The sequence below is a fragment of the Cupressus sempervirens genome, chromosome 9, assembly GCF_028749045.1.
Source record: "Cupressus sempervirens isolate cs-2001-9-10 chromosome 9, ASM2874904v1, whole genome shotgun sequence".
Lineage (NCBI taxonomy): Eukaryota > Viridiplantae > Streptophyta > Pinopsida > Cupressales > Cupressaceae > Cupressus > Cupressus sempervirens.
Window position 1 is genome coordinate 492,801,197 of NC_143126.1, and position 67,553 is coordinate 492,868,749.

General features: G+C 34.4%; 2 protein-coding genes across 2 annotated transcripts; both read right to left on the reverse strand.

Annotated features, from left to right (window-relative positions):
* Positions 1-9,539: 9,539 nt before the first annotated feature.
* On the reverse strand, positions 9,540-58,964 carry LOC149539484 (uncharacterized). Its single transcript, XM_089800721.1, has 8 exons — positions 56,807-58,964; positions 46,733-46,809; positions 20,645-20,813; positions 14,841-14,929; positions 11,414-11,578; positions 11,055-11,132; positions 10,301-10,404; positions 9,540-10,189 (listed from the first exon to the last, which is right to left on the reverse strand). The coding sequence occupies exons 1-8, from the start codon at positions 57,420-57,422 to the stop codon at positions 10,084-10,086; spliced, it is 1,404 nt and encodes a 467-aa protein (XP_089656847.1). The 5' UTR covers positions 57,423-58,964; the 3' UTR covers positions 9,540-10,083.
* On the reverse strand, positions 39,192-42,807 carry LOC149539485 (uncharacterized). Its single transcript, XM_089800720.1, has 7 exons — positions 42,687-42,807; positions 41,669-42,431; positions 41,225-41,523; positions 40,685-41,082; positions 40,364-40,587; positions 40,066-40,253; positions 39,192-39,969 (listed from the first exon to the last, which is right to left on the reverse strand). The coding sequence occupies exons 2-7, from the start codon at positions 42,406-42,408 to the stop codon at positions 39,356-39,358; spliced, it is 2,463 nt and encodes an 820-aa protein (XP_089656846.1). The 5' UTR covers positions 42,409-42,431; positions 42,687-42,807; the 3' UTR covers positions 39,192-39,355.
* Positions 58,965-67,553: the final 8,589 nt, after the last annotated feature.

Here is a 67,553-nt window from a genome sequence, read left to right on the forward strand (position 1 = left end):
AAAGGATTTGCACAGAAAAATAGAATTGATTTTGAAGAGATATTTTCTCCTATTGTTAAAATGACTTCTATCTGTATTGTTTTAAGTCTAGTGGCTACTGAAGATTTGCATTTAGAGCAGCTGGATGTTAAAACAGCCTTCCTTTATGGTGATTTGGATGAAGAGATATATATGGCTCAGCCACAAGGATTTGCGGTCAAAGGTAAGGAGAATTTAGTATCCAAATTGAAGAAAAGTTTAAATGGCTTGAAGCAAGCACCTCGGCAATGGTATCTAAAATTTGACAGTTATATGCATGAGCATGGTTATAGTAGGTGTCATTTAGATCATTGTGTCTACTTTAAGAGGTTGGATGATGATCGCTACATTATTCTATGTTTATATGTTGATGATATGCTTGTAGCTAGGTCTAACATGGATCACATTCAAGGGCTAAAAAGCCAATTAGCACATGCATTTGCTATGAAGGATTTGGGGGAAGCAAAACAAATCCTTGGTATGAAGATTTGCAAAGATAGGGAAAAAAAAGAACATTGACGCCATCTCAAGCTGATTATGTTGAGAAGGTGTTGCAACGTTTCTCTATGGAGAATGCTAAAGTTGTCAGCACACCTTTACCTGGTCATTTGAAATTGACTAAGGAGATGTGTCCCAAGACACAAGAAGAGGAGGATAAGATGTCCAAGGTACCCTATGCTTCAGCTGTAGGAAGCTTGATGTATGCTATGGTATGTACTAGGCCAGATATTGCACATGCAATGGGAGTTGTTAGTAGGTATATGGGTCATCTAGGAATTGAGCATTGGAATGCAGTCAAATGGATTCTCAGATATTTGAGAGGAACATCCAATAAGTGTTTACACTTTGGGGATTCTATTACTTATTTATAGGGCTACGTTGACTTAGATTTGGTAGGGGATATTGATACCAGGTGGAGTACTATAGGTTACGTCTTTACTGTTGGTGGGGTATCCGTGAGCTGGGTTTCTAGATTACAAAAGGTTAATTCTTTATCCAGTATAGAGGTAGAGTATGTAGCGCTACAAAGGTAGCCAAGGAGATGATATGGCTTCAATTCTTATTGCAAGAATTGGGACATTCTCAGAAGGATAATTATTTGTTCACAGATAGTCAGAGTGTCATTCATCTTGCAAAGAATTTAGCTCTGCATTCAAAGACCAAACACATACAGTTGTGGTACTATTTCATTCGGTCAGTTTTGGAGGATGGATAGTTAAAGCTGGAGAAGATACATACCAATGACAATCCAGCAGATATGTTGACAAAGGTAGTAACAAGGGAGAAGTTGAACTCCTCTTCAACTTCAGTTGGTCTTCTAGACTAAATATGAATAAAATAATAGTAGAGTCCAGGGTGGTTTGATCTAGTGGGAGCCCCATGTGGTAGCGGTATTGCTATAGGATCAGTCTCCAAGTGGGAGATTGTTGTTTAGTGTGGAGCCTGATCAGTCCCCGAGTGGGAGATTGTTAGATTGTGGTGATTGATCAGGAAAGTATTGTATAATTTTTATTTTTTTAAAAAAATTGGGCCCTATTTTATCAAGATTTTGGGCCGACATGTAATTATTAATTATAACCCTAGAGCAGTTAAAATACTTGTATAAAAGGGCTTAGGGTTAGGGATTGTTTAATAAGGTGTGATCTAAAATTGGTTCTTGCAGCAATATTGAGTTGTAAGGGATTACAAATTGTAATCAGGTTGTAATCCCTGGATCATAAAAATATTGGACTTGCTATTTGGTGGACGTAGCCCAGGGATTGGGTGAACCACATTAAATTTTGGTGCCTTGTGTTCTTTTCTGTGTGATCTATTATTTTATGTTATTGGTTATATTTGCATGTAATTTTTATTTATGTCTGTGGTTTAATCCTAATAGATAAAGTATTTTCTTGCAATTATATCTTACATACTCCTATTGTGTTCTATTTGATGGGGGCTTGGTCATCTCCTTTGGAGGTACATCAACTACAACCTCTTATGAGCTAAAATAGGGGCACCCAATAACCTTATTTGATTTTATCTGTAAGATTTTTCTTGGTACAATCTTCTGAATACGGTGATTTTAAAGATCTAATATGCAAGATATAAAGATGAAAAGTGAGGGTTTTGAGAACAAATTTGAAGAACTTGCACCAAATCTCACAAGTCGATTATGCAAGTGCAAGGTCTATGAAAAAGAATTACACATGCAAGGATTAACAAACTAAATTGAAATGAAAACTAAGCTAAGAATTGAAATGCAAGATTCAAACTAAGCTATGAAATTAAATCTAAGCTACCATGAAAGAAAATGAAATCTAGGCTAGGATTTAAAAATGCAAGGCTATGCTATAAAACTAAAATGCTAAAATGTTCTAATGCTTCAATATTAGGGTTGTAAGAGGTCAAGTGCTCCAAAATGCTTGATTATTATTATTTCTAAAGATTATCCTACAAATGAAAGATAGGCTTTATTTTATTGAAGTTGAATAAAAATGGATGGAGGAGATTAAGAGGTGAAAGAATGAATTGCCAAATAATGAGTGACTAGGATTAAGAGGCAAGATATGCAAAAGTCAACAAGAGTGGAATTCAAGATGATTGGAGGATAAAATAGATGGAGAAGTGGTCAGCTTGGAAAAGGTATTTATGTACATTATTAGAGGTAATCCACCTTATAATAATAGTTATAGTAATGATTAACAGGATAATGAGTTTAGGAAAGTGGTAAAATGGTTTTTTTATAGGAAAAAGTGACAAGTCACTAATTATATTTTATTATTAATATTTGGTTCAAGAGCTCATGGAGGAAAGAACTAGCAAAAGAAACCTCCAATCCTTTCTAATACAAGAAATGTGAGTATTCCTAACTACAGCAAGGAGAAAATGAGCAAACCAAAATTGACCTTATAAATGATCATACAAAAGGTTCCAAGTATTAAGTTACTAATTCCTAATAAAAAAATCTAGCTAAATATATCCTTCATGAGGGCTTTACCAAAAATAGTCTTATAAGAGTGGCCTTACAAAATAAGCTCCAAGTCATATAAGCGATAAACAATTACTACCCCTAAACATTACAAGTAAATTTACATCAGTAAAAGTCCAAATATTTTGGACAAACAAAAATAATAGGTTGAGCTCTCAATGTGGAACATACCCAAACTATGTACCTAATCCATGATCAGAGACAAGTTGGAGCATATATCACCTTGATAATTCATACATTTTACATGCATATTGTACCAAAATGAGGAGAAGCCAAATTTATATCTTCAGTAGAAATGTCACCCTCCAAACTCAAATATCAATCTTCCAAAACAACTTGGAGAACCAATGTGTCAGGTCCATGAATATTGGAACAAGAGAATGGCCCTAGCCATGGGTGCACAAACTAGAAATGAAGCAAGAGAAAAATATGAGACAACATTTTAAAATCCTTAAAAATGTGAAATATTTGAGTATAACATTAAATATAGGAAACCTAACACTACTTCATAATTGTGAAGGAACCTATATTTTTTATGCCTCCAATTTATTAAAACTTGAGTGTGTTTCCATAACCAAACCTAATATGTTTCTCCCAAGAGAAAACTCTGCAAAAGATTTCATGAGATCATTAGTCATCAAAGATTCTTCTAATGTTCAATGATGGAGAACAATGAGATGGAAGGAATGTCAGTAACACGAACTAACTCCATGAGATGCCCAATAGAGGATGAGGAAGTTTCATCGTGATTATGTCACATGGTTGTAATTAAAGCATGAACCAGGGAAGAGGATTTAATCCTCAAATTCATTTGTAGTCAATCTCCCATGGCTTAAGACGCCATCTAGAAGGACCTCACATTCTTCTAACTTAGAGCCCTCTTAAAACTATCAAGGATAGCTCCATAATCACTATTTTCCTCCAAAAGCTTTCATGAAAAAGTACTCCCAATTGGGACCAAACCATACCACATGTCATGGCCATGAACTAAAAAGTTCAAAAAGATCTATATCAAGAAATTTTGGACAAATTATTTTAATAACAATATTTTCCACCAAGGAAAAGGAATGTAACAGATCTAGTATATTTGATAGAAATATGGAAACCTAATTGGAAGGAAATATAACCCTCTTCTCCCACGGTGAAAGAAGTTCCTTACCCAAAAAACTTTTTTGATACTTTTTTTGCAATGTAGATGATTAATATTGTAGACATAACTCAAATGTTCATCAATAATATGATATTCCAAAAATATTTCACCTAGAACCATCTTTAATCAAATCCTTTAATTATGTGGAGAGTCCATCACAGGAAACTGAAGGAAATAATAAAGGACCAAAAAATATTTTATTTCCATTTTGTGCCAGTTTGCTAGTCTGAATTGTCTGAGAGATCAATCCATTGGTTCTTCATATTTTCAGTTGGAAATTATGATGGTCAAAGTATATTCATGACCTATCTCGGATCATGTTCCTAGGTTTTCAACATTTTTGGAAATATATTGCTCAAGTTCTAAATTGTTCTCTTGGATAGCATGGTATTATCTACTATTGGACCTACTCATGGAATTCATATTTATGATGGAGATCTACAACTTGCAATCTTTGGTGGTGAATTTAGCTATACTCTTGGATCACATGAGGACCTAAATCCATAATTTTAATCTCTCAAATGGTTTATGGTGATTCCCTTATGATTTAGGACCAAACCTATTTTTTGTATGACATTTTTTGTTCTTGGGGTATATTATTAATCTTAAGGTTGATCGTGTGTCATGTATATGTAATTTAATGGATGCTTGAGTAGTAGTATAATAGTAGAAATATTGGATTCAAAATCAATCTCTGAAGTTTCTTATGTATTCAATCATATTGGCTTGGCATGTATTGTATGTTTCCAACTTAATGTAACTGGTTTTCCTATTGCATAGAGGCAAATCTAGCATTTTTATCTCAGTTCCTTGTATTTTCATTGTGTTTACTCTTTTTGAATGCTTCAACTAATCTCATTGAGGTCCATTCATCCATGGTTGCATCAAAATCCCATAAATAGAACACAAAAGACATGAAAGCTCAAGCACAAATAAATCAAGTTAGTTTAGTCACACCCTTAGAATGGGAATGAAGGACCATATCAAAAGAAAATATTTTTTAGGATCCTATACCTTTTCTTCCTCGTCATTTTCCAACCATCTTCACATTTTTCAGCCTCCTATCATTCAATGGATTCTACTTTGATCCTCCACCACTATCATCTATATCCAAAATCACAACCTAACATCATCCATCGACTAAATTTGCATTACTCACCATACCATGGATGCTTGCTTTCCTATATGTCCACCTTCCCTTGGAGGTACCAACACCATTGTCTTGTGATTTCTCCTTAGCTCCTCCACCCATGCATGTATTCACATTGTGCTCCAAAACCTATTCTATCTAAGCAACAAACCCCTGAGATATTTGTGCTTAGTCATTTTTCACAACTTGAGAGAAGCTTCATTTCTTTTCAACCTTCTTCTCAATATTATAATATTGTTGGGACACATCTTTCCACCAAAAGCCCCCTTAAATTATTTGTATTTTCCACATTACGCTACCACGTGTCATGTTTGAAAGCATCTTCTACTTCTAAATGGAACCCCCTCATAATCCAAAGATTGAACCCTACACCCATGTATATTTTTTATGGAAAATATCAGTTGGAAGCCCATTAGATACATTAATTTCAACAAAAATCCGAGAAAAGATACAATGAAGGATATGTGAAGACCGTTCATCCACCATCAAAAAAATCCTAATAAAATTTCAAATAGCCTCTAAAAGATAATCAAACCAAAGATGTAAAGAAAAATTGGGAAGCCTTACCCACATTGGGATCTTGTCAAAAAAAATTATAGATGGACTAAGATCAGGCTTCAACATCAAAGTATATTTTTCCTCCCAACTCCAAAAATGTTTACTCAATATCTTATTTTTGTTCATTATGTTTTCTAAAACAACAATGAGAAATCTCTCTTCCATGGGTGAATTTGAACCCACCTATGTAGAATGTGATCCCAATTTTTGAATCCAAGAACATAATTTGCATAAGTTGGCCAAAACCCCCTCAAAGGACCAATCACACCCAATTCAAAAATAAACATAAATATTATACTTGGTTTTTGCTTCTATTTATACATTCATATCAACAACATCCTCATTTGAAGATAGAATAGTAGGGACCCCCAGTCTAACCTAGTGCTAGCACTACCATTAATTATTGATTTCAAAGTGTAGCCATAACCCTTCTTCTCACCCTTCGCCCTTATCTTGCAGCCATTTTTTTGGGCATCGACGAAGGTTTTTAAAAAACCTATGTCTCCTTGATGTATTGTCACCTACCTTCCTCATATGCTGACCTTAAGATTTAGTCATCCATAAACTCCTCTCCTGCGAGGTAAGTGTAGAGATCCGCCACTAACCAAACACGCTCGATGAAGGATCAGCCCCAAAAAAATTCTCTGTCTCCTTGCCACATTGTCACCTGAATTCCTTGCGTGTAAACCTTAAGACTCTATCGTCAATAAAATCCTCCTCTTTCATAGGCCAAGCATCGAGATCCCCTACTAACTAAACACACCTGTCGAAGAATCACCCTCCAACAACCCCATGTCTCCTTGCCACATTGTCACCTGCCTTCCTCGCATGCAGACCTTAAGACTTTGTTGTCATAAACTCCTCCTTCGTGCGCCAAGCATAAAGATCCTTGACTAGCCAAACACACCAAAAAAATAATCACCCTCCAAAAACTCCATGACTTCTTGCCACATTGTCACCACTCTTCCTTGCGTGCAAACCTTAAGACTTTGTCATCAATAAAATCTTCCTCTTTTGCAGACCAAGCATAGACATCTCCCATTGACCAAACACACCCAATGGAGAATCACCCTCCAAAAAAACCCATCTCTTTTCCACATTGTCACCTTCTTTCCTTGTGTGTGGATCTTAAGGCTCTACCGTCAATAAACTCACCTCCCACAAGCCAAGCTTAGAGATCCCTCACTGACAATACATACCTGACAAAGAATCACCCTTCAAAAACCCCATGTCTCCCTATCGCATTGTCACCTGCCTTCCTCACGTGCAGATATTAAGACTCTATCATCAATGAACTCCTCCTCTCCCATAGACTAAGCATAGAGATTCCCCACTAACCAAACACACCCAATGAAGAATCACCCTCCAAACAAAACCACGTCTCCTTACCACATTCTCACCTTCCTTCCTCACATGTGAATCTTAAGACTCTTTAGCCAATAAAATCTCCTCTCCCACAGGCCAAGCATAGAGATCCCCCACTGACCAAACAGACCCGACAAAGAATCACCCTCGAAAAACCCCATGTCTTTGTCATGTTGTCACTTGTCTTCCTCACATGCAGTCCTTAAGACTATTGTCAATAAACTTCTCTCTTGGGGGCCAAGTATAGAGATCCCCCACTGACCAAATATACCTAACCAATAATCACCCTCTTAAGACCCCATGAAATCATGTCATTGCGTATGGGCTACCAAACAATCAAATAGCCTCTAAAAGATAATTCATGTTAAGAAATTGTATGTTGGAATAAGGGTTGAAGCTTATAACGTTGAAATATTTAGGGTATTCAAAATATGGCTCAACTCATTTGATGTAAACTCTCCATCACTATCAATGATTGAATAAATATTTTTTATTTCACTTTCTTTGGACCACCTTTTGACCCTTTTGTATATAATGTCTCATGTTATTGGTGAGAAGCTAAAACCTTAGCTTTAAGCAATTAAGTCACATACAAAAAAAAATAGTAAATTCAACATTGATTGATAGCTCAATTGAATGCACAAAGTCAATTATAGCCACTACTAAGTATCTTCCCCTACATTGCAACTGTTAACTAGTGAGTTGTAAATGAAAATCAAGATGATGTAATTTAAGAGTTACATTTATTTTAACATCTGTAGTGTTACTTGAGCAATCTATAAAACAATAAATTTAAGATAAATTTTATAAATAAATGCTTATTATCTCTTATTTTAAATATCATTTTTGTTAAGAAAAATTATAAACTAATATTGTAAATTTTACTTCTATTATTAATAATTATTTTATCCACAATCTCTTATATTTTATATCTTTTTCTTTCATTTTTTTCATTAAAATAAAATTTCCCAAACAAAACAAAACAAAAAAAAAGTCATTAGCATACAATATTTTAAATGAAAATATACTCATTATCAATTAAGACAATAAATAGTAACATAAAATTAAGCTTAAGAAAGAACATTTTTCATCCATATGCCTCACTCCCTACGGCTTTAATTACTAACTTTAAAGAAACTAGAAAAACGGTAATTAAAAGTTCATTAATAAATTCCTATCTTGCTAACAATAATTCAATGGTTCTTATTAATTAAAAAAATTGAACAAAATTACTACTTGGACATGTGTACTAAGTAATGGTTATTTTTTAGATGGTTGTAGTGCACGATTATTAGGGCACGCCCAATTGATATATGACTACCATTTTTTTGACCCTTGCATTACAATATTACAATCCAAATCCCACAACAATGTACCATAAGTAGTCAAGTTTCATGAGAAAAAAAAACCAAAAGTTATCAAAAATCAATATATACCATTTAGGGCGTGGCACACTTCCCTCGTAACTTTTTGTAGGTCAAATGGAAGAACTAAAAGATTCGTAACTAGCTTCATATTAATATCATTATTTACACTTATAATCCAATAGATAAATAAATAAATTCCAATATTTTGAATGTTTTTAAAGAAATATGCATTAAGAATTTTGATCAAACAATTTTAAATCTATCATCTCATTGACTATTTTCTGAAAACTAATAAATCATACAATGCATTAACAAAATAACAGTATAAAAATACCATGTAAAATTGTTTATCTTAGGCTTCATGCTGCATTCAGCTCTAAGCGAGAAAGAATTATTATGATCCACTTTTTGTAAAAAGCTAGAATTGATCAATATTCTACTTGTTTTAAATTTGATAATTCTATTATCTTATTAAAAAACAAGGCTTTTCTGTTATATTTTATCTTCCTGTAATATTAGAATTTTGTTCTCCATATAGCGTTTTAAGCCTTAAATATAGAAATTGCATGTACTAAAACATGCATGTGTTAGACGAGTAAATTTCAAGATTAAGCTCTAAGATTTTCAAACACGTATTAGTCAAATAGGTTGCAGTGCCAAGGTTTGAAGTAGCAAGCGGAATGATTTTAAGAAATAGAATCTCGCCACCCCAGATTACTATAAACATATAATCTATCATCGTCTATTTCTTTTCCCTGGTTTTTCCCTTTCATAAATATGAATCAAATCTTAGCATATGTTTTATTCCCTAAGAACCACCTTAATTTGACAAAATCAAGGCATAATAATAATGTTTTACAAGCTCTTGGAAGTTCTCTTTTCTTGGTCATTATAGGTTGGGAGTTGCCACCGGTCCACATTTCTTCAATAATGTGTTCCCTCAATAAATTGCACCCAAAATAGTAGTAAAATAATTATCAATTTTCTGCCAGGCGTTTAAAAAATGTAATGATGCAAGTGCCAAATGAAATGCAAATTGCATATCTTGCATGTAAATTTTGGACATATTTACTAGAATTGATCTGGGAGGATCATGATCTGAATCCATGTCAAAAGACCAAATTCAAATTAGACATCTTCAGCTTAATAGTTACTGGTAACATGTACTCGAGCAACTTTATCAACGGACTCCATTATACATCATTTAAGAAATAATTTCTCACAAAAGGGAAATTCCGGATACAAATTAACATTAGAAAATGGCATTGATGACTGATTGCAGATATAAACATCCCAAATGACTCAATAAAAACAACTGAAATTGAATGATATACTAAGTAACATTCTCTGGCATCTGAAATGTTAGAAACAGAAACAGGTTTCTGATGCATAAGCACAATATCGATGCCAATATCGATGCCCCCTTCTCAGACGATGTGGCGCTCTTTCGAATTATCCACAGTTTCAAGTTGAATAACTTAGTGTTGCTCCCCTTGCTACAACATCAAAAAAGCTGGAAGAAAAGGCTTGTAGAGCCATCCCCAAAGGATCTCAAATCCGCTGGCTTTACCAAAGCTCGACACAATGGGCATGTCCTCTCCCTTTCAAACCTGGATGGAATTTTAAAAATCAATAAAAATAAACAAATGCTTCCTTCTTTGGCATTGAAGCGCCTTAATAATACTAATTGAGAAATACATGTGCAGAGAGGAGGGAACTACCATTCTGACACACATTCCTCGCAAAATATATGTTTACAACGAAGTAATATCGGAGCATGCATTTTCTCCTGGCAGATTGCACACAAGTCTCCAGCTGCAAGAACCTGCAGAGAAGAATCATCAGTCGGTAAATGTAGAAGGAAAACCAATATTAATGCCACGGTTGATACAGTAGCAATTCAACACCCACAATGCCAAAAACAAGGAATGCGATCTTTTAATTTGCTACTTTTTTCAGAAATTATTTATTTTTCACTCTCAAAAAACTCAAGAAAACAATTGAAAAATATCAAAAAAATAAATTTATAGAACTTTACTATACCTTGTCATGAGAAAAGCTACCCACAATTGATTGTTTCAAAAAAATGAGATACCAAAGCCCCCCAATTTACTCTCTGCACATATAATTCTCAAGAACCAGTTCCCAAAAAAATGAAGAATATTCTTATAGCCTTATATGAGTCAACAAAATTCATATGTGGCTAGCAAAACTGCATCTTTTAAAATACAATTATTTGAGTATGAAAGAATGCATCTCTGAGTTGTATTCCCCTCCTATTTAGCATATTAAAAATTAAATAAATCATACTGTCAGTAATCATCTAAACAAGGCATTGCATTATTGAAGTATAAAAAGACTACTAAATATGCAGCGTCAAATTGAAAATGACTGTATAATGTGGCAAATATTCATAGCATCCATACCAGAAACAACTCGTGAACAAATTATGCTAAAACCCACAAACATCCTTACCTCCTCCATACTAGCATATGACCCATACTGAACTTCTTTGCGAGACAATGCTTTCAATGCAGCAAAGAATGATTGAACCTAAATACAAACCACATTCAAGCAAAATAACTTAGAAGATGCTGTTCAATCTTAAATTTAGTGACAAAATTACTGCAACCAACTACCAGACATTAATAAGCAACACATATATGCTTTTACACTTTCAGGGCACGTGATCAATTTAGCAATTTATCTAGCCATATAACAAGATCGTGTATAAAATATTGATAAGAGGTGCTACGCTCCAACCTTAGGGGTGCATGAGAAGTGCAAATTTAAAAATAATTAAAAATACTGACTTCACAATTAAAGACCTTTACCTTCTCTACAATTGATGTGAGTTTAAATGTAAGATATAATCCTGTCGTGAGAGATGAAAATAGGCTACCATAATCTTTGTTCAAGAAAAAACGGTACCAGACAGGAGTAGGAAGTAATGCTCTGTAGAGCAGTAGAATGTATTCAACCAGAGTCAACATCTGACCCTGTCAAAAAAGAAATAGGTAATATCATTAAAAAAATAAATAACAAAAACATCTCATAGCGAACAAGCCATATAAATTAGAAATGCAGCTGTGCATGCAAAATGTGTGTTTGTGAACTTATATTAATATATAATACCAGAAATTAACAAAAAGAATAACTCTAAGGCCCCGTTTGGTGAGCGGAATAGGAATACGTATTCTGGAATACGTATTCCGGAATAGAACGTATTCCTGTTCTCCGTTTGGTTCAGCCAATATTTGATGGGAATTCGCGGACCCGAAAATTTATGTTTTCTAAAATTAAAAAAAATGGAATAGGAATACGTATTCCAATACCACCTATTTTGGTGGAATTGCAAAACCCCATTTTTGGGCCAAAAATGGAATACGTATTCCATTTTTGCTTCGTATTCCAATCCCGTTTTGGTGCATCCAAACAAGGAATTCGTCATTTTTGGAATACGTATTCCAGAATACGTATTCCTATTCCACTCATCAAACGGGGCCTAAAACAATTACCATTTCCCCTTTCTAGTGGAGTTCATTTTACTTCTGTACTCTAATAATGAGTGAACAAGGAGGAAAATTCACAAAAAAAATGTGGAAATTGTAAGAGAAAGTAAAGCAGAATTATTCAGTCTTTAGTGTTTGCAAATCAGAGAACTCTTTGCAAAATTTCAAAACCAATTTGAAATATAAATCAGTTCGCCTTGATATGCTTTTCATATGAGCACTGATGAAACAGCCACACATAAAAAAATATGAAACACAGAGCAAAACTTGGGGATCTTAATCCTCATAAAGATGTATATTGTTGATATTGCGTCAAATATCAGTTATCATCAGTTCATCTTGGATTTTTATTACATCACTGTTTTCTTTATATTTGCCAAGTACAAGAGTTTCCTATCTATCAGAGGCAAGCCTCAAAATAATCCTAAAACGATTGTTCTCTCTCAAACACAACCAAAGGGACTTCCAAATATTAATAGACTAGATATGCATTCAAGCTTCCCATTACATTTTTGGTGGAAATGATGAACAGAGTTTCAATTTTGTTACATATTTTATGTAGGCATCCATTGCGGAAAAAGGTTATTGCTCAACATCTAACCATAAGAGAAAGGACCCGCAGGTCAGAAAGATTCTCTGGCAATACACAAGTTTCATAGTGTGACCTATTGTGTCCTCTTTTTGAAACAATGTGACAAGAAGATATTTATTAGCATATTTCCTTGGAATGTTATTACGATTGTTCTTGAGTCTTGACATTTGTAGTAACTTACGCTCAACAGAATCAAGGGGTAAAGAGAATTAAACCTATGCTTCAGGTTATATCCAGAAGATTTTCCAAACAAAAAAGTATCTACATCACAGTCGTGTATATGGCCAATGAACAAGGGCTGGTAGAAACAGAATGGATTGAAAACCTCTGGAGGATCAAATCTTTCAGGTGTTGTACCTACTACCAATCTCTTCTTAAAATCCCTCCTACCTCACTCGATTACCTCAGTCAATCCCCTACTGTGGATAAAGTTATAACTCCAAAACTAAGACAGTCTCATGCATACTGCAGCTTTGTGAGATATACTCAAAAAATGAAAGGAAGGGCCTTCAATCTAAGGTGAGATGAGTGCAAATTACAGAAGAGTAGACTTCTGCATTCCTTATCTGATCCAATCAATGAATCGTGTAATCTGAGGAGTTGGTGCAAATTCTAAATGTTAGAATTAGTAAAGAAATCAAATGTGTCATCTTTTATAAGTTAATGATATAACTAGAGATTGTCTTACTAAAGTCTAAAATAAATATATTCTCCATATTTCATCTACCAAAATATGCACTGTAGAAGTGTATGGTAGTTTGTAGTGTTCCCTAAAGATGATTCTCCCACATCCTAGACGCTGGTCACAGATGTCCAGGATATTCTGATGGTGGAATAGGACAAGACATCCTTACAAAAAGAAAAAGAAAAAGTCCAATTTCTATATTTAAGAAAACTAAGACATCTATGCACATCTTTTTTTTCTGAAATTGTGGCTGCCGTGACATCCCAAAGAAGTGAGAGCATCCTCTACGTCTGCAGTTGCGCCTTTAAAATGACAAAAAATGTGAAAGGCTTCAAATTAGCTGCTTGTAACTAAGATCGAGCCATCCCCCGTAAAGTAGAGAGAACCTAGAATCTAGGTAGCTGATGACAGTGCAGGTGGTTGTCCCCTTGGTTTGTGATAAAATTGGGGATGCCATTGTATCACCTGCACCTCTTAAGAAGAAATTTAAATGTTCAAGGTTTCCAATGAGCTGCCTGTGACTGAGATCAAGCTTTCTCTGATGGAGTAGCAAGTAGAGAATGCAACGTTGGCAGAAAATCATATACAGCTAAAAGACAAATTGACAGCACTTGCCTGCTAGAATTTGTCACATGATTCCAGTACTTTTCCACCAGAACTGGGACTTGTTCCTCAAATAAACTCCTGTTGAGCTAAAATGCATTTACAAGCCAAATAATGTACATCAACTGCTTGGCATTCCTTTTTCCATACAAAAGCAATAACAGACAAGATAGTATTGCTGATTAGAAGCAAGGACACAACTCACGGCCACTAATGAAACTAAGTGAAGCTAACTCTCCAAGTGCCATATACATTGTATGCTCTCAGGTTTAGATTTCCAAAAAGGATTCAAGCGTTCATAATTTTTTTATTATGACCTCTGCTATAATGTATCAAAATTCAATTTTGGACATTCAATTACACCATACACAATTTGTATGTATGGTATAGTTAACATTAGTTTTTAACTTGTTTACATGAACAGCTTACAACAAAACTTCCATTATATGATGGTACATGATGTGTATATGACATTAAGAGCCAAATGAGCATCAATAGCTTCTGTTGAGTCTTTTTATGCAAATTTAAAATATAAGTAGTTTGACTACCAGAAAATGTAATTATCTTCAAATTTGGTAACTGAAAAAAAAAATTTGATAATTTATATGATAAAAATTTCAACGTACTGCACTCTTATTAAAGGTTCCAATTTCCAAGAATTAACCATCTTAGAGAAAAGAACTTGAGATAAAAAAAAATTGATTTTTACACAGATGAGAGAAGTTAAAATATGCATATGAGCTCCAAATAGCCACAATAGACTCCACTCTCCAGCTAACACCTAAAATTTGTCCCTATAACAATATCCCAATCCTTTTCAGATAGTGGCAAGAAAATGAACAATTAAAATATATACATATATACATTACCTGCTTACGATAATTACGACCTCTGCTATTTTTATAGTAGATTAAAAGGCCACACTTTACAACCATTGCAGCTTGCCGCACCATTGTATCTATAAAAATCAGTAAAGGTTCATAGGTTATTTGCAAGAATTGAAAAATGAAACAATTAATTTAAACATTGCATTAAAGAAAGAAAACAAGTGAAGATCAAAATCAGTACAATGGACCAAAACAAAATGCTGTATTGATGATATAAGCATGCATTGTTGATATGGTGTGTTGTAAGAATTTGTAGTTTATGCAAACCAAAAATAGCATGATACGAATGGAAAGGATAACAAAATAGTTAATGTGGGATTTGAAAAGAAACAAAATTGTTAAAATGTGGGACATCTTTTAGCTGATCCAATCATTAAAATTTTGCTAGCGAAGCTTGAACTGTTCTCAATTATTGGCCAAGATGAAAGAGGAAGAGGAAGAAATGAGCAAAACATATGTAGCTCCTGAGTGAATGTTTGCATTCAAAATGTTCTTTCGTGGGTGGGTGTCTTGTTTGAGACTTTCTTGTTGAAGTTGCTACACATACACCATCCTTGAGTGATCAATTTAATACACGGAGATTTGAATTGGACTAGATGCCCATCCCATTTAGTCAACCGGTTTCGGTTAGGTGCTGTGTTGAGTTGTATCCATGTATTTGAGCATATGCAAACTAGCTATAGAGCTGTCAAAGAATCAATTTGCAGACTTTCGATATTGTCCCAGAAACAGAAGTACAAACAATAAAAATAGCAATTATATGTGGGTTCTGCCTGTGGGCAAGCACTGCATTTTCTTCTGATTGCCAGCATGATTGCAAATGCCGAGTTAATCACAAACAAAATATTTGCCTTGGGGATGCTTCCCCTGCCAAACATGACCCTGTCCACTATAACCAATATTTTAGGGACAGAGGTACAGGGTAGGAAACTTTCCCACCTCATTCCCTATTTATTAAACAAAACTGGAAACATCCCCAGTAAGCACAAGCATTTTTAGGGGGCACTTGTGTACATTAGGGAATGGCTAGCCTTCCCCTAACGTACCCAAACACATTTCAGTTACCTTTCAAAAAGAAGCCACAACCTTTCTATGCCTGTTTGTTTTATAACATACATGCCCATCTAAGATTTATAAATAACTATGAAAATGGTAACTTCAAGAATTATATATCTACAAAATATATATCCCCCGTTGTAGGTAACTTCTTCACAGTTGAATTCAACCAAGGATTATCTTGTTTCATACATTGGACAGCTTGTACAATATGCATGGACTGCCACAAACAAAGTTGGTGCTATAGTAATTATGCGGCTGAAAACAGGTTAAGTCATAGTCAGCAGAAAACAAAACTTTCATAATGTGAAAAATATTTGAATTGCCCTCAGACAACTAATAGAACAATACCATCTATTATTCTCACAGTTGAGATCAAACTGGCACAATCCCATCTATCAGTAATTTAGAATCCTAGTTGAGTTTGACAACAGAACGTGCAATCTTGAAGACTTCATAAAACTTCAATAATAAACCCCACTTGAATATACACAAATAAGGCATGTCTTTAAAAACTTCTATACAGACATACATAAAGAACATCATAATTCTTATTCAACTACCCCTGCCTGCAAAGGTTCTAGATTGTCTATGATGAATGCCTGATCACTGTTATCATATAAGATAAAATCACCTTGTATTTTAAACTATTCCCTATTTATTTTGACATGCATGCCTTGTCATCCCTAAAAAATGGCCTTACAAAAAACTGTCAGCAAAATGGATCAACTACCTCTGCCCACAAAAAGTTCTAGATTGTCTACGATGAATGCCTGATCATTGTTATCATATAAGACAAAATCACCTTGTATTTTAAACTATTCCCTACTTATTTTGACATGCATGCCTTGTCATCACTAAAAAATGGCCTTACAAAAAAGGGTCAGCAACATGCATTCCACCTGTCCCCTACTGCCCCCATCCCAGGAACATGAGAGAGCATAGAAAATAGATTTTTTTTAATTTCCCTATAAAATGCTTGATTTTATTAATTTTCAGTCAAAAACATTCATTTTACATTGAAGACTTCAAGTTTTCCAGACGGATTTGGATTTTTGCCAGAGCACCCAAACATTAGATCAATTTAGGCAATCGTTCCTCAGCAAATATCCTTTTTATTCCATATGTTTAGAAGTAAAACCTACTCACTGCCTTATGGCCTTAACACCCATGCTTTTAAGAATTTGGATCTTTGGCTAAAAGTGCTAAAATTATGAAAATGCCATGTTAAAGGTGATAGGCCAACACTGGGGCAAATAATAACAAAAGAATTAACAATTTATGACGAAGTTCGGCTAGTCTATACGTGTCAATCCGAGAGCGTAAGCTTGTGAAAGGTGTCCGAGCAATATGCTATCAAGGGATGATAGTTGTGAGATGAGGGTTTATGAATGCATCTACAACACACACAACTGAATCTATAAAAAAAATCAAAGAAATCCTAGCGACAGGAACTGTCACTTCCTGGCGACAAGAACATTAGAAATAGAAATGAACAAAAATAATACCAACACTATAAATAATCTAATACAGTAATTTACTAATATAAATCTGATATAGCTCTAATATTTTGACTCTATGAAAGTATGATATCAACTTCAAAACATGAAAAGAGTTATTAATAATCTGCTTACTATTAAATGAATGATAATTTTATAAGCTATCTTACTCAACTATGATATTAATCTGATTGCAAACCTATTACTATGAACTAACTATTAATTTAAAATGAATCCTTATTCTATAACAAATCAAACATACCAAACTCAAGCTACAGAAATCAACAGTGTGAAATATAAAATGATTTACAACATTAACAACCTCACCAGACATTCCAAGAGCAGGCCCTTTCTCTGGTCTGCAAGGTGAGTGAATAAACTATACTGTTTTACGTTGGGCTGATCAGCAGAATCATTGTTTTATTCCTCAACTTTTACAAAAGGAGAATAATGATATATTTCAATCTGCATATAGATGCTTATATACATGCAGCAAATAACAAATGTACAAGTTTAGACCTACTGTTAATAACTTACATAAACCTTGGCCATACATTATAGGCCAAAATGCTTGCTGTTATAACAATAGATCAATACATTTCTCCTCAATATCCATCTCCCAATGAAAAAAAAGAGATGTAATCTGAAAATGAGTGGTTATGCAATGAATATCACAGAACGATATTTCATACCAAGAATAGATAATGTTTTTTTTAATATTTCCAACAAGCACCATTGTCTTCAACCAATTTTCAACAAGCATCGTTGTCTTCTTAGCAGCAATAACCTTTCATGCTTGGTTGGATTCATTGCTGTCCACATAAGAATTCAGCTGAGCTGGAGAAGTTGAGCTGGTAAGATGGTCATAACAGCAACAAAGATAGAATAGACTTTGAAAATCGAAATCCAAACCCGTAATAGAAAAATCACGTTTTAAAAACGACCTCTAACTTTTCCATCATGCATTTTTTGAAGATTCTGCCACGTGAGATTGTAATTGGGCACATTCTGGACAATACTCATGTCTCGGATTTTTGAGATTCGTCCATATCTGTTCGCAAAAGGAAATGCAAAACTGCCTATCCTTATTTTTACTTGCTAATTTTCCGGCTAAGTTCTTTCTCAACATACTCCTTGGTCAATACTCTTGGAAGGAATAATGCTTTAAATTGTTGAGAAAATAATGAATTCTAATAAGATATAGCAAGCAATACATTTCAAAGTAAATGAAACTTTGTATTTCTGAAATAGCTACAGGAAGATCTGTAGGTGACAGGAAGATCTGTGCTACAAATCAGCATGCTGCAATATTAAAGATTAGTAAAACATGATCAACAATGAATTTTCCATGTTTTAATCCCAAAACAATATTAAATAGTACTTAATTATATTAAACTATATGCAACGTTATAATGGTAAAATGGAATGAAATGGGATAAAAATGGGATGGAGAAGTATGTAGGAAAGTGTGTAAGATAGATTAAAATAGAGCATTAAATAGATTATGCTTAGCTCTCATCAAAAGGTCCCAGGTGCCCCTTGACCCAGCTGAGGGTACCAACTCAGATACTGCTTGCTCTAGTTATATAAAGAAAATACTTTGTATTTGAATGCTGGATGGAAAGGTGGTCTTTCCTTAGCTTTAATTACAAAAACTGAATTTTATCCCTTTTTTTCCAGAGTATCCTGTGTTTTTCCAAATTAAATCCCATGTAATTGAATTATTATAGATTAAACTCTCAAATAAATCCTAGAACCAACTAATGCTAATATGGTTCTAATAAATGCGTGCACACATAGTTTGGGAACAGTTCAAAAAGTCAATCCATGTTCATGAATTATGCACTGAAACATCCAGGCTGGTTATAGATCATCAGCGGAAGTTTTTCTCAATTGTAATGGCCGTTCTCTGCAAACATTATGCTTCAGAAAATTCAGGCTTTAGATGATTTCAAGAAATTCTTGAGCTCACAAATATCATGTTTCGCAATGTTTGTTGTTCTAAAATAAAAATAAAAAATCTTTTATCCATAATACATCAATACTTCACTACCTATAGAACCGTTTTTCTAGCTCCAAAGAGCAACAGAAGCTAGCAAGTCTTTTCTGTTTGTGGTTTCTCCTCTCTCAGATTTTTGAAATAATACATATTTCTAATTTTTTCTTTGTTTCAACATATCCATTTTTCTCAAACATTATCATTACAATAGGAATTAATGTACTTAGAAAAAATAAATGCAGATTTCAATATGAAAAAGGTTAAAAACAATTTTTTTGCTGAATTCACTTATGCAATTCTGAGTTTAGAAACTGAAAGCCTCCAACCTCAGAATCCATAGACAAAATGTGCTTAGAATTTGACCATAGATCCACATTACAAAATTACGAATATAATCATGGCCATTGAATTACCAATAGGCAAATTTTAAGAAACACAAAAAACACCAACTACATGCACAGTCAGATTACGAATATAATCATGTCCATTGAATTACCAATAGGCAATTTTTAAGAAACACAAAAACACCAACTACATGCATAGTCAAGATGTCCTAAAATCTTTGAAGGCGCAGTGGCAAAGAAACAGCTACAAATATCATATACCTCCGACCTAACGAAAAATACAAGGATAGAAAGAAGTGGATTCTTAAACTTCATAAAGATTCGTAGAACACAATTCAGAGACTGATCACAGATCAAATACATCACTCGCTAATAACATTTATTCAACAAATTGAGCATTTGTATGAAATTCCTACAGCAAAGAACTCAAATATCTGTACTTTAACGCACTGTACTATAGTTATCCTGAATTTAAATATGATTTTGTACTTGACTATACAATACTACTGCTATCTTCAATTTTGACTACTCAATACTACAGTTATCTTCAATTTAACTGGTTCCATAAGCTGCTTTGACTATTGCCAAAGTCTCTTAATTTCATTGTAAGCATCAAAATTGTTTCTTCTCTTGACACATGAGGACACTCATTCCAAATCTTTTATTCTATATTCTCAATCACACAATGCAAAACATCGATACATGGTGATCAAAAGCATGATTTTAGATAAAGCATCCAATCCCAATCATCAAGCAAAATACATAAAACACATCCATGACTAATTCTTAAGTTGAAGTTTCTGAAAATTATAAACTAGATTACCAAAAAAACAGCAGTAACAGGCATTTTTTTTAATTTAAAATAGTTGCACACAGATGAAGTATTACCATTTACCACAATGATAAACATTGCATGCCAGAATGGTGGTATTTTTTTGGGAGGAAGCATGACTAACGGATACAGCAGATCAACATTCCTGTACCACCAATATATTCCGACCACATGGACGACAAAAACCAATATGATGCCGATAAGAACTGAAATCTTTCGTTCACCCTACAATGTAAGCGGATAGCATTGTCAGTGCATTATTACATTAAGTTGGAGACAAAACAGAAAGAGTAAATATTCTGTTTTAAATTAACCAAAGAAGTCAGTAACCTTGGGGAACTAACACAATGATAATTATAAAATAAACATAGAGATGCAACATCATGGAATAAAAGATACTTTGTGGTAAAGCTGATAAAAGATTGCTGCAAACATTATTATCCAAGATGATGATAATAGCTCTCACACATGAAGCATTCAAATTCTTTAATGAGAAATTAGAATATAGTCATCAAAAAGGAATGGTAATAAGAGATGACTTTTTGTAGCAGAAAATGAAGTTAATGATTAATGCTGAATTTTGTACCAAGAAAAGAATAGATCAAAACTACCTTATTTAATGTCACTAATTAAGGCCTAGGTCTGTATCATAAAAGAGGCCCATCTTAGTTTTAACCGAATTGAAGCCACAAGACTCAACTCAATGAAGTTTTTATTTTGTATTAAGTAAAGATGTAGTGCCTCTCGTGTTTGCAGTCTGTACCTTGTTATATTTTGATCCGAGAGATGCTTGTTACTCATGTTATTTGTACATTTGAGATGACCTGAGAGTCGGATGTTATACTTTGATTTCAGTTTCATAGATGTTAGATTTCTATGTTGTTCAGTTGATCATATTAGCATGATGATGCCCTTTTGAGATGAGAGTATGTTTTATGATGATATTTGACTATCCGATATTTTGACATATCTTGGACTTGGTTATATGTTGGATTTGATGCTATGGTGGTTTACTTCATTCTTACTTTGTTATGCTTTATGCAAACATGAGTGATGTAAATGGATTATTTCAGTATAATTGAATAAATGGTAAAATTAGGTTATTTAATGCATTTATTGCTTCTGCTATGTTATTATATGCAATTGCACTTGATCATGTGTTTTAGTGTGCAGGATTTATATCCCTAGCAGTGGCACACAAAGTTAGTGATTCAGCTATTCATATTTACCAATGACATCCATGTATGGTCGACGTATCTTATTTAAATGTTTAAATTAAACCTTCCAGTGATTTGATTAAATTCAGACTCATTTGCATTATGTGACTACACCTGTGAACGTGTCTGTGCATTTAGAGGTTCCCATTTGTCGCAAAAGTTGTTTAGGAAATTCTGTGATTTTGGGTTTTCGGGCTTTATTTTTTGTTGATTTTAATTTCTGGCAGCTTTGCCATAGATGAATTCCAAGTACTTGGAATACCCTATTTTCGTTTGGGTTGATTCCAAGTTTAGCTAGTCTTTTTGGTTATCCACCCTAATTGATTATTCACTCGAAAAGTGAATAAGTATCCAAAGACGAAATTAATTCCTCACTTCTCACTTTTGGAAATTAAGAATTTGAGAGCTTTTTCCAAAATCCTCTTCTAGAGGATTATGTTTATGTTCGTTGTGAGAGCTACGTGCGTGGGATCTTCGTGAGGTCAGTCTCGTTGGATCCAGCTCAGATAGACCTTGTTTTGCCATGACTTTCGACAGCTTTTGCGAATTGTTTGTTTTATTGTGTTGATTCATGTTTCTGCCCTTTTGGCTATCAGATAGGGCTCTCCCGTTTTTGTATTTCAGCTCCATTTCTACTTCTGTTTCTGGTAGTTGTATGTTAGGAGGCTGAGAACTAGTGTCCCCCCCCCCCCCCACCGTTTCTAATTGCTAGTTCTACCCAATTGGACAGGTATGAACGTTTTCCCTGTTTTTGGGATGGGTTTGGGGTTTTGCACCATTATACTGGCCGTTTTTGCATACGGTGTCCAAATCAGAATTTTATTGGATTTTCGTCGACCAAATGGATTTTTATTTTAAAGTTTTAATGTTTTAATGTTTTACCTCGATTTGTGTGTCGCCCAGTTTTCTTAGGTTTTCTTGGCATGATATTGGTTGTGGAGCTGGATCATCCGTAGGATGTCAATTAGACCATTGTTGCACTTTTATGTTGCATTGGGATGCATTCTCCCGAGCTTGTATTCGATTGACAGTTATTTTTTGCTTGTGTTCTCATCCAGCCCTTGTGTTATGATTTTCGTGATGGTGGTGCACCACACATGAGCATGTGCACGTGCATTTGTCAGGTGACTTGTGAGGCCCGATCTCCCGTTTGTATTTCAGTTGAGTATGTTCATTTGGGGTTGGGTTGGGAATATGCATGCCTACAAGCACTAATCATGTGATGAGCATGAGTATGTAGGGTAGACAATGGAGGGGCCTCTCTCGCAACCTTGGTGACTATTTTCCTAGTTGGCGTGAAGAAGTTTTTAAATAAGTGATAATTATATAAATTAATGGGTAATAAAACTTAATTCAGATAAATAAATGCATGCATAGGTTTTCCGAAGGTATGATGTGATGGTTTCTTGAGGGGTTTGTTCCACGTGGGTGTGATGGTTTCCTGAGGGATTCGTTCCACGCCTGATTCTAGCTTGGGCTACTTGATGCCAAGCGACTCACCCTCCATCGAGTCCCTACATAGTGACCCATAAAGCGTTTGACCAGGACCTGTTGTTCTTGCATTGTCTCATGATCTTGGTTTCAGTCATCTTTACAATTTCGCGTGAGTGTTCGTCGTGGATGTTTACTTTATGTGTGCTTGTGGTTGGATTATTATCTCCATCAGCACAGCGAGAGTGGACCTACGAGTTTCACGTGAGTGGGAGGTGTAGTTACCTATACCACTGTTGGGGACCGGTGTACAGAGACGGTCTATTATTCCAGTGCAACCGGTGCTTGATGTTCACTTGGTATATTCGGGATTCCAAAGTATGCTTCCTTGTGATTTATGCTTTCATTAGAGTGCTTGGATATCATGTTTAGATGATGTTAGTTTATTTGACGCATTCCTATATTACGATGTTTAACATATGATTAGAGGATGTGATTTTCTTAGTTGGAGTATCTATTGCTTATTGGTTTAGCATGTTAGATTTCCTATCCTTATGATGTATTATGTTTTAGTACTGACGTTCTCATAAGACAGCTTCGACTATCTAGTTGGCAGTTTTGGATGTTACGCGTAAGGGATGGCTAGGACCTTCGAGATCTCATGATGCTATTGCGGTTGGTAGAAACCGCGCATGAGTTTTGTTATGTTCTTTCATTGCGATGTTGCTTTCTGTACATTTCCTTTACTGTTATGTTTTCAAGTGGTTAGATGTAGTTTCTGTCTTTCTGCTATGGTGTTCGAGTGTCTAAGCCTCAATTTGTGGATCCAATACTCCCCGGTGTGGAGGAATAGCTTTACTTTTCCTCTTCATCTTTAGTTTTCCTTGCTTCTTGTTGTGATTCCTCGCACGAGAGTGTGAGGTTTCGCGTGGCTTTCTGTGTTTCTTCGTGTGGCTTTCTGTGTTTCCTCGCATAGCTTTCTACGGTTCTTCGCGTGGCTCTTTGCACTTCTTCGCATGGTTCTTTGTACTTCCTTGTGCAAGCCTTGACACCAGTTCTATGAGTTTGGTGGCTAGGCCAAGTATTCCTTCTCACGTGGTTTGATGCATTTTCTCGCACAAGACTGGAGACCAATCCACTTCCACACGCAAGAAACAGGGGGCATCTAGGCTTGGCCAAGGAAAGTTTGAAAGTTCGTTTTGGACACCTTGTTGCATTTCACACCTTTCCAGTTCAAAACAATCTTTCTATGGGGTTTAAAATATATTACTTAAGTACTTAAGATATATTTTAATATATGCGACAATTCATTTGAGATAGGTTTCAAACCTCTCAAAGTTAAGATAAAGAATCTAGGAAATTTCAGGGCTTTAGGATTTCAGACTTAGCCAAATTTCAGGATTTTGCATTTATCTTCCAGCATGGTGTTTAGTAGATGAGTGGTTGTAACTTCCAGCCCTCATCCTATGCGTGGCTGTTGTTATTATTTGTTTGTAAATCTTGATTATGCTATGGTTAGTTGGAAATGGACTTGTATGTTTAACCATGCTAGGGCCTTGTTCTTTGGGTTTAAAAAAAATATCTTGTTTGGGATTGTTAGTTCTGTATTCCCTCTTTGAATCCGTAGATGTTATCCGGAGTTCATTTGGGTATTCTCATGGTTTGTGCTATCTTTGGTGCTTGGGGATCTTTGGGAGTGTTTGTAAAACTTCCATTGGTGTAAGTGAACATGTGATCTTAGCCGTGTTCCCTATTCTTATTACTTGTTTTAGAAGTTTCACTCTTGCACTGGGTTACTTCAGGTAGATGTTAAGTAACTTATCTTTTTAAAAAAATCATTCAATGCATGTTTTATCCTTGTTCCAAGGATCTCCAGACGGGGCATTACAAAAGAAGGCAATCTTTTTTACCTTGAATAGTTTATAATAATAAGGATCCCTAGCCACTAGGGTTTGAACCTAAACCCTTATGCCTGCTGAAAATCTCAATCTATCTACTCAATCGAACTTAAATATAGGAAATGAACACAATACAAACATTCGATGTTTATCTAAGTTTGTGGGAATTTTTCAATATCTGTAGTGCTCAATAAAGTCATTGTCATGATGATTCTTTCTGTGATAGAATTTTAATATCATTTTAAGTATTAAAATGCTCTATAATAGTGAAGATTTTCAACAAATTGAAGCTATCTACCTAATACTCGTTGCTTTAACTTCTCCTTAACTATTTGTTTCATGGCTTCCATCCGCTTTGTTGTCTAATCATGTGCATTTTTCCACTAATTAAACTTATTGGTTTTAAATGATGATGCATTATTATTTATTTCTATATGTTGTGCATGGCATACTCTAGTTAAGACAATTAAAAACTTAAAAGAATAATATATATTTGAGAAATGGGCACAATAGCTACAATCATTATATGTCGACTGGTGATATCCACACGCAACAGCTTTGAGACTGTTTTTCATTTGATATTGTTTATTAGAGTTATATTTAGCTCGTATTCACTTTATCTAAAAACTGAATGCACTTTACATCTCCCCACATATTTTGCAATGTTAATTATTGGCGAATGCCAATAACCAAGCTTGGCGAGAACTCCACTACCATCCAGTATATATCTGAGCCCAAATTATAATTCCAAAACATAAGACTACCCCTATTCAACCAACACTTAGACCATACATGTAATTTGTATCCAAGAGTTTACACGTTATCTAATCCCCATATTCTAAATGTATTTGTACATAGCCTAATTTTTACATATGAGCTTCATTCTTTATTGCGAACTGATCTTAATAACTATAGCACCACCACCTCAAGGTATACAAGATTCTCTTTATAAAACAAACATTTAATGTTTTGAGGTTTGCACCTTCAATAAATCCTAATTAGCATGATAAAATTTATTTAATCTTACTAGAGCACAATAAATTGCTAGTACAAATGAAACTTATCTCTAAATGAGGGAACATTAAAAAACACTTATATTTAGTTTGATATTAACGTGAAATCTCTGACCTGCCCCTTCTTCCTAATTTAAAAATGCATTGAACTTGATACTTACAATAAAAACTTGGATTAAATTCCTCTTTCTACACACCTTCAATTCAACATGCATCCAAACAAGAGAAAAGGTTCCTAGCTTCATTCTATGCCGTGCCATTGGCCAAGTTTTCCTTGAGACAAGTAAGTACCTCTTGCTAAAACACTAACGAAAACCTTCCAAGCATTCCACCTCAGTGTATCTTCTAATTAGCAATCAACAAAGCACAAGCAACCTAAGTGCCCAAACGTGAAAATAAGTCGATCGAAAAATTACTTGCAAATAGAGGATCACAACCACTTACTATGACTTCAAGAGAACTTGTAATCTCCATTGTCGGGACTTTATTTAAAATATCCTAAATTTCTCAATCAGGGTTTGACTTGGGATGTTCCCTGATAGGAATAGTTATTTATCTTATTAGATTTAAGCTATGTGTAACACTCATATCCAACCTTATTACTATTTCAACCGAAGGATGGAAGATGTAGGTGTTATCCAAGTTGCCTAGAAACCAACAATGGATTCCTTTAAAGTTTATAGGTCCAAGTCCGTACCATGAAGGCTTATGGAGCACTGACCCCTACCCTCTCTTGGGATAAGATCCATTTGCTTTGATTTATACAAGCCCCTCCCTGGTAACATCATAGGCTTCCCTTCTATTAATCAAATAGTAATGTCAAAATATAATTTCTGTATCCAGTTATTAATGTTTAATTAATGTATTTTGAATATATATAAGGATAAATAAACATCTCTGATCCTAATAGAATGTAGATATAATAATCTGAAAATCGTCATTGATTTATAGATAATTTAAAGCATCTCACTATGATGTCATACAATACTCGCCAGCCATTTAATAAAATTTATTCTCTGCTAAAATGTAATCTGAATATCATATATAAATAATTATTTTCCTTTCCTATTCTGTGCTGAATTGAATGATGGAGAATGTCTTCTTATATCTTGCTATTAGAAAGGATTGCAACCCTTCATAATAGTTGGGACACAACTCTTGCTAACTCATCCTCTTCATAACAACGATTAGATTTTAATAACACTAATCACACTATCTTATATGTATTTATTATTTTATTATTATTACTGTTTTATGAAATTATTCTTCTTATTATTATTTAATTATATATTATTGAATTCTATTTCTTACGGGGGACATCACAATCCTCCCCAAGATTTCTTGTCCTCAAGCAATTATATGTCTTTCTCCTTATAATTGATAGTAACATTTGGTGACTTACGACAAGTTTGTTGTTATGTGGAGCCTAATCAGACTCAGAGGCTAATTTTTCCCCACTTCCTTTGGCACAGTTTCCCCCAGATTTTTCTACAAGGGTTTGCCCCATTAATTTTGTAACTAAGTCTTGTATAAGATGGCTTAGGGTTAGGGAATTTTTGGTATGATGATTTAGTAGCTTCTTAAAGAGGTATTGAGTTGCATGGGATTGCAGGTTGTAATTAGGTTGAATGACAAGATAATAATATTGGACTAGTTGTTGGTGGATGTAGCACAGGGATTGGGTGAACCATGTTAAGTCTTTGTCTTTTGTTCAACTTATATGTGCTTTATTCCTTTGTGTAATTGGTTATGTTTTTTGTCTAAATAATCCTAACAAAGTTCTCTCATTTTTTAGAGAGATGATCTTAGACCATCTTTTAGTGGTGACATTCAAATTTGGCCAAAATCTTACTTGCATTATAGTATGATGGTTTATGATTGGCAAAAAGAGATCATGCAACTCAAGGCCGATGTGGAAGTGAACGCTTGATGATTGTATGGGAGAGTGAACCGTGAGCTGTGACCATCATCTTTCTTTACCTTTATAAAATGACCTGTCATGCCAGCATCTTCTTCTAGCTTGATAATTAATATCACCAAACCCAGCACAACTACATAAGCAACTTACACCAGTGACGACTGCAAAAATTATCATGTATATGAGAATTAGTGGAAATAACACATATCACGCAAACAACAATAAAAAAGATTAAACAACCTCTTGTTACCCAAATGATGATGCCAAGGATCAAATACCATCTATCACCAGCTCTTATCTACAATGGCCTGGTAATAATTAGATGCGGTTAGAAATAATCAAAAGTGACACTCCCCATTTACCTCTACAGCATCTGGACCATAATGCTCTGTTTTATTTGGTCATAACAATGACAAAAAAAGCCTTCCCAGTCATATTCTTGTTTATGATTAGAAGAAGAGCATTCTCTTGTTTAAGGTCTGTAGGTGTGATCTATAAAAATAACTTAAAAATTACGTATTTTCAAATGTTTGATGAATTTTTGAGCTCTTTTTTACATTTTCCTATTGCTTTTTGTTAAGCCCAAAAAATTTTAAAATTTTGGGCCAGCCAAGTTATTGCTGAATCCAAGTTTTTCAACCATGGTTATTGCTATAGTGCTTGCTACAAAAGGGTATGACAAGCACAAAAATGTTATTATTTTGTGAGACAATCCACAAGAAACACGAGGTCCTCCAAATTTGGGCAAACCTTTGACAAAATTAATGGAGACTTCATCCCACTTCAATCTTAGAACAAATAAGGGTTGCAGAAGACCCAAAGTACAAATTTTTTAATACCCCCATTGAGCTCATCCCAACAGAAATCTTGCTTGATTCCATCATAAGTCTTCAAGAATCCTAAGTGCCCACTGACTTGAGCAGCGTACAATTCTGCTGACACCTTGAGGCTTGAAATCTTAAATAGGTATAACATGTCGTTGTACCATAAAGTATTTTCTTTAAATGTAAATTTCCTTAGAAACTTTTATATGGTTGGAATTTCTCGATAAGAGTTTTGAGTATCCATGTCTTCCCACTCTTCTTGTGCCTCATTTACCCAATGTGCCTATGTTATTGAAATGGCATGCTATAATAATTCCATAGATTCATCCCTTCTATTGTAATTCCCCAGATCCTGAAGAAAGACATTATCCAAGTTCGTTACTACAATTTTTTTTTCTGTATATCTACAACCATCTCGATGCCTTTTATGGTAGCTTGGATAAAAATCGAATCTTAAATAATGAAGTTGGCTTATGAATATTGCCACCATGTCATCATATAGTCGTTGAAACTGTCATAGGTATTGATTCAGCTCATAGATTGTTTTTACTCCCATATCTCTGCCTTAATAGCAGACTGCACTTCTTCAAGGTGATATGGAATCTCTTTGTTTATGTCAAATATCCTCCGTTGTATGTATGCAAGCTTATCAAACATGTTTGTTTCAAAGAGGTGTCTTCTCATACGAAATCACTGTTTTTCTGCAATATGTTCATAACAATACCTTCTTATATCTAAATGATTTTTGGTACTTTGAATTGTTCATATCGACCTTTACCATAATCATTTCATGCTTAGAACCTCATTCCTATAGCCTATTTTTTAGAACTGATCACCATATGTTTGACCATATATTTTTGACATTAGTGACTATCTCTCAACAATATTTCACAAATGGAGGCCCAATTTTTTGCAAAAATTAGGGCTCCATCAGTGGATCTTATTGGGGACATATGTCCCTTGTGGGCATAATGAGATTTCAGCTATCTTTGGAGGAGCAAACCGAGCATCCATACTTTAACATGATGCAAGGTGAAATTGGGCGGCCCCAGGGCCCCCAAAATGAACACAGATTCTTTCCTCTATCAAACACCCAATTCTTATCAATCAACACTTTGAACCTTGCTGAATTAGATACATCATTCTCATGGACAACATTTATTGCTTTATTAACATGGTCTGACTTTTGTTCAGCCTTATAGAAGTCATCAGGTGTATCATGGCCTTTGCTGAATAGAGTATCCCTATGCACACAATCTGGCCCATCTTCATACTGTAGATACTGTTTCTCCTCAAAAAAAGAATTTGAAGATAACTCATGTTTAGGAAATACTACTTGTCTTTTATCAAGAAATTGATCACATAGGAAAATTTGAAGGAATTTTAGAACTACCCTTCAACACATTCTCCTCATTATGCCCGATTGATTCCATCTCATCTTCACATATATGATGTACTTCCACTTCATATGATGAACAAAAAAAATGTCTCACCTTCTGAATGCATATGATGAGTTTTATCAACTTCAAAATTAGTTATGCTATCTTCATCATGATGCTAATGGACTTGATTGCATAAAATCTTCTTCAAACAATGGATTCAAGAATAACGAGAAATCAGACATATCGTCATCCGCTTCCTCTTCAAACAACGGATTCAAGAACATAGAGAATTCAAGCATGCCTTTATGCGAGCTTTCATTTGGATCATCAAATGTTTCATCAACAATGCTAATATCTTCATAATCTCCTGAAACTTCCTCAAGTTCATACATTGTATGCAGATCTAGTTCATCTTTGCTATATGATTCCTGTGAATTACTATCTCCTTCATCCAGTACCCCTTGAGAATGCACTGATCCATCAACTTGTTCACTGTGGTGAATTAAGGAAAAATTTGGACCATGTCTTTGAACATGTTTCTAATATTCTAAATCTAACAAGGCTGAAATTTCTTCCACACTACGAGAATCATCCTCTTCATTTCTACATTTGTTGTCATCTGTTGTCATACAAATGTCATGATGGGCAGATTCCTCTTCAAAATGGCCAAAATTTTCTTCTCCATTCAAATTTGAAACCTCACTTGACTCATATATTACTTCAGTCTTGCATTCATTTTCCTCTGCAACCAATTCATTATCCATAAGTTTTAAAAAGATAAGAAATTGATGATCATATAAGAGGCCTAATTCTTGCATTCTATTGAGAAGATCAGAGGATAAAGGTCTCCATTCTAAAGGTATTTCTTAATAGGCATTAAACATCTTCATGAAGAATTGGACTGCATATTCTTATTCTTGTTTTTCTAAGTTCAAATATGCATCCAAAGGAGACATATAACTTGGACTTTCATCATCTTCTTCTAATATTTAAAAGAGAAGCATCATATCCGAGTCATCTGGTGAGATTTCCCAACTCATGAACTTTTCTTATGAATTCCATGTGTGAAGGCGTGATGTTTGAAGGTACTTCCCAAAAAATCTTCATCATCTATATAAACAAATGTTATGTGGATTCACCTTCATATATTTCCAAATTGAAAAATGCATCTAAGGGGTGTATGTATGCTCCCTCCATAGTGTAACGTAGATCCCCTTCCTATTCATAATACATATTCTCCATAGTACATGATCAAATCATTTCCTTCTGAGTTTTTTCCCTCAGCAAAGCTACCAACTAAAATTTTATTGAATAGAGACACCACCTCTTTTGAGGAAAATGTTGATTTGTTGATCATTCGGGTTCTTACTTCCAACAAAGTACGTTTCAAAACAAAACTGATACAACTACTTACTAATTCTGGTTTGCAAAATCTGAAATTTTGGGGAACTTCATAGCACTTGTTGCAAGCAATTTTTCCCATCACCAATCTACTGGTTCCCAAAACCATAGATGGAAAATCCAAGAGCTTGCCAATTCTCCAATAGGATTCCACAATCAATTTTGGCCAACGAACGGGAATGACTTCAATTACTACACCTAGGCGGGTAGACCTTCACATCAAATGTTGACTGCCTTGTTCAAAGCTTTTCTATAGGGAATTTAACTTTGTGAGTTCTCTGGTTGGCAAGGTCCTCAAACTCAATCAAAATGAAATTGAATGTTGAGTGCTTGAATTAATTAAATGTTTTGTATAATATTTGTCAATAATGGATTTAAAGCTTGTAAGAAGGAAGACGTAGATTTTCTGACTTCAATAATAAAAAGACTAGTGCCTCTGCTCATCCAAGCAACAGAGTGAACTACAATGAAGAATATCACATACAACTTTATAAAGCTCTATGCACTTGAACACTAAAAAATTTAATAAATTAGACACGACAGATCAAGTATATATACGCAATTTTAAACTAGTCCAAATTGTACTTTAACTCCTAAGGTAGGGAAACAAACTGGACATAGATATGGAAACAATTTAATATTTCACTATATCTAGGATGATCAAATTTAAAATGCCATAAATGACCCTGACCACTTATCTGACATTTAAATTGTTTACGGAATTTTAAAAAGATTATAAAGGATGAATCAACTGCAGTTTAAATCTCCATGCCTTAAATATAAACAAAAGGCTTTTTATTTATCATTACAATATTATATTTGAATTTTGTATTACAAAACCATATTAAAACTACCTATCCCTCCATACAAATGAATATAAAATACCTTTTCTTGTCGAATATATTTTTCGAATATCTCATCTTCGTTCACCACTGCTTCTTATCTATACTTGATAAATAAAAGAGGATGACTTTTCAAATCCAAAAGTCATGTCTTCTTCACAAATAAATCGCACCTTCCTATTTTTAAATTATGTTAATATATCATTCTAAATCTTAACCACATGGCCCCTTGTAGCCGTAAGTTTTGATGATAATAATGCAAAGAATTTATTAATATCATTGGCTTATTATTGGTGGCGTAGTTTGCTATAACCATTGCAGAGTTTATAATTTATACTTCATATTATTTCTAGTGAATCACCCCTGTTAGATTTTGGTAACAGCCTTCTAAATTCTTTGACTTCGAATTTTGGCAAATGTTTCATCAAAGCTGTAGAATACTTCCAAACGAAATTGGGTTTCATATCAACCATACTCTTCTAGCACAGATAGAAGCAACTTTTCTGCTTTTCCTTCATGCTAATCAAATCGTTCCCAGCATAACTTGTGGAATATATACTCTGCAGACAATCTCTGGCATTTTTAGACAAACAGTTCACAGCTCTTCCTTACGATTCCCTTGTTGATGACAAATCAGTATTGACTCGATATTCTGAAGTTATCAGGCTCTATATCCGTTTCACACATTTTTGGCAAACTTCTGATTGAACTGGCTGATAATTGTCTTGCCGTTCAATTTGGCTGCTTTGTACAGCGTGAACTCTGACTAAGCCTGCGTATATGTATGATTATTTTCTTTTATTATTAAAATCTTTTAATATTCTTTATATTATGGAAGTCATATTTAATCTAGCTTTGTTCTTTTGCTGTTAATATATGCTATCTGGTTTTTTATTACTTGCTGACTTGGTTTTAATTCTGAAGTCTATAGACGGCACCATATCATTCGTTGTATGCATTATGTACTGCCAAAACATTCACTCTATATATTGAATAAATGAATGAAGGTATTTTAATGACGTCCACGAGACTAGCCAGCCTATGGGACCCTTTTCATGTTCTTTTCAATGTCAACCTGCTTGTTATGGATTTGCATTAAGAAGCTCGTTGTTTTATGTAGTCTTGTTTCCTCAAAAATCTGGTGTAATTGGCCCTCCCTCAAGTTGTCCTTGAACCGCTCCTGGATGTCTTGGTATGCTGCACACTCAAAGATGAAGTGTCATTCCATTTCCACACATCCTTTACTACCGTAGATAATGGGCACCGTCCACCTCCCCATCTCACACCGTAAATGATGGGATCCCGTTTGTAACTGCTCCATTAACAGCGTATATTTACCTTTCACATCTACACAAAGGTAATCTTTAATCTCATGGCACCACATTGGGTTGAACTCTTTCACATAGTGGGCATTTTTTTTCCCCACTTGTTTTGTCCACATGACCACTTTAAATTTTTCCAGCTCTCTATTTAATAGAGAAGACTCCCGACGATCACTTCTGAGTGTTTGACGGCATACGGACATCTGACGTATGTCGAGTTTTATATAATTTAGTGCCAGCTCTCTTCTCCATCATCACTACACAGGTAATATCAATGCACGAGTTCTTCATCATGGTTGTCTCCAAGTTCCATACAGAAATGATTTTGCGAGCAACCCAAGATGCATCTGGAAGATATTTTAATGACAGTGTTGATGTATCACATCCACTCATCACCTCTTTGTCTTCCCTTCCACCAAGTAGAACGTGAAGTCGGTGCAGAAGTTGTAGTCATCTCTCATAAACATAAAGCTCATTATCATCAAACCTGGTAAAAATTGTTCGTGAAAGAGAATTACAGGGGACCATGGATATTTGAGTATAATATTCAATATCGGCATTCTCAAACCACTTCAACAAATGTGATGTCAATGCCAATCCAACTTCAGTTGATGCCCTTCGTAATGGATATGCCAATTTGACCTTTCATTCTGGCCCCTCAATAAGCCTGTCTGTTGTAATTCCCCAAATCCTAAAGAAGACATTATCGAAGTTCATTACTACAATTTCTTTTCTGTATATCTACAACCATTTCAATGCCTTTTATGGTAGCTTGGATAAAAAACTAATCTTAAATAATGACGTTGGCTTATGAATATTGCCACCATGTCATCATATAGTCGCTGAAACTGTCATAGATATCGATTCTGCTCATAGATTATTTTTCCTCCCATATCTCTGCCTTAATAGCAGACTGCACTTCTTCAAGGTCATATGGAATCTCTTTGTTGATGTCAAATATCCTTCGTTGTCTGTATGTAAGCTTATCAAACATGCTTGTTTCAAGAGGTGTCTTCTCATACGAAATCACTGTTTTTCTGCAATATGTTCATAACAGTACCTTCTTATATGTGAATGATTTTTGGTACTGAATTGTTCCTATCGACCTTTACCATAATCATTTCATGCTTAGAACCTCATTCCTGTAGCCTATTTTTAGAACTGATCACCATATGTTTGACTATATATTTTTGACATTAGTGACTATCTCTCAACAATATTTCTCAAATGGAGGCAGGTTACTCTCAAAAGTTATGGATCTTCATCAATAAGCATTACTTCTATTACATGTCCAAATGAATCACACTCCTCGATGAATGTTTGAGAAAAATATGAGGTAGCTAGAATTGGGTTGTGCACATGACTTCCTTTATCTCCTCAAATGCTCTAGTGGTTGCATCAATTCATTAGGAGGAATCCTTCTAAATAGTCAATATTATAGGTGATCATGTTATGCTACCATAATACTTTACAAATGGATGATAGTAACCCATAAGCCCTAAGAAACCTTGTAGGTTCTTAACATTGCTAAGTATTTTTCCATTCTTTAATGGCCTTAATTTCATCAAAGTCCACCTTGACTCCATGTAAAACAATGAGTTGGGTACTACAATTTTTCAATTCCAAACACACACTTGGACAGCTTAGCATAGAGTAGTAGTTATTTTTACTAGAGTCTTAACATCTAATTTACACATTCCAAGTGTTCATCCATGCTGCCTCTATAGATTCAAAAAAGTTGCTTATCTACATCCTCGTCTTTAAATATGATAAGACAATAACCGAGACAAAGACCAATTTATGAAAAAAAAAAGTTGTACCATTAAGCTCTTCTAATAAACCATCAACTATCAGAATGGCAAACGTATCTTTTATGTTGCGTTTGTGGAGCTCTCAATACTTAGGACACATCCTCTATGTCGTGAGTGTCATCTTTCTTCCATGTCATTGGCACTAGAGAGAAGCAAGCACTCCAACTATGCTTAGTAAATACAAGCCCCTAGGATCACCTCTAGCATCCTCACAATCTCACTTATTTTTACATATAAATACCTACAATCTTCATGTTGTGAGCTTGGCTCAACAAGACTAATTGAATGACATGATCATGATCTCTTTTAAGAGATAATCATCTTGGTTTCTCTCCAAAACTATCTAGCATTTATTGTAGAGCTAGTGATGTAGAATCCTTTGAGCATTACGCTTCTAATGAAAAGTAGACCACAAACCCATCTCCCCACTCGTAGTTCATCTCAATTGTACCCACTATAGTAAGCCATTGAACATCCAGCACAATATACGTTGCAACCATAAATAAAAAATACAAGCAATCAAGTCAATAATATGAACATCCCATGTGCAATTTAATGTTATGGCACTTGCCTAAACAATTAATAGTACCCCCATCTACAATCAAGACCTGAAAGTTTGGAGCTAGATACATTAAAAAAAGAAGGTAACTAACATCTTATTGATGAAGTTGTGAGGACTTCCTCAATCTATCAAAACTATTGTTCTTTCTTCAAAAAATGCACTACCTTGAGATTGATGGATGTAACACTAGAAAATGTATAAGAAGAAATGGCTTGGTGGATATCTCACCATCTATCATTGCCTCATTATCTCTTTAACATTGCTTCTTCCTTTTCTACGCTTCTTCATTTTCTACTTCCTCACTTGGCCCTTCGATGTAGAATAATTTATTTTCAATACATATATGTCCTTGACTATATCTACTAGCATAGTTAAAACAAAACAAAAAATTGCTCTTTTCTCTTCTTTTTGTTGCTATCAATCTATGTAGAGGTGCTTCCATCTAGTATGTAAACCCTTGCCAGCTATTGACCAAAAACTTTTCCTCTACCTTGCTATAATCACTGCCTATCTAGGACAGAAAATTTTGATGGAACTAATTGGTTCAAATTTTCCTTTGTCGCATACTAGATTCATTATTTTTGCCTTCTGTTGTAGCCACCACCATGATGTTTCCAAAACAACCTCAAATCTTGACCATATAGCAGCTTCAATATGCCCTTGATGAACCCTCTAAGAATTCAAAAAAAAATCACCAATTTGAATGAGATAGGAGCTCCACAATTTCACCTAAATAAAATTAAATAAATTTGCCTTGTTTCTTTAATATGATTGATCAACACTCCAAAAAATTATTAAAAAATTACCGAACTGAGTGAGATTAGAGATATGAGCTATACAATTTGACCTAAATAAAAAGCAAAAAAACTTTCAAATGCCTAGAACATGCTCTAGTACAACTTGTAACAAACAACATGCACAAGAAAATAATATAATAGGAAATATGCCGCAATACTTGATAACATTAGAGGATAATATGTAATGTCTCCATTTCTAGAATAAAATTTAATAATTAATAATAAAAATAAGTTAATAAAATGAATATATAATAATAAAGCATAATATAATTTATTATTACAACTTTTACAGAGCTACGCACCTGCCTTTCAACCAAATTAATTATATTATTAATATAACATTGATATATTATATATTAATAATTAAATGATAATAGAATGTAATTATAGTACAGATAAACAATAATATTAATAACAAAACATTGATATTATATATTAATAACTAAATAATAATAGAATTTAATTATAGTATGGATAAACAATAAAAATATTAAAAAATAATAATAAACAATAATACAATAAACTATAAACAAATAGTAATAAACAGCTAAATTAATAATAAATGATAAGTAGATAATAAATAATTAAATAGGTAATAGATAAGATATAATCATAAACAATAAAACAGAGATGAATAGATATATAATTAGCATCAATAAAAGCTTGATCTCAGATGCAACCAAGATATTTCAGCGCAGACTGAAATTTGTCTTCCAAAACACCATAAAAGGAAGACACAGAGGGAGAAAAAGAAAGGACACAAGACCAGAAAGAGATGTAGAGATATAGAGCATCAGGCAAACCTTTAACCAATACCATTGTCCTTCCAACAGCCATGTTGGGGTCAACAAGAAGGCTAATAATCCAGACAATAGTGCACCAGGTGGTTACACAAGCCATGGGTATGAAAAGGTGCGTACCACCATATTGCAAAGAGAGCAGACTAATATAGACCTCCCTTCAACTAATTAGAGATTCTTGATTGATTCAAGTGTTTCTATTGTATCAATGGATGTAAAGATATCAGAAATTGTCCATTGATTAATGTTATTGCAATGTTCCCCAAAGAGGCAACGTGCAGTGCAATTTATTTCGATCAAAAACTAATACAAAAATAACTTTGAAATCTCTAAGTTCAGCATTTCAATGCTATTTGAGTTCAGTTTACAAATTTATGTAGTTTTTAGTATGCCAAGATTTCGCCAAACAGACAAAACTAATAATCTTTAACTACCACTTTTTTGCCCTATTTTTTTAGCTATGTACATAGCCACCAATACCCCTCTACTAACTCTTGATTATTCCATGATTACAACTCGCCCAAACACTTGTTGACATTCATTTGGCCACAAACAGTGATTAATATTTCAAAATGGACGGTTGTACTAAAATAATCTAACACAACTTAATTCACACTTTATCCAACTCAAGCAAAATAATTATTAAGTAGATAACACCAAAATGATAGTCCAAATAAAATTATAAATAGTCACCAACATCTTGAGATCCAATTCATTCATTTCTTACACCATAAATTTGTCAACCATGTTACAAATAGACCTGGAAGTAGGGCCTTAATTTCAAAAGGAACTATTTTAGCATTGAATACTCATGAATGTCACATATTGCAACAGCTTGTGGTGACCCATGGAAAATACTAGCATAAACCACTTACATCTTCTATATCGGGAAGATCAAACAAACCATACTTAGCATCCAAGGGGTATCTAAATAATCAAAATCACACAAGACATCTTATTTGGCTTCAAAAGCTTATGAAAAATGTCTATGTTCCCCTGAGTTTTCGGGATAGGGATGGTGGGATGGGTTTCTAGGACAGCAAATTTTTTTGGTAGTTTTGGATACGGGGAGGAGACGGAAGACGGGGACAGCTATATATATAGGGAAATTTGCAAATGTACACTGAAATTTGCAAATATACATATCATTCATATGAAACTAAGCATAAAGCATGTCATTTAAACCATAGTTGGAAAACTCGCCAAATGCAAAAACTTGCCAAGCCCCCCAAAAGTTTAATCGGGAAAAACTCGGCGATTTAAAAAAAAAACTCCGGAAAAACTCGAGAACCTAAAAAACCGCTGAAATTTAATTAAAAATACATTTATTTTGCAAAATTTAATGAGAAGATGCATCTAATAAGTTAATTAAAGACAATACAAAAGAAAGAAACAAAGTTTAGATATATATAAATGCATAATGCGTACAAAATTGCATTCTCATGCAGAATGCTCATGGTAGGAAGCAAAATAGTAAATTACTAAATAGTTTCAATCTGTCAAACTAAAAGTAAATACTAAAAGTCTAAATACATCAATACAATGTCAATCACATCTTCCTCTTTCCACTTGCACTAGTAGGAAAGCGAGGGGGTCTAGTCCTAGAAGAAGTGCCCTGCACTGGGATAGGGCGTGAGCTGCGTGACTGTGAACTCTGTGGCTGTGCCCCCTCGCTCGACGTCCCTACTGACTGGCTCAGCGTCCTAGAAGAGGATGCATCTCCTCCTAATGGTAATGCCTGATCCACGCCTGAATCATCATCATCCTCGTCCTCATCCTCAATGTCATCCATAGTGAACTGAAAATCAGTGTCAGCCTCCCCCTCCATGGCCTGCCTCTCCAAATCAGCGATCTCATCTGGTGTAAACAATGGACTTGGCTCCTGTGCTATCCAATCAGAATAAGGATCTATCTCATCTAGATCAAGCGGACCAGGTAGTTCTAAGAGCTGTGACTTTTTTATGCGCAACTTAAGATTATAGTGCACATAAACAAGGTCATTAAGCCGTTTTTGAGTCATTTTGTTTCTTTTCTTTGTATGGATGGACTCAAATAAGCTCCAATTGCGCTCACAATGGGATGAGCTACAAGGTTGGGATAGGACTCTGAGAGCAAATTTCCTTAAATTGGGGGTATTGCCACCCCAACTTGCCCACCAAGCATCTGCAAAACAAAATTTAAAAAGTTACAAAGCAATAAAAAATAAAATCAGAAGCACAACTTATCAATTAGCAAAAGTTTTAAAGTTTGACGCTTTACCTGGTGCTTGAGTAGATCTTGCTCTCTTTGCTAGCATAAAAGAGAACAAAGGACCCCTTGACTCCACATAGATTTGTTGTTCGGTCACAATAAGGTCTCTCTCCTCTTCACTTGATATCATTCTCTCAATGCATTTAGAGAGACCTTCCATGACCTCTCCATCAGGATCTGAGTAGGAATCATCAGCCCTAAAACAAATAGAAAATGATATCAAGTCTTACTACACAACCTTAAAAAGTAAAGTAAAATAAAGACTTATTAAAATCCCAACTTCAAGGACAATCAATTATCATAGTACCTGAATTTGGGATTGAGGAAGTAGCCTGCTGCATGAATAGGTTGGTGGAGCATATTGTTCCACCTCCTATCAATTATTTCCCAAATGGGGTCAAATCTGAGACTGTCCCCGTGATAGTAACTTCTAACAGCCTCTTTCGCCCTATCCATGGCCTCATAAAGACCTCCCATTGGGGATTGCTGCCCATCACATGTGCGCAAGACTAGAACCAGGGGCAGAGACATCTACATTTGAAATTTGAAAAATACAAATTAGTTAATAACATAGTAAGTTATGAATTGAAAATGAAACTTGAATACACTAAAAATATAATGAAGTTACCTCCACAATCTCCTTAGCCTTTGCAAAAAAGCTATCATCAAAGACTATTCGTGCCACAGCTTCTCCTTCGGGCTTCTTTGAGTAAGGTGAAGCAACCCAATCAGCACACACAAACATTTGCTTCAAAGCCAATATGTGGTCAAGAATACTTTGCAACGTCAAGAAGGCCGTTGCAAACCTTGTCATAGCAGGTCTCATCAAATCTTTGCCTTTAGTGGCTTTTCTCATCAAACTGAGAACCCATGGGTGATTATAGATATATTTCGTGACTCGCCTAGCATCTTCCACAACTGGACTCACCCAATCAAGTTTTCCTATGTCCTCCAAAAGAAGGTCAAGGACATGTGCTGCACAAGGTGACCAAAAAAGTGTGGGATGCCTCTCTTGGAGGATTCTACCTAAAAGATTAGCAAAAAATCAATAATCAGTAACAAACTTTCCATATTTAGTATTTACAAATTACATCAAATCTAAATTGAATAATACCATAGCATTACATTCATGATTCATATTGATTCAAATATAAAAAATTAAATCTACCTGCTGCCACATATGCTGTTGCATTATCTGTGATTATTTGCACCACATTCTCTATTCCCACCTCCATGACAACATTCTCCAACATTAAAGCCAATGTGGCTGCATTTTTCACTTTGTTGGAAGCATCGACAGATTTCCAAAACACCACATCATCTTTGCAAGCAATCAAGAAGTTAATAATGGTTCTACTTCTTCCATCTATCCACCCATCAAATAAAATGGTGCAGCCATACTTCTTCCACTCTTTCTTTTGGTCTTCTATCAACAATCTTGCCCTACCAACCGCTTTGTCAAGCAACCTACAAAATTTAAGTGTAATATTAAATAAAGTGTAAGTGTTAGTAAAAAATTAGGAAATAAGTTATAACAATTAAGATTTAAAATATAACAATGAACTAAAGTGAATCTCAATTATTTACAATTACTAAATAGTAAAATACTAACCTTTCACTCATATCCTTGCGATGAGGTGGCTTGTACCCTTTGCCTGATATTGTCATTGCATTCACCATATTGACCCAATAGGGACTATCAGCGGCATTCATTGAGATATTGTTGAAAAACCAAAAATCAGCTGCTGCAATATCAGTTTGCTCATGCACCTCCTTAAACCATGCAGTGCCCTCTAATGATGGCTGTGCTCCAGGTGTGTTCCTGGGCACAAAATAACCACCTATCCCTAATGGGGATCTGGATGGTGATGATGAAGAAGTAGGAGATGTAGAAGAAGTGGAACCGGTAAAAGAGAAATTTTGTTTGCGGATCCGTGGGCCACGAAGAGATCTTGGTATGTTCTCAAGTGCTTCTTCTTCCTCTTGCATATCAAAAGGAGCTCCTTCAGATTCAGCTATGGCTGCCCTCATAGCTATTTTTGCCCTCTCCCTATTCAATTTTTTCTCTTCAGCAGCTGCAAGTAGGGCATGGATGAATCTTTTTTCTTCATCAGTTACCTTGAGACAAGGATTTGAGTCATGTTTCTTTATGCCTGCAAGGTGGTATTTGAGGCGGTTTATGCCTCCAGAAATAATTCTCTCACAGGGAATGCATATCACCTTCCCAATATCATTTGGATTTGGAGCTTCATAGGCATACCGCCATGCCTTATCTCTTGCATTTTTAGGTCGAGTGCCTATATATCCAGATGGGCATGGTGTTTGTGGCCACTCTTCTTGTGGGTTTGTCATTTTTTTAATGGTTGACCGCTGCCCTACACATAAATATATAGAGAAATGAATAAACAAAGTTAGAACTTAGAAGCTAGGGTTTCAAATGATTCAAACTTCAAACTTGAACCATATCCTTAGCAAACAACAAACTTCAACCATATCCTTAGAAGCTAGGGTTTCATATGATCCAAAATGATTTTAAATGATTTGAAAACATTTACAAAAAACAACAAAAACAAAAGAACATTTGTTATAAAACTATAAAAAGTTTTCAAACTATGATAAGATGAACGTACCTGGAAAGAAATTTGTCTTCTAAAATCGGTTAGAATCCTCTACAATCCACTCAAATCCGCCTTGAATCACTTGCAATCAGCCAAGAATGCCTCCAAACCTTCTTCTCTTCACTCCTCAAGGTTCTAAACAATGCAAATACAAGAAAGAATGAGAAAAAACACACTCACTGCCGCTTAAATCCGTCACAGGCCGCGTTCACCAGTAAATCGCGAGTTTTTAGGAAAAACTCGCCGAGTTTTTGCCGAGTACTCGCCGATTACTCGGCGAGTTTTTACCCGATTGCCGAGTTTTTAAATCGGCGAGTTAACTGGTTAAAAACTCGCCGAGCTAGGAAACTCGACGAGTTTTAAAAACTCGACGAGTTTTAAAAACTCGGCGAGTTTTCCATCTATGATTTAAACATTATCGAACCTTAACATACACCATTTGAATGCCATCTAAGAAATAATAACTATTTTCAGTACTTAATTGTCAATATGCATATCAATATGTGAACAAAAATATTTAAATATAAGTTTAGCAGTGAACAATATCATAAAAATCTGAAAATCTAAATATGCCCAAAGGCTAGAGGGCTGCCCTAAAGTTTCATCATCATGTTCAAGTTCAACATAGAAAACAAAATATAGAAAAATGAAGCAGACTGCTGCTCAAGCTATTGGAAGCAAAAAAATCACCTCCTCTTCTTGCAAAATTAAAACCCAGCCAGCTACAACGCACTCCAACTTCACAAGCAAAATCAAACAAATGACAAAAAAACCACAATGTGGTCTTTTTTTACCTTTTAGGGCATTTGGAGGGGCAGAGCCTACTGGACAACCAAGTAGGGACAAACAAAATAAAGTTTTTTGTTTTTAAAAAAGAAATTTAAGCTTCACAAAAAACGAGGACGATTGGTCATCCTCGATACGATCAGGGGACTTTTGGACATCCCCTTTCCATACCAGTTGGACGTCCCTTGCATTTTTTGCCTAATTGGGGACAGCGAGGGGATTTCCCTATCTCGGAAACCTTAGCTTTTCAAGTGGAGATGCATCCTCGGGGTACATAGGAAAATGTGTATTCACCAAAAATTCAAATAAAACTTGTTAATGTGTTTGTGGTATATCACTACACATGTGAGCAGTTGCCAACTAATGCATGTGAAAGCTCATCACACAGTTTATAATTGTTATACTATAAACAATAAATTCAAGCCAAAGCTCACACATTGGACCACTTCTTGTAACTTTCTTTTTCTAACACCTAGTCTAGCATTTTTTGATATATATTTTAAATGACCACTCTTTTCATTAACCTTTAACATTTGGGAATAGTCTTTAGACACATTCCAAGTGTAGTGCCTACCCCAATTTGCTTTCAGTTATATTGCCGAATTCTTTTAGGCCAGTTTTCATGATTATGTGATTTAATTTAGTGGTACCTAGTTACATGGTCGGTTGATATTATTTTCATGATTTGATCATATATTTGATGAGCTACTTCATACTTGAGATATTGCATGCGTTATTGTGGTTCATAATTATTCCTTTCATGATGTTGTTTTAAATGCTTTCATATAATGACTACAATTATGTTCATGATGATGTTTATATATAGATTATGGCTACTTACCTATACTTGCATGTGTATGTTGTACATGTACGTTTTACTTTACGATTAACGTATCTGATGTGGTTGAGGGAGGGAGTCGTAGTGACCTGAGAGTCGGGATCTACACAATGTATGCCTCCCCGCCATTGCTTATTTAGTTTAGATATCTATGCATATGTAAATGTCGTCTTTTATGCAGGTTGCAAGTACCAAGCATCGACTTCCCTAAATTGCCAAGATAAGCGTGCCCTATCACAATATCTCAATGTAAAAGAGGGGAGATAGTTCTCAAGTCCAAATCCTGAACCCGAGCCTATTTTGTCCTAAGATAAAGGACGAGTATCTAATTTCTCTACCCTTCTGAACTCATCAAGGTGACGTGAATTCGAGAACTTTATCTTGAGTTTGATTTTCGTTCTTTGGCTTTTAGTCAAGTTTTCTTATTGAAATATGTGGTGCATCTTGTGATTTCAAGTGTAATTAGTCAGCCAAGGAAATTAATTTAATTAATTAATTAAATAAGAATTTTTGGAGAGGAAAGATTATTATATCTTATCAAATTTAATTGGAAATTAATTACATAAAAGAGTTAAATTTTAAAGACTTAATTAAGAGAAGTCTAAGAAATTAAAAGCAATTAAAATTGCTACGGCTAAATTTTGCGTAATTATTATTAAATTGAAAAATAATTAATTTAGAAGTTGCATTTAAATAATGAGCTTTACATATTATTATTGGTCAAAATAATTATAGTTATGTTTTCTAAAAACATCTTGCTAAATTAAATGAAGTGAGAATAAAAAAAAATAAAGTACTATTTTAATTAAAAGGCACTAAGTGTGCATTAAATAAATAAACAAATAAAAACAATTAATAAGTGAGGCTTTTGCAAATTAGGAAACTAAAAACACTAAGTAGGGTTAGAGCCTTTATTATGGGGTTTTAGCACATTTCCCCACACAAAGGTTTGGAGAAGCAATTTTGGACTTGCAAGACGAGAATTTCTTAAAGCTTAGGAAACGTAAATTTTGCAAGCACAATGGAATCACCAGATTGATAGCATCACATTGAGGTAGGGTTTGTAGATACCATTGTAGAAAATCTTTTGAGATTTATGTATTCTTCATGTTTGCAAAGATTGAAATTCACGGTGGAATAACTATGGGTTCTTGCATAGATATTGTTAAATGAAACTTGTTGGAAATTGAAACTCTTCCTACAAATCTTTGTTATTAAAATATTTGTAAGAAAACCAGATCAAATTCCATATGAGAAAGCTAGAATTCAGGAAATAAATTCATAGCTAAGGTTTGAAAAAAAAAAGATTATTTGAATAAAATTTGATTGCTTGGAATTAATCTTCCTACCAGATTATCTCCTCAGCACAATGGGAGTGGACCATTTAGGTTCCACAAGGTCGGGTGGTAGTGATTCTTTTGCCAATGAGCTCTGACAATTGGACACCAATGTTGGATGCACCTTGTTGCAGATGTTCCATTCTCTTTTGATTATGTTATATGGTCATATTCTGGTATTTTGTTATTTGGTTATTTGAGATTCTACGGGATGTTATATCTTATCATGATGTATATTCTTCTAGCATTTCATACCCTCCAGCATGTGCAAAGGATGATTATGCAATCTGATTATAACCTGTGGCACCTTATGTACCTTTTATATTCTTTTATGTGATCTCGTACATGTGGTTATTCTATGTCATGAACTTTGCTTATTTATCAAACTGAAACCATCAAGCTTATGTGTGTGATTCAACATTATGGAACCGTTCAGATATGCAACTGTTCTTGTATCGCTTATGTATGTATGTGATGTGCATTTGACTTATTGCTTCCACTTTGTTATTTCTATGATTATTTTGATCTTTCAAAAAAAAAAATGCTTAGCAAACTTAGTAACATTATAGGTTAATTTATCTTGGGTTCTCTTGCAGGATTATACACCAGGAGTTTTCAAAACTTGAGCTTAAAGCTTTATAAGCAACAGAATTTTCGGACTCAAAATTAATGCATCAGCTGCCACTGTCATTTGGAAGTTAAAAGAAAGTCTTAAGGTCCATGACAAAATAAAGACCAGCAACATGAATTCACTTAGAATTTGAAATATGCAATTACAAAAAAATCTAGCAACTACCAAAGATTTCATTCGACAAATGGTACTCAAAAGATACAATTCAAAAAATACTCCAACTATTACCAAAAATATCAACAAATAGAAATTTCAAATAAATGACAGGTCGGCATCAGATCTGGCAGTTGCTAGAGTACTGCTCCTTCAGGTCTGTTCCTTTTGTCCAAGGTAGATTGTACTCAAAGATGCCAGATATCAAGCATATAGAGATAAGAAAAACAAAACAGTGCAAATTTGGAGATTGCAAGGCACCTGTAAATGCATCATACATGCCTTAACTAAGTATAGGTTTCAAAAGAATTACCTTCAAAGCTGTCTGCTTGCGCAGAATATCATTTGACTTGATCATCACAGCTGCTATCCAGAATGTAACAAAGAAGCCTAGGATACCAACCAAAAGTACAGACTACAGTTAAGCATTATGAATTAATTATAATTACTTGTATGTCTTTACAGACTAAAATTAAGAAACCGACATACAATAGACTCACAAGCATACATATCATCTACCAACATGTTCAAATTCGAGGTCTTCAGATATGAACAAAAAGATCCTTACCCTCATCAAATGGAAAATCTAATTGCAACACAAGAATATTTTCTATGAGGCTAATAAAGGTGTGATTCACAAAGGTCATCCTATCCTACAACTAATCAAAAGCTTCTAGAATTATATATTCTCATTTCTGTTTATAAACAGTACAATAAATACATTAAAAAATATTCATGCACAACAGGAATCAATTTTCAAAAAACAGATGAATATCCTTAGTTACATTTCTGGATCATTATGCATATACCTACAATATAATTCCTAGATATTTTATGCTGCAAAAGTATTTTAAACCTTCTAGCATGCATAAACATCAAACAAAAAGCAGAGTCCAGCATTTGATGCATTCAGTAGAGAGATATTTTGAGTGTTAGAAACACTGCGACAGAATATTAAAAAGAGGTAGACTGAGGTAACACAAGATAAGGTCTCCTAAGAAAATCAAATGAAGAGATAAGTTCTTGTAGTAACATGCCATTATGAAATCATTCAATCTTAAAATCAGCAATTGACATTATACTGTAACCCATTGCATCATTTTACCACCTTAAACTCATCTGATGTTATCAAACAATACTATAGATGGTGAAAAGAATTTATCAACACCCCGGAAAACTGCAGTCTAAATATCCATTCAGCAGAGAGAGAGAAGTAATTATGAACAAACAGGAACCAAAAATAATCAATGGGACTAGAGGAAGAAAGTGAAAACAATGAACCCTATAGAAAAGAAGCATTTCAATTCCTCTAAAAAGAGTAAAAGCATTGTCTTACGATTATCAAAAGGCCTATAACAGAAACAGATCCACGCATGCTCTGACAATCCAGAAATTTTAGAGATCGTCTACTGGTGAACAGCTTTTGTAAACTTAAGCAATGCCAAATCATAATGTCAACCCTAAACTCTGCACATCTAATTTTAAGGTGCAGTACAGTAAGGATGAGCATCTTCCAAATCAATAGCTAAATCCTTATTTTTTAAGAAGACACCCAAGGATGGGATGAATTATATGATTCAGCCAAAAATGCATAAATGTTGAGATAAGTATCTATTTTATTCCATGCTGAAGGATAAAAAGATCATCTAAAAAATCCATTTGTTCAGTTTACCATCACTACAGCAATACATGTTCTTTTCCAGCACCTCTGTACTTGTAAGTTGCAACATTAAAATATAATTATATAAGCAACTTGAAAATTATTCCACTGCTATAGCTCCCAAAAAACCAAGTCAACACACATTCTGCAGTTTGTGTTTGAAATGGCAAATAACAATTGGACAAGACAGGGCCCTTAAATAGTTTCAAAGATTCAGAAAAGGCCAAGTATCTCTCGAGATGATCATAATTACCAAAGAACATTTAAAAATAACAAATAAGCAACAACCCATCATGACATAAGGTTATATAGTAAGACACATATGAGCACTAGCTAGATCTCTTTCAGCCTATGTTTTAGCAAACTTATGGTAGCTCTCATCCATATTCTCACATTTCAACCATGTTCATGGTATACAGAAGCTGTTTTTGAAACAGACATGTTTTGCATATTTACAGCTGAGTGGCAAATTGGCCAAAGAGGTGACAAGTGCATGCAAAAAGCATTATATTTTCATTCTAATAGCCCTGAACAGTGATGACTTGCTTCTGAATGTAGAAGCCCAGTGTTTGATGTATGTAACAATCCTTTTACTGGCGCTGTAACAGGTGTTGTTTTCACAGTCAACACTTTTACTGCTGCTGTAAGAGGTGTTATTTTCACAAGAAATAAGATTGCTAATTGTACATGGCTACAATGTTAGAGCAGTTCTATCGAACACCAATTCATGCAAAAGAGGAAGATAAACCTTCTCTTTAAAAAATTGGTAAACTTGCATTAATGAATGATATATTATAAATTTGTTTTGTTTAGAACGAAGTTATGTCAATAATAGTACACTTTACTGTACAAATGAAAATGATTATACTATGATAAGAATTTTATGAATCTATGATGGAAAAAGGTACGACGGGAATGAACCAGGAAAGAAAGATAGATAGAAAGAAAGAAAAAACAAATTATATTAATATCCACGATAACCAAATTACGCGAAAAGACTGGAGAGCGCAGAAATTCATTAAAGCAAATCAAAAGAAACTGCAACAACCAAAAATAAAACATCAAAAACTAAAATTAGATGCAAAGGAACCAAATAAAAGAGAGATTTACTCTAAATAGGGAAACATTGGCAATGTAAACAATGCAAATAACCCAAAAGTATCCTGTCAAAAACCCAATGCCAAAAGCACTTCCCCAGAGAGAAAAGAAGTGGAATTGAGATTGAGAGCAAAACTCTAATCAACATTAGTTTTCCAAGTAAAAAGGCCGACAACCTAAACAATATCTGTGAAGGGGCCACTATATTGTTTGATGATGTCTTTAGAAGAATGGTCAAGGCTAAAAAATTCCAACTGAACAATCCTTTGAGGAAGTAGGGTATCCCTGCAAACATGCCTCTTAATATCCACAGCCAAGGATCCCAAAGATAATACAAAGAAAATTGGCAACACATGTTTTCCTTCAAGTTGTGAATGTGAAAAATGGAGAATGGCTACCTACAATAGGGATAGCTGCATAATGGTGCCATTAATTCCATCATCTACTGGATGCGAGGGGACAACAGGACACATTTTAGGAGGGGATTTCTTTAGGCCATTTTTTAGGATGAGGAAAGTTGCAAATTAATCATATTGGCATATGCATTATAGAATCAAAAGTAAGACACAACAATAGAGTTCAGTTGGGAGTCAAACAAATTAATAGTAATACTTTATTGCTTCCATGATTGATAATTCATGTCAATGTGCATACAGAAAAATAGCAGTACCACTTACACCAAAATGCCCAAAGGCTATAACTTTGCTCCACAATGTCAAAATTGTAAAACATAATGATGAAAAGCACAACTTGGACTCAAGTCAGGAGCACCAAAAGTTTGAGGGGCAGCAATGAAAAGCTGCAAAGGGTGTTAGATTTACAACAAACAAAGCAATATACGTGTTGCAAGGAGAAAACAATTTGGGATAACTAAAATGATAAGGCAGAAATTGAAAAAAGGGGGCAGTTGGATGTGCCTCATGAGCCATCCCCAATCTGTCAGGGATGGCCAGCCTTTTCCCTTGGGCATCTCTGAGACGCCCCTCAATCAGAAATATCTCAGAAAAAAAAAAAGATCCATTTTTTGGGGATGGCAGGGAAATGTTCCCAAGGCATCCCGCTTCCCCGAAACATCAACAATTAGGGACTTTGCCTTAAAACCTACAAGATGAGTCCCCTTGTATCATTGAGCCATAGTTGAGAACTTTAAAGCACAAAGTAAAATCATCATGTGATCAAAGTACTAAAAGCAGGATGCAGAGGCATAGGCTAAGTCAATAATCACAATGTCAAAAATTAGCATGTCTTTATACAAGAACTTTACATACAACTTTCACCCGGAAGGTTTCAATAGTGACTCCCTTGGCTTTCCTTAGGGGATGGCTCAAACTTGAGATAAGAACAAAGAAAAAAGCTATCACATCACCCTCAATATTCAATAAGATTGCAATTTATTGAAGGTTTTAGTGGTGACCATCTTGGCTTTCCTTAGTTGGACGGTTTATATCAAGAGTAACTGAAACAGCTATCACATCACCTTCAATATCCAATAGGGTTGCAATTCATTGTTAAGCCTTTTGTCTTCAAATGTGAAGAATCCTTGAAGCCACTAGTACAAATACCTTGAACTCTTCAAATTTTATTTCCATATTTGATAAAATATCATAGCCAAATCACAAACAGAGCAACACCTGCAATTGTCACCCTAGATCTTATCGTGTTTGAATAAAATGCAGAAAATGCCTTCCTCTGCTTCAGGAAATGAGTGCAACTAGGCCTTACCACTATTGGGGGGATGCCTCAAAGAACTATATCTGAATTTTCAGTGTCTGCAAATCTCTAAACAGGGTCAACAACCTTATGGTTGCTGATGGATGGTTAAAGGGCTTCTGACCTGGCACCTCTAGTCACCTAACAAACAAAATATAATTTATTTAAACCTACATCTTACTTACCAATTCGTGATGTACTACAGAAACCTTAAAAAATTGCAAAATATGTATCAAGTACCATTGGAAATTAAATAGTTTCATCTTAACCCACTAAAACCAAAGAAATTAAAAAATAAAAATAAAAAACAGTCAGGCGGAGTATCTAGCTCCAACAGTGAAGAAGTCATTTTAAATGAGTTCAATTTAGCAAAATGTTTGAGGCTAGCACCCAACTTGGCAGATTAATAGTACATAATGGAACTTTAACACTATTCCCACCCACAAATTGGCATCAAATATATCTTCCTATATAAGAAGTTCACATCTACAACATATCTGTCAGAGATAATAAGCCCAATAAGCCTGACAGATGCTAGATAAACCAAGGCATCAAAAGACATAATAATGCTTGAGATGGTAATAAATGGCAGAGAAGCTCATTGATACCAAGATATTATCTATCAAGAAAATGCATTTTTTAAGAACACAATCCCATTTTGTGATGCATCATTTATTCAATAACAGAGAAGTTATCATAAAAAAATATTTTGGTATATTTAATATAATGGTCAATCATGTCTTTAGAATAGCATTTGAAACTTTCTTTGTTTCTTTCCCTTTAGTTTGCTTTCTTAGTTGTCAATCATTTCTGTTATGGAAAGATCTTTTTTAATCTCTTATTTAAAGACATTCACTCCTTTGTTTTAAGTCAAATATTTCTATCATTTTATGGTATCAGGGCAGAAAATTCGCTAAGAATTATTTTTGAATTTTTAATAAAATCACAGCCTTTTTTCCCTAAACATTTTGAGATAAATATTCTTAAGTTCTTTGAACATTTTTTTAATAAAAAAATCAGGATTATACTTGGTAAATAAACTTGTCCATCAATTGCGGTTAAAGTTTAGAACAGGTTCAATAAGCCTAATCATAAAGCCTTTATGCTCGTCAAGGGCCTTTTTCCTTTAAAATATGTTGTCCAGAGTTCTCAATCATGATGGATGAGGAAATGTCTTTATAGGAAAATTTAATCAAAATCAAAGACATTCGCGACTGGAGGCCACTGGTCACAAGATGTAAGATGTTGTCATCACACTGAAAAGCCTACCACAGTCCTATGAGCTCATCATAGAGACTTTAAATATCCAATCTACTAATATCGAACTGAAGTTTGGTGATTTGTGCAGCATAACAGAAGGAAGAAACAGTTTGTTAGCAGCAATGACTCAATAAGTGTGGGAAAAGTTTTTACTGCCAAGGGCAAGGGCAAAGGCAAAGGCAAGAACACTCAGCAGAAAGGAGGCAAACTTGATAACAAATCAAAGGATCTAAAATCTATCACATGTCACTATTGTGGTAAACTTGGTCCTATGAAGAAAGTCTACAGAAAGCAGTTGGCTTACCAAAACTCCAACTAGGGAGGGTCTTAACAAAACGCTCATGTTGCAAAGCGTTCAAAGAAGTTAGCCTTATATGCATTCATAGCCAAATGACTAGTAAATCATGCAAAGTCTTTTGCATTGTATATTGATTCAGGAGCATCTTGAGCATTTACAAACTGAAAAGATTGGTTCACAGAGTATAACGCTTGCTTCAATTTAGTTATCTTTGGTAATCGTGAAAAGTATATGGTTGTCAGCAAAGGCAATGTTCAAATAGCCTCTAGAGGGAGTAATCCTGTTTTTATCTCAATGCATACATCATTTGGTTATGAGGCTCAATTTGCTGTCAATAAGTCAGATTATGAACCACTGTCCCAAGGTGGATGTCAATTTTCAGTGCACATAAGTGTGAAAATTTTGACAAGAAGTCCAAGGAATCTATTGCAATTGGCGTTGAAGATCGTGAGTTGTTATCGGCTTGTTGACATTGAAGAGGTTTAGGATCAAAGCATTGGCAGCAAAGAGTTCATCTTCTATTAATACTCTTTGCCATCAACATTATGGGCATCTCAACCTATCTTGTCTATCTCAATTGGCTCAAAAGAATATGGTAGAAGGCTTACCTAGGATCCAGCAGCAAATACAAGGTGTTAGCAAAGCTTGCCAAGCAACGAAGCAACACAAAACTCCATTTCAAAAGGACGAGCTAGGAAGCATCAAAGGTCCTTCAATTGGTTCGACTTCATGCAGATGTTGGTGGACCAATGAATACCATATCGATCAATGGTGCCAAGCATTTTTTTTTGGTTTTTTAATGATTTTTGTAGAAAAATGAGTATTTTTTGCTCAAGGCAAAATCAGATGTATTTAATGAATTTCAGAAGTTTAAATCCTTGGTAGAAAAAGTATCAAAATGTCCAATCATCACTCTTCTGTCTGACAAAGGGGGTGAATTCTGTTCCAATGAATTCACTATCTTCTGTTCTGAACACAGAATTAATGTGATATTCCTGTCATAATAAATCCATATAATTAAATAATTTATACATAAAATAATAATAATATATTAATAATGTTAAAATTTGCCATATTCATTGCAAAATATATTCAAATTGAGAACTAAATATTATTATTTATGATATATAAAGTAAAATATATTATACAATAGTATTAAAATAATATTATTAATATTAATAAGAAATATAATTATAAATATAATATATATTATGTTATTAATATAGTATATATTATCTTATTAATTTAATATAATTAATATAATTGATGTAATTAATATTAATATAATATAATATTTATGAAAAAATGTGACTCTTAATAAATAAATAAACTATATAGAGAGAGTTTTAACATTGAGAGATCAGAGATCATCATTCAGAAATGTGGACAATAATTTTAGCAAGTGTCTGCAATCAGAGAAAAATAATTAAATTAAAGGAGATCCCAATAGGGGACGTTATAATTAAACGTCAATTCACCTCAACCTTATATCCCTCAATGGAATGATGTAATTGAGAGGAGTATTATTACATAAATGGTCCAATGTATATTAGAAAGCAGGAATGTTCTCAACAAGTTTTGGTCTGAAGCACTTTACACAGGTGTGTACCTTCATAACAGGTCTCCAACACAAGTTCTCAATAATAAGACCCTAAGGGGAACATGGTCTGTGAGGAAACCACAAATCAGACACCTTGAGTTTTTGCTTCACCTGAAAAGAGTGAGATTTTGATGAGTATTCCAAAAATGTGGAATAACTAGCACCAGAAAATTTCCCTCAGGACAACTTGGATCAGCATCCTGATGATATAGTTCAAGACAGCCCAAATCATGGTGACCATGCTGATTAAGGTATTTCTACACAGCCTCATTAGTAGTTGGACTCAGCTTACTTACCGGATTCGTGCCCGGGAGGCCGGATTCAGATCCGATCCAAAGCTGGATTTGTGCCAGGATTCGTCCGGATTTGGGCAGGATCCTTGTTTTGGACTGTGGATCTGTCTGGATCTGCGGACCGCGAATCCAGATGAATCCACAGTCCAAAACAAGGATCCTTCATGAATCTGTCATGAATCCCCAAGGACCCACAGGCGTGTGTGTGTACTCATGAATCCTAATGGGAAAAAATATCAGGAATCCATGAATCCGATTCATGTGCCCGAATCGGTAACTGAGAGTTGGAGCAACTATAGACATTGTTACCAAGTCTTAGTTGCCACACTCTTTAGCATCTTGGAAAGATCTTTTGTAATCATTTATTGAAGGAGTCTTTCAATCCTTTATTTTATATCGAATATTTTGATCATTTTAGACTTTAGTTATAGAATATACCTTCAAAACTTCCTGTATACAAAGAACTGACCTGAAGTGCTGTATAAAGATTCTCTCCTATATGTCAAATTGTCAATAAATCATAGACATGATTGTTCGAATTGATCGACCGGATCAGGTGCTAAACTCTGCCATTTGCATAATTGTAAATCTTTGTTAAGTGCTGAAGAATTTTCCTGATTGTCCTTATAATTTTAAATTTTTTAATTCCGTTCAAGTAAGGCTTACCCTGATTTTCACATTATCAATTTCAGATGACTTTTGATACTTATTTTCAGGTTCAGAATGACAATAAGTAGTTGTCGTTTGAGCCCAAAACTTCTATCAAAAAAAATTAAATGCCATGATAATTCAAATCCAGAAAACTTCTGCAATAACCAAGGTTTGTTCACATTCAAAGATGCAGGCTTATACATGCAAGTAGTCCTTTGAGTTCATCTTATATTGATTTTCTTACCATCTGTTCTATTAAATTGTGAGGATTAAGACCAGCTCCATTGTTCATAATTGACTTTCATAATATTGAAAACATAAATTATATTCTACTGCCATAATTTTCAGTTTTTATCCGAGTACTTTGTACTTTTTTTCTTGGTATTTTCCTTTTCCCTTCAATAAATCTGTGTTTCCATTAATATTAAGAAGTGCTCTCATCTTCTTGAGTTACTCCACCAAGGTAATTTGAGCTACTACATATATTAGTCGACCTCTTCTCCTTAATCACACCTTGCTAAATCTTTTCCGATTAGTCTTCATTAGCAATTATTTTAACACTCGTTGCAATGCTGTAGGAGCACAAAACTTCACGCTATATCATTTCATACACCTTCCTATTTCCTTAGATGGTTATTAGTTTGTTTTTAATTATTTTTCAATAAACTTTGCTTTTTCAGGTTCCTAAATATCTGGTTATTGAAGATTTCCAATACCGGCCTGCAGATTTGTGTGTCATCTCATCCCTTTTGACAATTTCTTGTTTACATTTTCTGTTATTTGGAGAGCTTAGGTGGTCATCATAAACTTCCCCTTAATCTATTGCAAGACCATAACTTGACCAACTCATAAGAACATAAATACTACATGCTGATGTTTCCAATACTCATTTGGTGAAGAGAAGTAATAATATAATAAGTATTAATTTTATAAATACAAAGGCAGTAGAGAATTTGTAGAAAGCACAATATGGGAGAACAAGATTGCATTAACTAGAGATCAGTCCAACAACTGCCTGTACATAGCAACAATAACTTTGTGATTTTATTTGAAAGAACACCATGCATTATGTCAGTTCATTATAAGCTCAAATAACCTGACAGTCAAAACAGACAAACAGCATAACATATATCTACCATAAATATTTATATGTAATCAAGGAGGAGTCGAGATTGAAAAATATGTGATGATTTACTGTCTGTAGTGCCAGCTGTTAGGATTCCACACAATGCATGGGGTTGGCCATATGCAAAAAGGTCCATTGGAGATGTATGGAACTTAGGACTTTGATTATAAGAGAACTTATACATTTAATTGCATACATGGTAAATCAGGCATGAAATGATATAAATGGATTTTCTTCCCCCACAGACCTCAGAGGATCTTCTGTAGGCCATAGACATTAATAAAATAAATGAAAACCTCATTAAGTGAAAACAAGTGGAAAAAAGAAAAAAAGTAATAGATGTGCCAGTCTATTGCACACTGGCAATTACTGTGAGACAATGAAAACTTGTCAGGTAGTACCGTAGTATACACACTAAATCTTTGCCCATCAAGAAGTAGTCTTTGCGGTTGCACACCCCTTGGTATATGTTACAATCATCCTCTCTGATACTAACATAATAATTAGATGCTTTATAGTTGCCCCTACCTTATTTTTATGTGAACGTTGTTCGAAATGATACGAGTTTCAATAAAATAGTCAGTTGTTCCTTACTGAAAACTTCATACAACATTCACATATCAGAATCGTCACTTTTATTTTGTAAATAAGATAGCACAGAAATTTTTAAGGTACATTGCAAGAAACTCACCTTGCAAATGTTGTCGAATGAAGACTACCAACAAAAGCAAGGAAAATGGCAATATCTGCTCAATATATCTAGCAAGTTGTTGAATATCATATCTCTGATATGCAGTATCCCTTCCATTTCCATTTGTGTTATTATTATTCTCGTTGGCATCTGTCTCTGCATTGTTAGGTACAGAATTTATTGTCAGTGGTGTAACTGAAGAAGATGAGCCCACACTTCCTCCACCACTAATATCAACATTTCCCGTGCCCTGCAAAGGTGCTGAAGAAGCTTGTATATGATTATTATTACCGCCATTAACTGTATCTGTTTCTTCAACATTAGATGCAACTGCTCCTACCCTCACATGCTCTTGCTCCCCTGCTCCAATTATCCTAATAGACACCTCAGCACCTCCGCCATTGTCTGCCCTATCCCTGAAGGAACCACCTCCAGCTGTCAACATAGTTGTAGCCTCACTATCATGGTGATGAGAACGACCTCTCAAAAGCCCTGAATACTCCAAAAAAGCAGACAATGGTGCCTGAATCAGATTTGCAGCTGAAAAAGTCATCCCATATCTTCTCGTACCATTGCTCCTAAATCCTCCTTCAGTGTTCCCTCCAGATGTTTCCATTATTCAACCCAAAATATACAATTCTGAAAGCCCAAGGAATAGATTAGAACTCTCCGGGATAAGAGCAACTCTTGAAGAAAATGCCAGACTCGATGCAAATTTGCTAAGCAAAGCTTTTAGTTGAAATTTTTTGAATTCTTTGACTGGTAGTTTCAAGCCCTGGTGCTACCAAGACAAATTTGACCCCTAGAATTGGATCGCAACAGTTGAAATTTGAAACACATCCTTCAAAGAAAATGCTAAAGTTGATGGGTAATTGCCAGCCAAAGCATCTAAAGGCGAACATTTTGTCATTAGTTCAACCATAACTTACAGCCATGATGCTCTATAAACCTTCAGGAGGTACAAATGCTTTCAAGAAATGCCAAATTCAATCTCTGATTAACAGTGAAAATATTTAGTTGCAAATGTTGATATTCTTGTACAGCATGCTTCAACGCCTGTTGCCACCTTTTCAACTTCTGATTGGAGAGCTTCAAATTTACAATTTATAACAAATTCATTATACAGTTGCTGGCAAAAGAATTACGTTGCAACTTTTGGCATTTGCGAACCCACAGTTCAAGCTGTGTTGCAAGCCATTCTTATTAAAACCCCAAAAACGCTAGAAACAGAGTGCAGCAGTTCAAACTTACTGCAATTCTTAATAAACGACTAAATCCACTCCGCTGTTGTTAGCCAGATCATAAACTTGCAAACTTTGGCATTATTTCTAGTTTTTCAACCCCTTCTGCTAAACTAAGGACTACCAAAGGTCAAACAATAGAAATAGATCGCAGTATTTCCAACAATTCAATCAATAAAATGCCAAATTAGAGCCCTAAACGCCAGCCACAGCTTCCACTTGCAAATTTAGGTACTGCTTGAAAAACAATTTCTTTTTAAGAGCTGCTGGCAATTTTCTTTCTCAAATTAAAACCCTAACAACCCTAAAGAATATCATGACCTTCCAAATTTGCGGCAATCTTTTCAAAATATTTGCAAAACAAGATTCAAGAAATGCTGTACAAAGCGACTACTTCCAGACTTCGCAGATAATTCCAAATTTCCAAGCCTTACCGCCAAATTCAAACCCTGAAAACCCTAAACACGCATCAGAACTTCTTATAAAGCCAAATTGCACCTGTGAATGCCGTTTACGTTTACTGACTGTACGTACATTAATTTCAAGTTTCCAAAGGTTCAATTTCGTACAAAATTTAAATTCTGAAAACAACCTACTACTTATTTTTCAGTTTATCAACAACTTATCTTTTTCCACGTTCCATGATCAATTCTCAGCCATGCCGGATTTTCCCAAATTTGAGATCCGCGGAAATTTGTTTCAGGAAAAAGATAGTAATTTGCTTCGCCTTAACTCTGCTTTTGTTTAATCCGTTTGCCGGATTCGCACAGCGCAGAAAGAAGACGAGCGCCTTTGCTACTATTACTTATCGGGTAATTTTGGAGCGAATATTATTAATAATTTATGAAGAAAGCTCGATGAATATTTTTTATAGTAATAAAAATAATAACCGCAGAACGACTTCCTCTCCGTAAAATAGATACTTACGAGAACGCGTTTAATTACTACTAATTATTATTATTATTATTGTTATTATTAATTTGTCGTTGTTTTTGTTTTTTTTGAGATATGGGTCTTTTTCTATGATTTTGTCGGTGATTATATTATTCTTTTTTTTTTGGTATATTTTTCAATTTTTTTGGGTGATCTTTAAGCCTTGTAAATTATATTAAATTAATAAATCAAATTACACAATTGTTCGAACGAAGAAAAACTGCAGTCTTGCTCGAGTCTTATATAATATAATTTTAAAAGGGGCATACCCTAGTTTTAAGATTATTCCAATGACATTCCTTTTTTCCTGAAATGTTCACCTTATCATTTTTGCTTTTGTGAACCAATTTAAGTTTTCCACCTTTAAGTTTCTATTTTGGGCATTCCTTTCCTTTATTTAATAATTTGTTTGCAGTGTTGGTCTTGTTCCGTTCTAAATGTTGTTCTTAATATAGACCTTCTCCCTATTCCATTCTACTTGTTCTTCCTACATCTTAAGACACTTCAAGCTCAAATAACACATTAGTCTTTCAAAACATTAGTTAAGCACATTTATAACCAAAACTTCCTATTTGAAATTTTAGCATAATCAAATATCACTAATGTTTCATTTTGCCTCGATTTAGAATGGTACACTCATTTAAACCTGCATAAATGAGTACTTATTGTTTTAATGTTCATTATTACACACAAGGGTAACATTACTCAATTTAAATACTATTATTTCAATTTTTAATTGATATATTACAAATGACGATATAAAGATTTTTAACTTGAATACGAAACAAATTTACTCTGTCTCTCAACAAAACCATTTTAATGTTTCTGTCTAATTTCTATCAAGACGCTATAGAGATGCAAATTTCCAATCTTCTAAGATTTATACTATCTAATTCGTGTTAGAAGAAAAGAAATTCCTTATAAAGAAAACAATTAGTTAACAATCAACTCGCTTTCTTGATTCTTACAAATTCCTTTTCATTTGTATTGAGATCTAGATCAACTTTTAGAGTAATAAAGTTTTTTTCTTATTAATCAAATCATATAATTATATCATATTGATTTAATTATTAAGTCACTTGTTATCTCTAGTTTACTTGAGCTAAACTTGAGGCATGTAATAATTAATTCTTTTATTAATTATTATCATGCAACCTAGGTTAGTTACATGTTAAGGATAAGATGTCCAAGGTACCCTATGCTTCCACTGTAGGAAGCTTGATGTATGCTATGGTATGCACTAGGCCAGATATTGCACATGCAATGGGAGTCGTTAGCAGGTATATGAGTCATCCAGGATTTGAGCATTGGAATGTTGTCAAGTGGATTCTCAGATATTTGAGAGGAACATCCAATAAGTGTTTACACTTTGGGGGCTCTACTATTGATTTACAGGGCTATGTTGACTCAGATTTGGCAGGAGATATTGATACCAGGCGGAGTACTATAGGTTATGTCTTTACTGTTGGTGGGACAGCTGTGAGCTGGGTTTCTAGGTTACAGAAGATTAATGCTCTATCCACTACAGAGGTAGAGTATGTTGCTGCTACAGAGGCAGCCAAAGAGATGATATGGCTTCAGTTCTTCTTAGAAGAACTGGGACATCCTCAGAAGGATAATTATTTGTTCACAGATAGTCAAAGTGCCATTCATCTTACAAAGAATTTGGCTCTGCATTCTAAGACCAAGCACATACAGTTGCAGTACCATTTCATTCGATTAGTTTTGGAGGATGGACAGTTAAAGCTAGAGAAGATACATACAAATGGCAATCCTACAGATATGTTGACAAAGGTTGTAACAAGGGAGAAGTTGAACTCCTCTTCAGCTTCGGTTGGTCTTTTAGACTAAACATGAATAAAAGAATAACAGAGTCCAGGGTGGTTTGATCCAGTGGGAGCCCCATGTGGTAGTGGTATTGTTACAGGATCAGTCTCCAAGTGGGAGATTGTTGTTTATGTGGAGCCTGATCATTCCCCAAGTGGGAGATTGTTAGATTATGGTGACTGATCAGGAAAATATTGTACATACTTCATAATTAATGGGGTTCACAGCATCGCCCTGAAAAAGAAAAAAAAATTGGTACTATTCGTATATTTGCCATTCGTAGATTCGCCACCAAAGTTATGGCTAATTTATGGCCGACATGTTATAACCCTAAGGCGGTTTAATACTTGTATAAAAGGGCTTAGGGTTAGGGATTGTTTCATAATGTTGTGATGCAAAATTGGTTCTTGCGGCGGTATTGAGCTGTAAGGGATTACGAATTGTAATCAGGTTGTAATCACTGGATTATAATAAGATCGAACTTGCTATTTGGTGGACGTAGCCCAGGGATTGGGTGAACCACGTTAAATCTTGGTGCCTTGTGTTCATTTCTATGTGATCTTTTTTTTTAATTTATTGGTTATATTTGCATGTAGTTTTTTATTTATGTCTATGGTTTTATCCTAACATTACATTGATTCACTTCTAACAATAGCAATTTCTTTTTTTGTTCATCAAAAATTTCTCATCTATGGATCTAGGAATTCTAGCCTCCATAGCTTTTGCTTCTCTCTTTTTGAGACAGGTGCTTTCATGCAAGTGATTCTTAGGAGTCGTGGGATTTATCTTTCATCAACTTCAACATGGTATCAAAGCTCCAGATCTTCATACCCATGTTTTGTAGGGGGACCTTTTTTTTAGAGCACTTTAAGCCCAAACGGAAACCATCACTGAGCTTAGAGCACTTGAAAATCTCTGTTTTCATATAAAATATGTTCAGTTTGGACGTTGTTGAAATCTGAGGCAAAAAAATTTGCATCTAGGTCGTTTTGATCTAGGCTCAAAAATTGAGGCAAAAAAAATTCTTCAATTAGGAAATTTTTAGCAAGCATGGTTGTTTCGTGTGGAGTGATTTGATTTTTCTATCAATCCCTACTCTCTTTCACCTTGTGCGCAATGACCTTTTCGGATTTTGTTTACCACGTGCACAAGGTACATGGCTCGAGGTCAAAGGAAATAAAGTGTGGCATTTTAATTGGCATTGGTCTATGTAGCTTAGTACATGCACCCACCAAATTGTAGTTTAACTCCTAACGCCGAACTCCCATGCCCAATAGATTTGTTTTGGAGTGCAAGTTTCTCCATCCTTGCATGGATGACATGGCATAATTAAAGCCACATATTGGTGATCGAACTTGGCACCACCCATGAGTTTTTGGCATGTGTGATACATTTTTTGGTAGGTCCCTATTTTTGTATTAACAGGTGTTGATTGATCTTGCCCATCCTTTTTGGGAGACGCCTTTTTGTCATTTGAAAGAGAGTTTTGGGCTCTGCAAGGTGATTTCAGATTTCTTGCAAGTTTCCATGGGTGGATTTGGCATGATAATGACAGATAAACTCCAACTAGCTCATACCTCCTACTTCTCGGTACCCATTTCTAGTGATGGAGTAGCAATCTTGAGTTTGGGCGATTTTTTATGCTTGCAATTTGGGACGCGTGTTCTCATTGATCTATTTTTCAATACAAATCTATGCACAATATTCAATGCATTTTGTGGCACCCAGATCTATTTGTTGGCCTCCTACACCACCATTTTGGGTGCCTCTATGGGTTCACCAATCATGCCGACCCCATTATTGGCAATTTATGCTCGATATGCATGTTGGTTACTAGCAGTCCTAATTGCAGTTTTGGACCCTTCCATGGATGGTTTCATGTTTTGATTGGTGTTATAAAATTGATTACAGTATTTTTTCAACAACACCTGATGATTTTTGAGCTATGGCAGTTCTCGTCCCAATGGTGGTTTTCATCTTTTTGTCAGGCATGTTTTTTTTCGGCATCAAACTCTATGGTATTCGGCACATGCCGACCTTTGAACAAATGTCCAAGACATTTTTTTGGCTTCATTCACTTCAAAGGTGCATGCACTTCTTTAAGAAGCTTCTCTGTGAAAAAAACAAAATTCACAATGTGCCTTTTTCGAGCACATTTTTTTGACACTTGTTGATTTCGTGTGCACCAGTAAATTTACTCTAGTACCGACTACTAATTCCTAGTAATTTGGACTTCTTTTTTGGTAGGTTTATTTGGCAACAGTGTTATTTTTCACACATTTTTTGCATCAACAACCATTTGACCGTCAAAATTATGCTTGTCACTTGCTGACGTCAGCATTGCATCAATGTTCATGTTTGCCCTTCTGGCCTTGTTTGGACCTACCTTCAATTTTTTGCTCATATCTTGGGTGTACGGACTCCATTTTCTACAAATGAGATATCATCATAAAGTTGGTTCTAAGCTTGTTGTAGTGGTACATGTATTTTCAATTATGATGTTTTTAATGGTTTTCTCTGTTGTCAAAGTCAAGAGTTCTATTTTGCACTCTAGGAGACATATCTTGAGAATCCAATCTATAATTTGAGAATTCTTTAAATTGTTGGAAAGGTCTTTGAGAGCTCTTTCTAGTGATGCTAGTTGTTTTCCAAATTCTTCTCTAGGCGCATTATATTAAATCTTTTACATTTTTGCATTCTAGTGGATATATTGGTTGTTTTAGGTCTGGAGATCAATTTTGTTACTTGAGACAATTTTTCATGGGTTATATTATCTATTGCATCAACCTTATGTCTATTTTGGTCTTTGTAGACATCATTTGTATGCATTATTGCAAACACACTAAGATAAAATGTCATATTTCATTTGTATTTTTATTTTAGTTATTTTGCCTCCTGATTCGAGTAGTGTCATATGAGGACACTCGTACAGATTATTGTATTCTTGGGATTCACCATATCTTTTGCCTTATTGTACATGCACTACTTTGATTAAAGTGTGATGGGGATTGATGTTTTGCCTTTGTTTGTCATCTTCCTTTGTCCAGTGAGTTTTCCTTCTACGACATTAGCCTCATGATGTATCTAAGATTGATTGCCTTAGTATACACATATGTATTCTTTTATGTATCTTGACCGTGGTTCCTTGACATGCAGTTCTATTGGCCCACTTTTCTAGTTGTCTGTCACCTCACCCTTTTCTGCATTAGGGGGTTCTTCTATTGTTTCTCATTCTTCCTTGGTTTGATGAAGTGAATTATGTATTTAGTATTTGTTCCTATGTACCAGGTGGATGTAGTGGCTAGGTACCTATGCATTTTAGTGAGATGGATCATTTACCATGTAGACACTCTTCTTTTCATTCCTACTTAGGCTGCAATCCTCCATGTTTGATCAATCAGTTCTTCAGGTTTTGGTATTTCATATCATCTGTATCTTCAAGTTCAATTGTTTGCATTTGTGTGCCTCTTAATTCGATGTAGATTATAATCTTCTCTACCTAGTCAGGTTCTATTTTAATGGAGGTTCTTCAGATCAACAATTACTTTTGATAGAGCTTTACAGCTTCTACATGCTTCAGTGGTGTTCTTCATTATCATCTTTTGTTCCTATCTTCTGGGACATTCCCTAGTTTGGAGGCTTCTTCAGTCCTTCACTAGTTCTATTCAACATTATTTCCATCTCTTTTTGGAGTAGGTTTTTTCCCATGTGGTTTTCTTTATTTCTACTCTTTGTGAAGATTTGGTTGTGCTTGGGTACCTCATCAGACCTTATTGCCGAGACCCAAATTTATTTTCAGTAGTAGTTTTTAGGTTTTTAGCTACTACTTATGTTTATGTTAAGGGGGGTTGTTAGAGTAATAAAGCTTCTTTCTTATTAATTAAATCATATTGATTTAATTATTAAGTCACTTATTATCTCTAGTTTACTTGAGCTAAACTTTGGGCATATAATAATTAATTCTTTTATTAATTATTATCATGCAACCTAGGTTAGTTCTTGTTAGGTTTTGACCTCCTTTATAAGGATGATCTATCTTTGTAATTATTATATTGATTCACTTTTGATAATAGCAATTTCTCTTTTTACTCATCAAGAATTTATCATCTATGGATCTAGGAATTTCAGCCTCCATAGCTTTTGCTTCTCTCCTTTTGTGACATGTGTTTACATGCAAGCGATTCTTAGGAGCTGTGGGATTGATCTTTCATCAACTTCAACATCAACTGTCTGACCTAATCTAGGGACAAGATGAATCTTTATCCTCAATATCTTTATCTCTGTCCATAATAGATAATTCAAGCCTACATGGATCTAATCTAGATTTACCATCACATACCTTTATCTCCTTTTCTTTCAGGTAAATTCCCATCCAACTATTACAGGAAGTTGCTCGCATGTGGAAAAAGATGAATAAGAAAGCTAGAATCGTTCTTAAAAGTGGGAACCAACTAACCAATCTTTTGGAATCAAGCAATGACATAAGAGGATATAAAGGGATGAGTTATCATTGATCGATAGAAGTATTGGAATGACATGGTTTACAAATGTAGATATCATATCTAATGCTAGCACCCACATTGTCAATGTTGCCAATGTATTCATAATTGAACAAACATTTACACAAGGTCAAGATACTTGATTTATCTATCTCTAATAGACAAGCCATAGGAAGGAACATAGTCAAAATGTCACTGACAACTTTGTACCAATCCATGTTATGGACAAATTTTGTGCCTCGGATTATATAAACTTCTCTTTTAATCAAGAATGTGAAACCATGGAAGGATGATTAAAAAAGGGTTCATCAAAAGCAACTTGTGCAGAAGCTCCCTTAAGCGTAATGATCAAATTCATTTTGGGAACCTTGACTAGGAAGGGGACAAGAGCCAACATATACATATATACATATATATATATATATACATATACATATATACATATGTATACATATACATATATGTATACATACATATATATATATATATATACATACATATATATATATATATACATACATACATATATATATATATATATATATATATATATATATACGTATATATATATATATATATCTATGTATATATACATATATGTATACATATATATATATATATATATATATATATACATATATGTATACATATATACACATATATGTATACATATATATATATATATATATATATATATATATATATATATATATATATATATATATATATATATATATATATATATATATATATATGTATATATATATATGTATACATATATATGTATACATATATGTATATGTATATGTATATGTATATGTATACATATATGTATATATACATATATATATATATATACATATATGTATATATACATATATATATATATGTATACATATACATATATGTATACATATATATGTATACATATACATATATATATATATATATATATATATATATATATGTATATATATACATATATACATATATATATACATGTATATATATATATGTATATGTATACATATGTATATATGTAGTATATATATATATATATATATATATATATATATATACATCTACATATATACATATGTATACATATACATATATACATATATATGTATACACACACACACACACACACACACACACACACACACATATATATATATATGTATATGTATATATATACACCCTACTTGTGGGCAGGTAAACCGAAAGGACAAAGACAAAACACACGAAAGGACAAAGTCAAAAGGAAAACCAAACAAGGACAACCAAATGAACTAAAACTAACGAAAGATTGGAAGGCCAAGAGACAAGCAAAAGGAAAAGACAACCAACACTATAGTCACGTTCTACCCATGTTATCCTTCATCTAACCCATTGATTGAGTAATATAGCCAATGAAATAATTATGGATAAACTTTAACAATAATCCAGCTACACCCACATTATCAATAGCTGAGAAGCTAATTAAATAGTCATAGAAAAAGATATAAACAAGAAAATGCTACTGAGGAGGCATACAAAAGTAGAGAAAGCATAACCAAATAGTAACAAGCATAGATAACTTCATATATTCCAATAGATATCCTTAAGTCATATTACATATAGATGGGCTATCCGAATGTAAAAAAAGAGTCCATAAACAAAAGACAAAGAAATAAAACAGGGGAGAAAACAAGACCTAGCAAACTAAATACATACATTGTTTGGATAGCTCCCTATTAAAGGGAACCAAACAACAAAAACTAGACCTACTAATCATGCTAGAAGTATTTATAAGCAAAACAAAACAAACATATATATCAGACGCCAAAGAAGCAAAAAGAAGCTAAGAAATGACCTAGCATGATCAAGACCTTCCACGGTCTTCCAAAAACCCATTTCCATGTTTGATTGATCAACTCATTAGGTTTTGGTGTTTCATATCATCTGCATCTTTGAGTTCAATTGTTTGCATTTGTGTGCCTCCCAATTTGATGCAGATTATAGTCTTCTCTAACTGGTCAAGTTCTATTTCAATGGAGGTTCTTCAAAGCATCAATTACTTTTGATAGAGCTTTACAGCTTCTACATGCTTCAGTGGTGTTCTTTATTATCATCTTTTGTTCCTATCTTCTAGGGTATTCCCTAGTTTGAAGGCTTCTTCAGTCCTTCACTAGTTATATTCAACATTATTTCCATCTCTTTTTGGAGTAGGTTTTTTCCCATGTGGTTTTCTTTATTTCTCCTCTT

Bases quoted from the DNA above. Each gene is read 5' to 3' on its own strand.
- LOC149539485 (XM_089800720.1), bottom strand. From the start codon at position 42,408: ATGACAAACCCACAAGAAGAGTGGCCACAAACACCATGCCCATCTGGA. The intron at 40,588-40,684 runs GTAACTTCATTA...TTTCAAATGTAG, and splicing joins AGGCTAAGGAGATTGTGGAG to ATGTCTCTGCCCCTGGTTCT. The intron at 40,254-40,363 runs GTACTATGATAA...TATTTGTTTTAG, and splicing joins TTCCTCAATCCCAAATTCAG to GGCTGATGATTCCTACTCAG.
- LOC149539484 (XM_089800721.1), bottom strand. From the start codon at position 57,422: ATGGAAACATCTGGAGGGAACACTGAAGGAGGATTTAGGAGCAATGGT. The intron at 20,814-46,732 runs GTAATTCTTTTG...CTTACATTGTAG, and splicing joins GCAAGCAGACAGCTTTGAAG to GGTGAACGAAAGATTTCAGT. The intron at 14,930-20,644 runs GTAATACTTCAT...TGATTTTTATAG, and splicing joins GTTTATCATTGTGGTAAATG to ATACAATGGTGCGGCAAGCT.